This window comes from Haliotis rubra, unplaced genomic scaffold (genome assembly GCF_003918875.1).
Source record: "Haliotis rubra isolate DU_JTF1 unplaced genomic scaffold, ASM391887v1 Scf181, whole genome shotgun sequence".
Taxonomy (NCBI): Eukaryota; Metazoa; Mollusca; class Gastropoda; order Lepetellida; family Haliotidae; genus Haliotis; species Haliotis rubra.
The window spans coordinates 331,133-403,221 of record NW_025765792.1 but is presented as its reverse complement, the minus strand read 5'-3'; the positions used below and the strand labels follow the sequence as shown (position 1 = coordinate 403,221).

At 41.0% G+C, this 72,089-nt stretch overlaps 3 protein-coding genes across 3 annotated transcripts in view; 2 read left to right on the top strand and 1 right to left on the bottom strand.

The window, feature by feature from the left end:
* Nucleotides 1-6,828, top strand: part of LOC124273490 — a 9,586-nt gene extending 2,758 nt beyond the window's left edge. Inside the window, 5 exon segments of the mRNA XM_046708758.1 lie at nucleotides 242-569; nucleotides 2,501-2,788; nucleotides 4,009-4,146; nucleotides 5,201-5,299; nucleotides 6,722-6,828. Of these exon segments, the coding sequence (XP_046564714.1) occupies nucleotides 242-569; nucleotides 2,501-2,788; nucleotides 4,009-4,146; nucleotides 5,201-5,299; nucleotides 6,722-6,828 (960 nt within the window).
* A 17,493-nt stretch (nucleotides 6,829-24,321) lies between these two features.
* Nucleotides 24,322-31,755, bottom strand: LOC124273489. Its single transcript, XM_046708757.1, has 7 exons — nucleotides 31,677-31,755; nucleotides 30,488-30,642; nucleotides 28,897-30,091; nucleotides 28,518-28,655; nucleotides 27,593-27,691; nucleotides 26,957-27,048; nucleotides 24,322-24,654 (listed from the first exon to the last, which is right to left on the bottom strand). Exons 1-7 carry the CDS (start codon nucleotides 31,753-31,755, stop codon nucleotides 24,322-24,324), a joined length of 2,091 nt encoding a protein of 696 aa, XP_046564713.1.
* Nucleotides 31,756-43,651: 11,896 nt separating this feature from the next.
* LOC124273487 lies at nucleotides 43,652-56,800 on the top strand. The gene is made up of 10 exons (XM_046708756.1): nucleotides 43,652-43,820; nucleotides 46,408-46,604; nucleotides 47,447-47,634; nucleotides 48,550-48,886; nucleotides 50,897-51,219; nucleotides 52,089-52,381; nucleotides 53,113-53,250; nucleotides 54,627-54,725; nucleotides 55,449-55,540; nucleotides 56,624-56,800. The coding sequence occupies exons 1-10, from the start codon at nucleotides 43,652-43,654 to the stop codon at nucleotides 56,798-56,800; spliced, it is 2,013 nt and encodes a 670-aa protein (XP_046564712.1).
* The last annotated feature ends 15,289 nt before the right edge of the window (nucleotides 56,801-72,089 follow it).

Genomic DNA, 72,089 nt, shown 5'->3' with positions numbered 1-72,089 from the left:
GGAATCGAGCCCGGGTGTTCTGCGTGACGAGCGAACGCTTTAACCACTGGGCTACCCCACCGCCCCTTACTGCAGGAAGATTGATCACTTGCACAATTCGCTGTAAAGAACTTCCTGAGTTCATCCAGCATGTTCCAGTACATTTTGTGTCAGATCTGAGTACCTTTTAAAGGGAATCCCATCCTTCAACCAAATTTCAGCCCCTGGAGATTTTAACCTCCTGGGATATTCTGCTCCACAGGGTAATGAGATGCTCCTGGACGTCCTGGGCAGGATGAGGGCCGAGATTCGCCGGAACGACCTGATGGGCAAGGGGTCGGTGAAGATGGCACAGTGGTGGTTCAACAACATGACGATGTACATGGATCTCCTATTGACGACCCAGACGGACTTGTCAGAGGAGATCACGCAGATCATGGACGAAGGACAGATCTACACCTTCAACAGAGTCATGGGCATATCCTTCGTCCTGGCCTGTGTCTTCATCCTCTGCCCAGTCATCATATACACCATGTATTCCCTGACGAACGAGATACAGCAGTACTCAACCGCCCTTACTAAGAGGTAGGGTCGCGGGCATGCTCCACATATAGTATGACCAGAAATTATTTAGAATTTTAGGAATATGTTTAATTGGATTTCTAGTATAAACAACCTTGACCAGCTATCAAGTGCTTGGTTTCATTCAAGAGAGACAACTCCGTTAATCCTTTTTCATTAGTTTGTGAAGAGTTATCCCCCTTTGTTTACTTGCTAGCAGACGACATTTTCAGTGATCCTCAGTATGGATGATTTAGAGAAGAGGAAGTTGATTTTAGAGTATTATAACAAGGACATCAGATCAGCTAAAGTGATTTCAAGTAGAACAGGCATCCCTTTGTCCACTGTTTATCGTGTTTTGAAAAATATTGCAAATGGATATGGCATTGAGCACCAGGGAGGCGCAGGTAGGCCCAGAAAATTGACTGTCGGTGACAGGAGGCGGCTTGGTATTCTTGTTTCTAAAAACAAACGAAGGAGTTTAGAAAACTTAAGGCTGGATATTGATAGAGGAACTGTGGCTGTCTGTAAGGAGACAATTAGAACTGAGCTGCATGCAATGGGTTGGCAGAAAAGTCGAGCAATTCCATCACCGATCATGAAACCTGAACAAAAGGAGCGAAGGTTGAACTGGTGCTTACAGCATAGAAATTTTAACTGGGACAATGTGATTTTCTCAGATGAAAGTTCTGTGTGGCTGTTTCCTAATACACTGAAATTTTGGACCAAACAAACTGAAAAACCTTTGTATCAGCGCCCAAAGTACAGTCCGAAATTTAACGTGTGGGGTGGCATATCTGTGTTAGGGGCAACGCCCCTCTGTGTATTTGAAGGAAATATGAACAGTGAGCGGTACACAGATATTCTCGAGGGACATTTACTTCCATCTGCTCACGTGTTCTATGGAAATTTTTGGATTTTCCAGCAGGACAACGACCCAAAACATCGTTCAAAGCATTCACAGGCCTGGTTTCGGACCCAAAATATAACATTATTAGATTGGCCAAGCTATAGCCCTGACCTAAATCCAATAGAAAATGTTTGGGGACTTATGAAGGAAAGTGTCAATAAGAAAAATCTGACAAAATTATTGCTGAAATGAAAGAAGAGGTGGTCCGATATTGGGACAGCATGGACCGAGACTTTCTAACTTCTTTGATCAGTAGTATGCCCCGTCGCATTGACGCCTGCATTGCTGCCCATGGTGACATGACAAAATACCAACTGTTCACCTGTCTTTGAATCTGGAGTTATGTTCTGCTAATATTCACATTTGATACGTGAGTAATGAGTGAAAAAAGATAAAAAAATTACAATCTTAAATTCTCAATAATTTCTGGTTGTACTTAGCTGTTGTGCGTTGCGATAGTTTGGGAATCGCAGTTACCATAGCGCTTCTACTGCTTTGAGGGACGTGACCCAGTGTTGGAAGAATGATTTATATCAGATTCAATGAGATGAATGATTATTGAGATGATTATGATATAGTCCCGAACTCGTGGAATGGTTTCATATGATTTTTGTTGTTTGTATCTAAACATTTCGCAAATTACCAATGCACAAAAGAGTGAATGAGTGGCTTTTAATGCCACTTTTGGCAATATTCCAGCAATATCATGGCGGGGGACCACGAACTGGGTTTCACACATTTTGGGGATTTGAACTAGGGTTCAACGCTTTAACTACTGGGATACCCCAACACCCTATGTGCATAAACACCAAATGCAAAGAAGTAGATACAGAACTGGAAAGAAAGATATATCAAACATATCATATTGAATACATCTCCTATAGACAAGTATTAGTTGACAGAGATTAATTATGATCGAGGGTCTACCTGCACCAAACCCGTGCTTGTATATTCCACTAAATTGGCAATGTCTACGTCACGACCACAAAAAGTTCCTGCGTTGTAATACAACTGTTCAATTCATCTACCCACCCTTCTCTTCAGAGCAAGAGCCTTGGATAAAGGAACAGAAGCGAACTGAGATGCTCTTTTATCAAATGATCCCAAAATCAGTGGCGGAGAAAATGAAACAGAATGAAATCGTGGGAGCAGAACATTACAGCGAGGCCACCATCCTTTTCTCTGACATCCAGGGGTTCACGCTCATCACGGCCAGAAGTTCCCCACTGCAGGTCGTGAGCATGCTCAACAGCCTATATCTGTGTTTCAATGAACGTATTGCCGAGTACGATGTCTATACTGTGGAAACCATTGGCGATGCTTACATGATTGTCTCGGGTATGTTAATTTCCTGTTCTAAAAATATAAAATAAACAAGGGAGATAATTCTTTTGATATACGAGTGAGTTGAGTTTTACGCCGCATTCAGCAATATCAAAGCGGGGAACACCAGAAATTGGCTTCACATATTGTACCCATGTGGAGAATCGAACCCGTGTCTTCGGTGAACGAGCGAACGCTTTAGCCACTAGGCTACCCCACCTCCCATATTATTCAACTGTGTGTGCATGGGTGAGTGAGTGAGTTTAGTTACGCCTCACTCAGCAATATTCCAGCTATATGGCGGCGGTCTGTAAATAATCGAGTTTGGACCAGACAATCCAGTGATCAACAGCATAGGCATCGATCTGCGCAACTGGGAACCGATGACATGTGTCAACCAAGACCGCGAGCCTGACCACCCGATCCCGTCTGTTGCCTCATACGACAAGCATGGGTTTCTGAAGGTACATTCTAACCCGGACCTTCACGGGTCTTTGGATATACGACTTCTCTGTGTTTCTTGGTTTGCTTTTCAAGCCGCGCTCTGCAATATTCCAGATTTCATCCCGTAGGATATTCGTAAAGAGCGTTCCAATGGACATAACTCTTTGGGGTTCGCTTGAAATAATGTTTGGCCGGTAGAGGGTGCGAGAGTCGATTTAATGCAACGTTGCATTAATTCATTCGAACTTTTTAATTTAATATTCTAATCTAAATGCGTCATTTTCTTTGGAATAAATCATATGGTAGCTTCCCCGATGGTTAGTATTATTGAGAGAAATGCATTATTTATTTTAGAGAGGTGTGGTGTGATATAGTGCTTTAATGCCATTCAAAGATATCAAACAAAATGAACCTGCACACCCTTCTGGGTCCAATTATTTGTTGTTGAGCCTCAATGTTGTTTTAATAAATTCACCTTGAAACAATCTCATTTTTTAGGAATGACAAGTCTTTCTGGATGAATAACTTCTTTATTGTACAATAGCGACGTTTCGGTTTATGCTAACCCGTGACGGTCCGGGTTAGAATATTGATCTTCAGTAACCCATGCTTGTCGTTAGAGGCGACTAACGGGATCAGGTGGTCAGGCTCACTGACTTGGTTGACTCAAAAAGTTCAATGTCATTTGTGGGGTAGACAGAATGTGCTTTCATGGATTAAATTGCCAATTCTTATGAATTTTTCAAAACAATTTTGATGAATCATGACTGCATACCATTCTTGGTTGTCAGGGATACCGAACCGGAACGATCACAGTCATGCAGCTGAGATCGGCAAGATGGCGCTGGACATCATGAGAAATATTGGTCAACTCGAAATACCTCACTTGCCGGGCACAAAGTTTAAACTGAGGGTTGGATGTCATACTGGTAAGTTCACACTTCATTCAAATTTAATGAATCCTTCCAGAAGACAAAAATGACGAATGCGGCAATCAGATTGTTAACGCCAAACCAGTTTGAAATACATTTGAAAAGGCCGTTATATGAAGGCCTCGCTCAGCGCGAAACCATTTACATTCAAACATTAATGTATCGAAGTTGAAGGGACCTACGTAAATACTTCACGGAAGCGTGTTTAGTATTCTGTTTATTACTCTCCAACATAAATTGATAGAAACTGCCTACAGTGTGATGACTCTCATGTCAAATTCCACGAGTCAAGCAAGGTCTAATACCATTGCGACAGAGACATTTGCATTGTGACGTCATATGTCCAGCGGTATTACACTAGTGTAATATTGCCGTAAAAATATTACACTGCAGTATCTTCCACGGGCGAGTAATAATTCGAATTATCCGGTGTTCAACACAACCGCAAACTAATGACCAAATAAGGAAGCTTTTACTTCGAGACAGCTGTAACTTCGACATAACAAAGTTCGTCTGAAGATCATCCATGCATTACGTGTACGGGAGAAGAAATACTGGGGAAGGCGCTCAACTCGATTTTGTTTTTCTGTGCATACGTTTATGGGGTAAAAGCGAGTAAGTAAATTCTCGGTATCTTATATCTAGACCATATAAACTACACCATGGCATGTCAACTCAAAATGTGAAGATAATTTTGAATGGCTAACGTGGTGCTCATGCGTTTCGCGAAGCACCCACGGGAATAGTTCTTTGCGTATGGTCGGAATTGGGAATCGAACCCGTGATTAGCAGATCCTGTGGAGGATACGGAAGAGCTTTTGATCTTCTGTCTTTTCAGAAAACGTTACGATAACTGAGTTCAATTATCGATGGTTATTCACAAATAATTTCTACTTCTACTACTACTGATGGCTAATTCTGTGCCATTGTTGCCCATGGACACCGTTCGGTCTTCATGCTATCAACCACTGGAATGGCATTATAATTAACAGGCAGCCGTGGTGTAACTTCAATATTACTGGCTTATACAACACTCATTCATTCACTTCAGGTCCATGTCTAGCGGCAGTGGTGGGCCCGACCATGCCGAGGTACTGTCTCTTCGGCAAGACTATCAGCATAGGAGCCAAGATGGAGTCTCTCGGGAAACGTGAGTTGATCTGTATACGAGTATTTGATCTTGTCTGATACATAAAGTTATGTTTCTACATTTCTGTTATTAAAGAGAAGGAAGGAGATTAATCGGGATTGTGCTGCGCAAGCCATACGTGTTTATGAGCCGAAAGGATTCTGGGTAAGCAGCATGCATACGTCATCGATCGAGTGGTCAGGCTCACTGACTGGGCTGACAACATCAGCATATCATCGAATCCGACGGCGTCAACATAGCTTTCGGTTTAAATGTCGTGGCCACAATTTTGAAATTACCTTTGCAACAAAATGTAAAAGGCTTAAGATAATTCAGTGACAAAACCAGTACACTAGTCAATAACCCATATCCTTTGATATCAGTCGGTAGCGTACTTAAATATATCAGACCGCCTCGGTGGTGTAGTGGTTAGAGCGTCCGCCCGGAGAGCGGAAGGTCGCGGGTTCGATCCCCCGACAGCGTCGTACCAAAAGACGTTAAAATATGGTACTTGTTGGTCCCTGCCTGGCGCTCGGCATTAATGGGTACAACAAGGACTGGTCAGTATACTGTGTCTGAGTGGGGTATTCATGCTTCACTGCGGAATGGTATCTCAGTGAGCTAGCACTATAAAACCAGTCTGGGCTAGTACAAGCAGCCGCACATACACATACACACGCATGCACGTCGTCATATGAGCGAAATATTTTCAAGCACGACGTTAAACCCAATTTCACCTCACCTCACCTCACTTAAATATATCAGAACTCTGCAACTTACAGATAAATCTATGTTTTGTTTTCGACATTATACAACAATAGGTTTCCACAAAGTGCAAACTGGTTTGGAATCTGTTTGGGTTGTCAAGACTGGTGTATATTTTGTCAGGGACGTTCTATATTTACTTGAACTGGGCTCATGTTTCTGTTCGTCTTCTGAAGTCCACGAAATTCACCATTACCTCACAATGAAGATAAACATTATAAGATACGCTATTTCAGCGACATTAATACTGACCCCCACTGTAAATCCTTTTCCAAAACGTCGTAATTCAAAATGATCAAATTGAATTTTCCATCAGTCAATGGATTGTCTGATTTGTTTTACAGGACGCCGTTGCATGTAGGAGTACTGGTTCGTGGTGTCAGGCTATATGAATATATTGTTTGAATGGCGGGTGCTACCGGTACGACAGCTGTCCCCTCTTCGGGAACACCCGGTGTCAGCACTAATTTTCAGTAATCTACTAAAACTTCCGTAGCTAGTTTTCTCTTTATTCAGATTGGGGTCTGTTTCTAGGGATGTTATAGACTGGGTATTCTTTTGCCCTGATGTTTTATCTTTAAATGTATATGTTCATAAATATAAATATGTTCTTTGGTTTTGGGGGACAATGAACTTTTTAAGGACAATGAATTAAAACATTACTGACCTTTATTACAGGGTCAATGATTCACATCAGCCCAACCACGCACGATGCGCTGCACCTCACAGGGGGATTCGTGACTGTTGAAAGAGAGGACAGAGTGGCTAAGGTGGGTCCAGCTTGATGTGGCTTCTTCAAAATTAATTCATTGTTTCTCATATCCCTGACTTAATAATTTAATATTTAATATTGACCCACCAATGGCATTGAGCCCCAGGGAGTGTGCACATTTGTTTTGAAATGGAATCAGGTTTAGCTATAAGCATGAATACAGATAGTTATTAGAAGCGTGAACGAAAGGCAGCAACTGACAAAATGAGTTTAAGAGGCATAAGAAGTCATTATGCATACGTAATCTTATATTGTCTTAATCGCAATATCTATCTGTGTATTCATTGTTTGGTTATCGTTGCAACGTGTGACCAGTACTAGAAATCCCAAACACCGACCCAAAGCGATATAGCGTTGCACCGTTTCTGACCAGTACTAGGAATCCCAAACACCGACCTAAGGAGATATAGCGTTGCACCCTTTCAGACCAGTACTAGAAATCCCAAACACCGACCCAAAGCGATATAATGTTGCACCGTAACTGACCAGTACTAGGAATCCCAAACACCGACCCAAAGCGATATAATGTTGCACCGTTTCCGACCAGTACTAGAAATCCCAAACACCGACCCAAAGCGATATAGCGTTGCGCCGTTTCCGACCAGTACTAGGAATCCCAAACACCGACCCAAAGCGATATAGCGTTGCGCCGTTTCTGACCAGTACTAGGAATCCCAAACACCGACCCAAAGCGATATAATGTTGCACCGTTTCCGACCAGTACTAGAAATCCCAAACACCGACCCAAAGCGATATAGCGTTGCACCGTTTCTGACCAGTACTAGGAATCCCAACACCGACCTAAGACGATAAAACTTTGCACCGTTTCGGACCAGTACTAGAAATTCCACATACCGACCCAAAGCGATATAATGTTGCTACGTTTCTGACCAGTACTGGAAATCCCAAACACCGACCTAAAGAGATATAGCGTTGCACCGTTTCCGACCAGTACTAGAAATCCCAAACACCGACCCAAAGCGATATAGCGTTGCACCGTTTCTGACCAGTACTAGAAATCCAACATACCGACCCAAAGCGATATAATGTTGCACCGTTTCTGACCAGTACTAGGAATCTCAAACACCCACCCAAAGCGATATAATGTTGCACCGTTACTGACCCGTACTAGGAATCCCAAACGTGGACCCAAAGCGATATAGCGTTTGTCCGTTTCTGACCAGTACTAGGAACCCTGAACTTAGACCCAAAGCGACAGCGTTACACCGTTCTTGGCGAGTACTAGGAATCCCAAACGCCGACCTAAGGTGATAAAACTTTGCACCGTTCGTGGCCAGTACTAGGAATCCAAAATGTCGACCCAAGGCGATAAAACTTTGCACCGTTCCTGACCAAACATAGGAGTCCCAAACGTCGACCAAAAAGCGGTAAAATGTTGCACCTTTAATGACCAATGACAGGAAATGCGACACAACAACTGTTTAACCCTGGTAATCTGGTACAGGATGACTGGGAGCTGAAGACAGTGTTCGGCGGTCGTATCAAGACGTACTGGCTCACGGGCCATGAAGACATCAAGCCAATCAGCCGCAGATCAGACTCACTCAGTGACCTGTCGGATAAAGACTGCCACAATGATGATGGTAAGGTTGCACCAAATTGCTTAAGCAAATGGAAGTATGCGTTTAAACATACCAGTCTCTCTCTGCTCATTAGGGCAGCATATTTATTTTCTGTGTTTCTCATCTTCGACCCTTCTAATTTTATTTCCACCACCCCCTCACACACACACACACTAAAAAAACAAAGAAAAAAAACATATTTCTTCATTCCAACACCGCCGACACGAACCTAAAACATACCGCCTACTCATATATAATGTTTATCTTATAATCAGTCGCTACCACAAGTCCAAAGAACGCGAGAAAATGTAAAAAGAATTACAATAAAAGACAATCAAAAACATTAATCAGATAATTTTGTCGTCTTTATTAAGTTCTTTGAGTTTTTTGGGTTTTTTCTGACCGACCCATGTTCAGAATTTGGTGGCTACGTGAAACACATTAAAACAATGATGCCCTTACTGTGTTGTGTAAAACTGCGACACCAATGACCTTTGGTACGTCTCTGGCATATATCTGAACAAGCCCTCGCCTAGAATAGCTGGACAAGTGCTGATAAGCCGCAAAACAATACTCATTCATTCTGAACAAACCATTTTCATTTGATTAATCTCACCCGCCAATCCCAACCCTTGAAATTCAGTGTCACTGGATGCTTATACTCCATGATGTAACTCAAAGACAGTTAACCACTGTTAAGTTAAAGCGGCCATGTATACCCTTCGAGTTACCCAGGGTCCGACAGAACAGAAAAATGATATATTGAGATTATTACACGAGCATGTGTGTGATACGACTTACACGAAACGCGCTGTGAAATTGTGTACTACGTTGCGCATTATTTTGCACGAGTTTCGTACACGTCATATGACACACTTGCTCGAGTGTAATAATTTCTTTTTTATGCATTTTTTTGCATGTACATTTGTGCAGTAAGCAAGTGACGTCACAGACGACGAAATACAGAAACAAGGGTTGCTGGGCAGATGTGATATGTGCACATGTGCACATATGATATATTTGACACTGGTTATGTTTCACCATATGGATGATAATAAGGAAAGCGCAGGGACCTGGCTTATTGCAGCGTCAGACTTTGTATTCTCTTTGCACTGAAGTTCTATATATATATTTCAAGACCAGGGCCGTAGGTAGCCCGGGGGGTCAGGGTGGCAGCTGCCCCCCAAGAATATTTTTACAGATAATTGTTTTACATCAAAATATTAATATAACACTCTTTTGAGTGTCGTATATCCCCTCCGCAGCCCTGAAATTCACACGTCAATTAATGACGCAAAGATTACAGATGATCGGTACCAGAATGATACACCTAATTACATATGATTACAATAACCTTTAATAAATAAAATAAGGAATGATACCTAATGATAATTAACGAACAAAAGACTTAATTAGAAAAAGGATTACATTCAATCCACATGACTCCAAATATTGAACAAAGACATCATGTATATGAATTTGATAATACAGCTATTGTATATTGATACTTAAACTGATGACACATGTCATCGAATCCCAAATGCGCAGATCGATGCTCATGTTGTCTGGTCCAGATTCGATTATTTACAGATCGCCGCCATATAGCTGGAATAGTGCTGTGAGAGCGGCGTAAAACTAAACTCACTCACTCACTTAAACTGACCAAAACAGTTGTTTTGCATATATACAGATATGTCTAAACATCTTTATAAAATTAAAGTCAGAACATTATACACAGATGCTACAATGGTGAACAAAGAAACATTTTGGAAAAACATGAAATAAATTGATCAAACGTAGCAGGAAAAAATAATAATTTATATAACATTGGAAATTACATAAATCGAGTCATTTTACCTTCAGAACGCTGGAAATTGCATCTGAGAGCAACTAATTTTAAAATATCCACTAGATCCTAGAACGTGGACACTAGGCTACCCAACCGCCGTCTACGGTATGATACCGAGTTCATATTGTTTTGCAGGTGATGAAGTTGCAAGGGGAAAACTGCCGATATTCTGGGCGGAACTTCCATCAGCTCTGCCAATATGTTCTGGCTCAAACAAGAATATTGTGAGTCGTCAGCGAGTCAGGATTTATGACGTGCAGTTTCTTTATTCGTCGAAGGAGATGACGTATGATAGCACTGCACTGTATTTTGTTCCGTGTTGGTGCAACGTTTGTACTCAAGTTCCAAAGAAATTTTGGAATTTGCACACGATTTTTAACATTGCACAGCAGTTTATATTTGTTTGTTTTTCTCAAGCTGAAACATAGACCAAAGAGTATTACCTTGATCGATGATACTGTTTTAAAGTATGACATCATAGAACAGAAAATACGTTAAGGTTCTACGTGTCCTTGTGGAGTTGTATTGGGTACTAAGTGCACTTAAGGTGGTATTAAAGGTATTTGTGTAGGAATCAATGGTTGTTGCATCGTTGTATTAATGGCTTAGGAAATACATGCATCTGAGAAGTATTTGAAGTGGTATTGTCTTGTATGATGTCACATCTTGAATTGTTGTCCGTCCACGTGATGAGAACAAACATGTATGATGTGGGTGTATGATGTCACATTTATTGTATAGGGCGGGGGCTCGTATTCTTAACGAACTCGAAGTTTGAGAATCAGTTGTATTTCTAATTCTTGTGTTTTAAAAATAATGTAATATCTGTAATTCGTCTGTCACTTTCTGTTTTACACATGCCCGTCATTCAAGCTTGAATTCCAAAGAGATATGATTTGGAAAACGCAATACATAGATTTGTGGCCATCCTCAATATCAACAGATATGTCTATTTTCGATTTGTGGTTGCACCGTGTACTATTCACATATTCACAGTTTAAAGTGAGTGAGTGATTTTAGTTTTACGCCGCACTCAGCAATATTCCAGCTATATGCTTCTGTTCCTTCATTATACTGTTCATAATGAACACTAACAGAAGCCAAGTTGAGTTCTTTGAAGGACATTAAGGACTAACGAACATGAGTCAATGATTGTTTGGATATCAACTTCTTTATTTGCTAAACACGACGTTTAAAGTGCAGGAGTAAGAATCAACTCCTAAACGTCGTGTTTAACAAATTAAGAGTGACTTTTACGCCGCACTCAGCAATATTCCAGCTATATGGCGGCAGTCTGTAAATAATCGAGTCTGGACATGACAATCCAGTGATCAACAGCATGAGCATCGATCTGCGCAACTGGGAACTGATGACATGTGTCAACCAAGTCAGCGAGCCTGACCACCCGATCCAGTTAGTCGCCCCTTACAACAAGCATATTCTAGCCCGGACCTTCACGGGTCCACAGTTTATATATCAGATGAAGTTCATTATAGTAATAAAACAAAAAGAACTAACGGATGAAACGAACTGTATTTTGTCCTATCCACTGTATATTTTAGTCGAAATGCATGTACCGAACTACGGCTATAACGAACTTAAATTAGTGACCCCTTTTGAGGTCGTTATAACAGTACTTTACTGTGTAAGGAACGTGGGTTCGCTACAACCGAGCTTCACTGAATAAAGAACGTTGGTTCGTTACAACCGTACTTTACTGTGTAAGGAATGTCGGTTTATTACAACCGTACTTTAATGTATAAGGAACGTCAGTTCGTTACAACCGTACTTCACTGTGTAAGGAACGTCGGTTCGTTACAACCGTACTTCACTGAATAAAGAACGTCGATTCGTTACAACCGTACTTTACCAAGTAAGGAAACTCGGTTCGTTACAATCATACTTTACTGTGTAAGAAACGTTGGTTCGTTACAACTGTACTTTACTGTGTAAGGAATGTCGGTTCGTTACAACCGTACTTTACTGTATAAAGAACGTCGGTTCATTACAACCGTACTTTACTGTGTAAGGAACGTTGGTTCGTTTCAACCGTACTTTACTGTATAAGGAACGTCGGTTCGTTACAACCGTACTTTACTATGTAAGGAATGTCGGTTCGTTACAACCGTACTTTACTGTATAAGGAACGTCGGTTCATTACAACCGTACTTTACTGTGTAAGGAACGTTGGTTCGTTACAACCGTACTTTACTGTATAAGGAACGTTGGTTCGTTACAACCGTACTTTACTATGTAAGGAATGTCGGTTCGTTACAACCGTACTTTACTGTATAAAGAACGTCGGTTCATTACAACCGTACTTTACTGTGTAAGGAACGTTGGTTCGTTTCAACCGTTTTTTACTGTATAAGGAACGTCGGTTCGTTGCAACCGTACTTTACTGAATAAGGAACGTTGGTTCGTTACAACCGTACTTTACTGTGTAAGGAACGTCGGTTCGTTACAACCGTACTTTACTGTATAAGGAACGTCGGTTCGTTACAACCTTACTTTACTGTATAAGGAACGTCGGAGTTCGGAAACTTAATTCCTAAAAGTTCACATGGTGTTTTTTGTCTTGTAACACAGTGAAGCACATCGGGTCTCTCCTTGGGAAAGGACAGGATAATGAATTTGTTCTACCAGTTGCAAATATGGGTACCCGGTAGGATGAGATGAAATAATTTCCATTGATCCGAGAATGAAAATATTTGTTCCAGTCACTTTTCCAAATAACAAGAAGACGTCACTTGTTTTCTTATTGCATGTTGGTTGAGTAAAACTTCAGAAAAGAAAAAATTACAGAGCAAGTATCAAAGTATAGATATTAACTGTTTACATGTATTTTTTACCGTTTTTTTACATTCAGACACTTCATTGATCCGATCCTACATCCGTATCGTATCAAGATCAGCAAATTAGCATATCGGTGACGTCCTAAACTATTAGCAACAATCTGTATTTGATAAATTAGAATCTACATCACGAAGAGTAGCATGGTAGTCGAATTAGTACCAAATTATACAGATATGTTAAACACGACCGTCCAGTTTGAAATAGGTAGCTATGTGATGTGCCAATTATTGTACTATACACACCGCTTACCTTTCAAACCATGATCAAGATACCTTGGCGATCGATAATTAAAGGGGGAGGAGGGGGTTAAATGACACGCTGCGCTCATCAAGGGTATCGGCATTAATTTGGTTTCCACTGGTTCGAGCGGGTCGGTAAGAGGTTGGGGCGGCGCGCGGGGAGAGTGAGAAGTGAGACGTCTTAAACCGAATATATATTTTTGTTCAGTGAATACCCATGCATAAAAACTGGCGCTTTCTTGTGAAAATTGTTTGATGGTTGCGTCGATAGTGAAAATTGTTTGGTGGATGCGTATTGATAGTGAAAATTGTTTGATGGATGCGTTGATAGTGAAAATTGTTTAATGGTTGTCAGTTAATAAATATATTCTGCAAAAAAACAAACCCAAATGTGGTTTTCAGATGTATACTTTGCGTATTGTATAAATAATCAACAGATGAAAATAAATTGTTCAAATTCTGCACGCCATTGTCACTGACCGAGGTTTTTCATGGCACACACGAAACAATCATATATCAAGGTGAAGGTTGCGTGTTTCGCACGTTTTCGGCAGTACTTTATGAAATTCAGCAAAACGCCGTCAGATATTTCCAATTGTTCTCTGCTTTTGCGCTTGTTATTTCTTGTCTTTTTTATTGATACGGCCGTGGAATAAAGTCTAAACCTGTCCCTTATTATGTTTCTATGCTCGTCAGCATGGTGTGTTGCAGGTTCTCGAATCTCGCTCTGATTACTCGTCTTCAATGATCATGCATCCAATTTCTGGACTTGCCACCATGAAGAATTATAGATATGCGGATAAAAACATATAGGCCTGTAAGTCTCGCGAGGCGTTACTTCCGGTACTAGATACTTCCGGTACTAGGCTGGTTCCCGGCCCCCTTTGTGTGCGCGCCAACTTGCGATATGCGAGATTGGGCCCAGCGTACTTCCGGTACCAGATTTCCGGTGACAAGCGTATATTCAGGAAGCAGTTCTGGTTCCAAATTGCGCGATCACCAAATTTGACTTTACTAGACCGGACCAAGTGTACTACCATGCCTGGCTGTCACAGCTGTCGTAATACATGGCTACTTTAGGGATGATTACATCGGAAATTTGTTATTCCTGCAAGGATTATTGGTTCCCTATTGTCAACTGACAACCACGTGACCATTAGAAAAGGTATGAAACGTTGTTTGTCACCGGAAGTACTAAGGCCTCGCGAAGTGCCGTGACCTACCTACGGGGCCTATTCCGCGGGAAAACATTTTTTATTGACATTATCAACAACAAAAATAATTAATTTTATCCACATATCTACAATTCTTCATGGTGGCAAGTTTGGGAACTGGCTGCGTGATCAATTAGGGGTTTTCACCAAATTTCTGTAAAAGTGTATCAGTTACGATATTTTATTGTTTTGTGTGTTCCTGCTATTTGAAATTACTTCCTTTGAAACTTGTCGACAATTTTGTTATTATTTAACAAATGTGTACTGTGTGGATATTTAGTGTTACCATTTGTACTATGGAGCGGTATTAACATAAAGTATTATTTGTTCACCGATCTAGTTCACATTTTCTGTGATATAAATATGTTCCATTCGCTTATTATGGTGTGCCACGTAACAAACTGATGTTGTTTATGTATATAGTATTTGTCGGATCCGTTTGGCTCAAAAGCGGACCGAAACGAATTAATCAAATCTCAACTCGAAAAATTGTTGTCTAATAAACATAAACACCTGCACAGGTTAATGAATAAATAACTTTGTCTGTGAACGTGCTTCGAGAACACCTGGCTGTCCCTTTCTCTGCACTCCTCCCGACGTCGTAACAAACAGTGAACTGTGTCAATATTTTAATGATAACTTTATTATTTTTAGGACAAAAATTCTGCAAAAAACTCACAGAGCTGGTATTATGTTTTGATTATGATCAGCGTTTCATTGAGTATGTTATGTTTATTAGTTTTCGAGTTAGGTTGCAATTCATCGGTCCGCTTTTGAGCCAGACGGACTGTAGGTAACGATGAAGGTTTTGTTCTTTGGCAATGTAAACGAATGCGGCCTATTGCTGGTGTTTGTAACAGTGAAGTCATTTTCTTTGGAAATAAACACATATGTCATTTCTTTCTGAGGTACTATTTAGTTGTTCTTTTCTGTTGAATGACGTTTTATGGCGCTCTGAAACAGATGAAAGCCACGCTTTGCAAATTATTATTAACAGTGAGTGAGTGGGTTTAGTTTACGCCGCACTCAGCAATATTCCAGCTATATGGTGGCGGTCTGTAAATAATTTAGTCTGGACCAGACAATCCAGTGATCAACAGCATAAGCATAGATCTACGCAATTGGGAAACGATGACATGTGTCAACCAAGTCAGCGAGCCTGACCACCCGATCCCGTTAGTCGCCTCTTACGACAAGCAATGGGTTACTGAAGATAAATTCTAACCCGGATCTTCACGGGGGCTATTATTAACACAGTTGGAACCAAAATACTGTATCAAACTATATATTCCAATATTCTGTATTATTACAGCCGTACTCCCGCGATTCCATCCTTTAGCCTCCACCCTACGGTATGCAAGCCACATATTGCAACAAGACAAGAAGCAACAGCCACATGTTAGGCTGTGCTGTTCTATGAGATCACCCCTCTGCTCACCTTGCGCTTAGCTTTCGACCTTACAAAATCAATCCCTTGAAGCAAGTTTGCTCAGTAACTGCTTAAATTTATCAAAGCATACTATTCCCCTCTCAGCCCCCTGTTATTGCAGTTCAAAAAAAGCTGAGAGGGTCTAATTTGCAGAGGGAGTATCTCCATTGGACAGCACATCCCGACGGGAGGCTGTTCATTCGTTCGTTTGTTTGTTGCTTCACACCGCACTCAGATAATGTTAAAATGTAGGGGAAGAGATCGTTTCATTTACAAGTGGGCATGCTTTCAATACGGTGAACAGCGACCTTCTGGGTGGTATTTGATTGGATGTGTATCGGGATTGACTGAAGTATTTATACGTTTTAAATCCTGTTTCGTTTAACGATTCCTCTTTTAGACGTACCCTTGGTCAGCCACGTTCACAGACCGCTCGTCTTCCTGAGTTTTAAGCGATTTACTCGTAATCAAGTGATTGTGGCACGCGTTTGTGGCTTCTGGTTGATCATTAGTATCATGAGTGCATGTTGCATTAATTAATTGTAGGCATGGTTACGATAATGGATGTAGTAGCCACTGATATGGTTGGCTCGCTTTGGTCCGGCCCGGCCCGGCCCTGCCCGAGTTTTAGGCCATCCTCAATATTCCAGCTATATATGGCGCAGTCTGTAAATAATCGTGTCTCGACCAGACAATCTACTGATCAACATCATGGGCATCGATCTACACAATTGGGATACGATGACATCTGTCAACCGATCTTTTTAGTCGCCTTCTCATGGAGGCGACTTTTTGCGACAACGCCGTACACCGATGGCATGAACGAAGTTCAGTAATCAGTCAAAGTAAACAGGGTTCAGGTTTTAGTCACACAGATCACACCAGTGAGACGAGGTAAGTTTTTCAGACCACCCCTCAGGAACAGTTTCCCCAAAGAAGAAACTTCAAAGAGCACCGCGAGTCACAGCCTTCATGCAAGTACCTGCGAATAACAAAACGTCACCTTCATAGACAGACAGACAGACTGATTATTTATTAGAGTCTCACTTCATGGACATAAAATAATACAGCATAATATACAAAAAGAATACATGAGCCGCTCCATTTGGAGTTATGAGAGACCATGTACAATGATAAAATACACTATGATATGAGAAGCATAAATGTGATTATATATACATACATACATACATACATACATACATACATACATACATACATACATACATACATACATACATACATACATACATACATACACACATACACACACACATACACATACATACATACACACACACATACACACACACACACATACATACACACACATACATACATACATACACACACACACACATACACACACACACACACATACATACATACATACATACATACATACATGCACACACATACATACATACATACATACACACACACATATAATACATACATACATAGGGAACATATTAAAAACATAAAATTTATATATAAATAGGAATTGTACAATTTTTTACAAGGTTTTAGTCACACAGCTCAAACCAGTGAGACGAGGTAAGTTTTTCACACCACTCCTCAGGAACAGCTTCCCCAAAGAAGAAACTTCAAAGAGCACCGCGAGTCACAGCCTTCCTGCAAGTACCTGCGAATAACAAAACGTCACCTTCATAACTGTTAGTCACCTTGTAACGACAGGTGACTCATGGAACATGGGCGTCGGTGATGATATCTGTCATGAATGAGGATCATGAAAAAGCACGCGGGTATTGACAGAAATTCTTTCATTATTTTTAAGAAGTGTAATTATAACAAATTTCAGTTGGATATCAATTAGCTCTGCATGGCAATGTAGCATAGTTAGCAAATACAATGAAACTCGAGGTGTGCTTACTAACGAAATGCTGATCGGTTGTTTATCTGTCATACGTCTAAAGAGAGCGGAATGTGCTGATCCCCGGCGTCATACCAAAAGACGTTAGAATATGGTACTTGTTGGTCCCTGCCTGGCGCTCGGCATTAATGGTATTCATACGTCTAAAATAGATATTGTATTCTTCTTCTCTATCCCATTTTGGGTCCATTATACATATTGTAAATGCATAAAATGGGGATGATGTCAATCCACTGCTGTGTTTAAATGAAACAGGCATAAAGAATCACGATAATAATGTTGTTATCTCGCACAATGAATACAAACAAAGGGGCGGTGGTGTAGCCTAGTCTCGCCGAAGACCTGGGTTCGATTCCCCGCATGGAGCACAATGATTGAAGCCCATTTCTGGTGTCCCCCGCTGTGATATTGCTGGAGTATTGCTAAAAGCGGCGTAACACTAAACTCACTCACCCACTCACTATCAACAAAAAGCCAAGTAGAGACATTTTCGTGAGAGCGGTATCTTTAACAATGGCTATTGATGGTGTGTTAGTCACGCATGGCAGAGCAAACGCAGTTGGCCAAGCTGTCATATGTGGCCAGTTGTTGCCATGTTTTTAATTTATATGCTGATTAGCATCCTCCAAAGCAAGGCGTTACATGATCCCAGCCTGGTTCTCTGGGTATGCTGCGCGGGCGCTTTGCTGACCCAGACAATGACTGCACAATGGCGGCCTATGCTGAGCAGTACATGGGAACTTACATTACTTATGCTACCTGCGTGGACCCTAGCTGGATTTACATCATCTCTTCAGCTGTTGGCGAATTTTGAGCAATTTAGCCATAAATCAAGATTACAAACATTTTACTATTAAAACTCTGGCTATGATGAAATACATTGAATGAAGTAGTCTTATGTACCCTCTTCGGGGGACATTTATTTTGCGCTACTTCAACCTCCTCTGATGGTACAGCCGCTAACAATCATAGTTATGTATTCATTCGACCAACTTTTGACAAAAGAACTTATTAATGATAGTACATTCTCAAAATGTATGAATCAAATCAATTTCCTTTAAAAAAACAAGAATTAAATGAGCAGTGCTTATGATATTAATCACTGCTTTGTCGGCTTCAAATTCGACTGTTTTACAAACCTAAGTGATATACTAGTGTTTTTGTTGAATTTGATGTTTAAACAAACAAATTAAACCAAATAATTGAATCATCAAACCATAATTAATTGAAAGCTCACGTATTCTTGAGTTGAGGATGTTTGTTGCGTCCTTTAGGGTATTTGAGTAATGCTGACCATTGAAAGGGAAAGAGTCATATTCACATATATAATAGGCGAACATACAGAAAAACACATTACGAAGTGTAAAGGTTTCTAAAACAAATGCTGAGAGTAACATGACATCTGTCTCATTGAAGAAGAGGTGAACAGAGATATTTGGACGCTCGTGTAGTTGTGCTAGTGAGACTAACTTCAACAGTGATATCCTGCTGAGATACGATGCCGCTCTTGAACATGGATACAACAACGTATACTGACACCTAGACTAGTGCTTAGTCTCTGGATATATATAATTGTGATAATAACAAACAAGCCCATTTAAATTGAAAAGGAGCCCCAGGGCGACCAGAGATTCAGATCTAGACTTGCTTTATTTAGGGCCTTAGCACTGCAGATAGGGCTTGGCAGTAGGGAAAATAATGTGGTTCAGGGACTGTGAGACAGACTAACTGACACCTAGCCGGCCAGTCCTTGTTTTATCCCTTACCGCTTATCACCAGGCAGGGTAACAACAATTACCACATGTTAACGTGGTCCGGTGCATAGAGCTCAGGTCACAACTCAGGTGAAGTCAAGCAACGTCGGGCGTGGAGAGTCCTTGCATGGGTGACCGTGTTTCACAGCTTGACTTTTGAGAGTTTCTAGGACTTCAGACCTGTCCCACAACGGAGCACATGTGATACATGTAGTCTCACCTTAGGCAAGTGTGTTTGTTCAAAATTACCTCTGTTCGGCCAGCAGAAAATGGGTACCCGGTTGGATAAAGACATGCAAATGTAACCCTCTAGCGCCTAGCCATTCTCTTCCCACAGAGGTTACTCCTGTCATATCTTCCTACATAACCTCTGTTCTAATACGGCCATATTTCCCGGTCCTCGTAAAATCCCCCTAGCGGTAAAAGATCGCAACACGAATTATCTCCCTTCTTTCTATCCAATCAGAACACGTGTTACATCGACTTAGATTCAATTTGACTAACACAAGCAAATGCGGGGCCACAAATATCCCCCATCTGCCGGGGAATTGTGTTGATGTTACACACAAGACGTTTAATGGCTAGCTTGTCCGTTGTCAACGAGGGCGATGGAGACGCCATTGATACGCCATTACATGACTGAGTTCTGTCTAGAAGAAACGTTTGCGCATCGCGCTCGGGAAGAGGTTCTAGTTTTCCCGAAGCATACGGAAATTACCGAGGCCTTGCGAATGGTCACTTTTGAAACAACGTCGCTGATTGCACAACTAAATCGGCTTGTCTCCAATCACGAGCCTTGAACGCTGACACCAAGAAAGGGTCGTATTAGAACAGAGGTTATGTAGGAAGATATGACAGGAGTAACCTCTGTGGGAAGAGAATGGCGCCTAGCAGGCAGCGTGGGTTATAATCATCAGATTGTTTGGCCGCTTCGAGCATGCGTTCTGCATAGAGCAATGCGGATGATAAATGGGGCACCAGAAGTGGGCTTCACACGTTGTACCCATGTGGGGAATCGAACCAGATACCAGGTCTGGATGAACAAACGTGTTATCCACAGGGCTATCCCACCGCGTCCCCTTCCTGTCGGTCTATGTGTCTACTGAAAGAGTAAGGCTTTAAACCGTTTTAGAAATATTCCAGCAATGTACCAATATACAAATGTTGGGAATCAAACCCGGGTCATCGGCGTGGCGAGCGAACACTATAACCACTAGACCCTTTGCGTCTATGTTTGACTGAAGACAGCTCGGTGGTTGGTGCAGTTGGTCCTGTCACTCTGGATCTAGATTCCAGACCCAGCCGTGATTCTGTTTTATGATTATAAGCACATGAAAGGCCAATATTCCCAGTAATGAGTGAGTGAGTATGGGTTTACGCCGCTTTTAGCAATATTCCAGCGATATCGAGACGGGTGACACCAGAAATGGTCTTCACACATTGTACCCATGTGGGGAATCGAACCCGGATCTTCGGCGTGACGAGCGAACGCATTAACCACAAAGCTACCCCACCGCCCTCCCATTAATGTGACCTGTTGACAAGAATAATGTAACTCAGACATTATGTCAATAAATTTATTCTTTGTAAATGTACACACAAAAACATTAAGATAAATAGAAAGAAACCAAATAAAATATAATCTTATTACGACGTGACGTATTCTGGCAAGGGAGATAACAGTACGGCGAATCAAGGAGCCTCCGACCACGATCCACCCGTTCCACCCGAAACGAAAATATGGAAGAAATGGGTAGTAAGTTAGCGGCTGCTACAGGCGATTAAACCATTAATAGAATGCCATTATCTTACCACTGCCCCCCTCCCATAAAGCGATCTTATTTCACATGCCTTAACCAGTGTGCGAAATAGTGTCCACGGGCTAGCGGGCCAGTGGCTATTTCGCACACTGGCCTTAATATGAACGTCGGGGAGTCGCTGTGCTTTGCTTGCATTGTAAGAAGACACCGTGAAGGTGACACCCACAACGTATACCTTGCAGCATTGAGACCGGTTGATTGCTCGATAACATCTGACAACATTGTACATAACCATGAGGACAAGAATTCAATATTTATGAGGATTATTAAAAGCGTAATGAAAGATATGTATTACTACTCAAAATATCACCATAGTTGTTTAAAGAAGAAACATCAAGTGATAACCAAAGACTGGCAGATCTAATACAACACGTGACCTAGAACCATATGAATGGAATTCCCTGCACAGGACACTGGTGTTATAGCTACAAATTAGGTGTTAGGTGTTAAAAAATAGACAAATACATGAATGTCCAAAATAGGACGATATCTTGAGATAAAGCAGCGACTGTGATAAGCGTTCGATGACTACCTATGTGTTTTTAATTTTACCCTTATATAGTATGAGTGATAAATACGATTCGCGATAAATATATTAATAATTTGCCTGTATATATGTCACGCTTTTTCTCACATTAATATAATGCGTCTATCTGTCACGTTCTTTCTCATGTTATTTTAATGCGTCTATCTGACACGCTCTTTCTAATGTTAATTAAATGCGTCTGTCATGCTCTTTCTAATGTTAATTAAATGCGTCTGTCATGCTCTTTCTAATGTTAATTAATTGCGTCTATCTGACATGCTCTTTCTAATGTTAATTAAATGCGTCTGTCACGCTCTTTCTCGTGTTAATTAAATGCGTGCATAGTGCATTTGGCTCAAAAGCGGACCGATAAATTGCAATCTAACTCGAAAACTAATAACATATAATCCTCAATGAAAAGCTGACCATAATCAAAACATCAGACCAACTCTGTGAGTTTTTTGCAGAATTTATGCCTTAAAAATACAAAAGTTGTTTAACAAACTATCATTAAAATATTGACACAGTTCACTATTTGTTACGAGGGAGGAGTTCAAAGAGAGGAACAGTTGGTCTGATGTTTGGATTATTATCAGCGTTTCATTGAGTATTATATTCATTAGTTTTCTAGTTAGACTGCACTTCATCGGTCCGCTTTTGAGCCAAACGGACTATAGTAGCTAACCGGGACTAAAGTGGCTTTCCCGTTGTTTTAACCGTATTTCAGTCATGTCACAGTGTGTCGGCTTATCTTCAAGGAAAGCTTGAAGTGACGCAGGTCTCAGACTGACTGACTGACTGAGTTTGGTTTTACGCCGCTTTTAGCAATATTCCAGCAACATCACGGCGGGGGACACCGGAAATGGGCTTCACACATTGTGCCCATGTGGGGAATCGAACCCGGGTCTTCGGCGTGACGAGCGAACGCTTTAACCACTAGGCTACCCACCCCAAAGACTTACTATCAACGGATTATACAAAATACTATGCTAATCTACTCTTTTCTCAATACATTCATATCTTCAGGTTGGCGCGGTCTTTCCTGTATGGGCTGTACATTTTCAACAAGCATTCCACAAGGCCAGTTTTAGAATACGTTATTCAAATGTACATTCAGTTCACTACAACATATATATGTCTTTTTATACATGGACTACGACGGTGTTACGTTCTAAAAAACCACATAAAAGACACGTCGTGAACGGTCCCTTCAACCAAAATAATGAGTAATGACGCTTACATGATGTTGAGATACGACACAAAACGTTGACAGATTAATTAATCAGTATGTAACGCAAGTTGATGTATGTCCGTCTATTACGTTATGCTTTGCATCTTCAGTGGGTGAGTGAGTTGGGTTTTACGCCGCTTTTAGCAATATTCCATCAATATCACAGCGGGGGACACCAGAAAGGGGCTTCACGCATTGTACCAATGTGGGAAATCGAACCCGGGCCTTCGTTATGACGAGCCATTAGGCTTCCCCACCACCCCTCGCGTCCTCAGGCAGTAAAGGGTCAATTAACTCCTGGACCCAAAGACAGTCAACTGAACTTCATCATCAGTCAAAATAAGATGAATTTAAGTCAACTGAACTTCATCATCATCATCATCATCATCATCATCATCATCATCATCATCATCATCATCATTATTCCTTAATTAAACTTTTTCCAACAGTTTCAACTATGTGATAAATGTTTCTATCACAACAGTCAACATTTACTTTGGAATGTAATATTTGACTGATTTAAGTGATTTTCAACTATGCTTTCATTGGGTGTAACATACAATAAAAAATGAAGACATCCCCCAACGAATAGCCGCAAAACATTCTGATGCAGCGTTAAGAAATGTTCACTCACTCATTATGATCAAGATTATTGTTATTATCATTATTGTTGCTGTTATTATTTCATTATTGTAATTATTAGTTATGAATATTATTGTTCCCATCTTGCAATTAATGATTACCTGACTGCTTCGTGACGATGTCACACTTTGACATATATCCTTGCCTCCAGCTTCTGGACTATTTGTTACGGGCATGTCTCTGTACAGATATCCCATATGGCAAGCATAGCCTAGTCTTATATACTACTGCCTAGATATAATATTCCGTGCATGGCCATCCCAGCATCTGGGACATGACTGGCACAACACAGGTTCTCCTGTCTTTGCGAGGATTCTTCAAATTTATTGATTTACTGTACAGTGAACCATTTCGAGTCGGGTGTCTTCTAAAAATATAATTTTTTATCTTTAATCCTCGCAAAGACACGAATGTCTGTGGCGCAACATACACTCCAGATTTAAATCAAGGGTCATTACACATTTAGCCTCTACTGAGCAAGTGACTGGCACGGCGTTGTCTGATTCTGATTCTGATTCTGATTCTGATTCTGATTCTGACTCAGAATTTGACCCCCAGAGCATTCAGAATCATCCTTGAACCCCAGCTGGTCAGCCAGCTTCTCCTGCAGCTGGCCCATCGAGAACATCTCCAGCTTCCCAGCCGGGACCTGTGATGGATAATACTGCTGTATCTCGCCCGGAAGTTCCTCGTTCGCGTCTCGTGCGTACGTGTTCTCGTCGTTCGGCGGGAGTTCGTCCGAGATCTTGCTGCCTCCGTCACATGTGCCGACAAGCCAGAACGTCTTCATGGTTCCTTTACCCTGCAATAATACATGTAATGCAGTCGAGCACCGTTGTATTTCATTGTGTTGCCATCTAGGGAATTTGAGGGTGTAGTTAAACGTTCAATATCATTTCGGGCATATAACTATGTGCATGTGTATGCATGTGTGTGTCATGCGCGTGCATTACGTGTGTTGTGCGAGTGCTTGACTTGTGTGTATGCTTTGTGTGTTGTGTGTGTGTGTGTGTGAGAGAGTGTGTGTGTGCGTGCGCGCGCGCGGTATGTATGTTTTGTGTTTACTGCGAGTGTTGTGTATGCGTGTTGTTGTGCTTGATGTGTGTTGTTGTTTTTGGTGTGAACGGTGTGCTTGTTTATGAGTGCTTGTGACTTAGGTGTTTTGTGTTATGCATTAATGTGTGTGGTGTGTAGTGTGTGTGAGTGTTTGTGTGTGGTATATGTGCTTGTGTGTGGTATATGTGTCTGTGTATTCTGCATGTGTGTATTGAGTGCGTGTTTTGTGTGTTATATGTGTTGCGGTGATGTGCTTTGTGTGCATTCGTGTTGTGTGTAGTATATGTGTTTGTGTGTGGCATATGTGTTTGTGTGTGGTATATGTGCTTGTGTGTGGTATATGTGCTTGTGTGTGGTATATGTGCTTGTGTGTGGTATAAGTGTCTGTGTGTTGTATATGTGTCTGTGTGTATATGTGTCTGTGTGTTGTATATGTGTCTGTATGTGGTATATGTGTCTGTGTGTGGTATATGTGTCTGTGTGCGGTATATGTGTCTGTGTGTTGTATATGTGTCTGTGTGTGGTATATGTGCATGTGTGTGGTATATGTGTTTGTGTGTGGTATATGTGCTTGTGTGTTGTATATGTATTTGTGTGTGGTATATGTGTTTGTGTGTGGTATATGTGTTTGTGTGTGGTATATATGTGTGTATCATATGTGTTTCGTTGTGTATATATGTGTGTGGTGTGTATGAGTGTTTGTGTGTGGTATATGTGCTTGTCTGGGGTATATGTGTTTGTGTGGGGTATATGTGTTTGTGTGGGGTAAATGTGTCTGTGTGTGGTATATATGTGTGTGTTTCATATGTGTTTCGTTTGCATGTGTGCATTGAGTGCGTGTTTTGTATTTTGAGTGTGTTATATGTGTCTTGTGTGATGTGCTTTGTGTGCATTCGTGTGTTGGATATGTATGCGTGTGACGTACGTGTTTCGTTGTGTATTAATGTGTTTGTGTGTGGTATATGTGCTTGTGTGGGTATATGTGCTTGTGTGTGGTATATGTGCTTGTGTGTGGTATATGTGTTTGTGTGTGGTATATGTGTCTGTGTGTGGTATATATGTGTGTATCATATGTGTTTCGTTTGCATGTGTGCATTGAGTGCGTGTTTTGTATTTTGAGTATGTTATATGTGTTGTGTGTGATGTGCTTTGTGTGCATTCGTGTTGTGTGTTGGATATGTATGCGTGTGACGTACGTGTTTCGTTGTGTATTAATGTGTGTGGTGTGTATGAGTGTTTGTGTGTGGTATATGTGCTAGTGTGTGGTATATGCGTGTGTATCATATGTGTTTCGTTTGCATGTGTGTATTGAGTGCGTGTTTGGTGTTTTGTGTGTGTGTTATATGTGTTGTGTGTGATGTACTTTGCGTGCATTTGTGTTGTGTGTTTCCTGTTCGTTGTGTATTAATGTGTGCGTTGTGTGTATGTGTTTGTAATCACTTATAAAACCACTGTGATCTGTTTGCAACATTCAGGTGTATGTCTGGTGTCCCCCGCCGTGAAGTTGCTGGAATATTGCTGAAAGCGGCGTAAAACCAAACTCAGTCAGTCAGTCAGTTCAGGTGTAACTTTGAAACAGAACAGTGGCGCACAGCTGCCCTTTAATGAATGGCAAGGCTTCTGTAAAAAACACACGTCAGCCTATGTTACCTAATGGCAAGACATTTGAATGCCCAGCGTATCGATTTCAGTCGTTATTGATCATCCATACGATCTTGTATTTCATTACAAATCAAAAATCCCCGTGAGAGATCGGGTTCAAAATTGGTTTTCATCTACCCATGATTGTTCCCCAAGAATATCTCACAAGCGGTCTATATAAACCTATACTTGTCGTATGGGCAACTGACGGATCGTTTGTTGAAACTGTGATGTTTCACAACTGTTCAGAAGGATGCTCATGACGTCAATCACTAGCCTGTCTGGCCCAGACACGACCCCGACCCCCGATTTACCCCCACCCCACCATCTTATAGCAGGAACATTGCTGAGTGTAGAAATTTAACAAGCAGACAGAACTAATTCAACTCCAAACTTGAAGATCTTACCTTGACTTGTATGTTTCCGCGGTGTCGCATAACAAACGTTCCGTGTTTCTTCAAGGAACTGTGCGTGCTGGAGCTGATGTGAATCTTGTTGGCTGAAAAGTTACGTTTTCTATCATAAGTGAGTGGATGTGAGTTTAGTTTTACGCCGCTTTTAGCAATATTCCAGCAATATCAAAGCGGGGAACACCAGAAATTGGCTTCACATATTGTACCCATGTGGAGAATCGAACCCGTGTCTTCGGTGAACGAGCGAACGCTTTAGCCACACAGGCTACCCCACCTCCCATATTATTCAACTGTGTGTGCATGGGTGAGTGAGTGAGTGAGTTTAGTTTTACGCCTCACTCAGCAATATTCCAGCTATATGGCGGCGGTCTGTAAATAATCAAGTCTGGACCAGACAATCCAGTGATCATCAGCATGAGCATCGATCTGCGCAATGGGGAACCGATGACATGTGTCAACCAGTCAGAGCCTGACCACCCGATCCCGTTAGTCGCCTCTTACGACAAGCATGGGTTACTGAAGGCACATTCTAACACGGACCTTCACGGGTCGTGTGTGCATGGATTGGTCCTAGTGTTGTTTATGATGAACATTGACATTGGGGTCGTCGTAGAATGTACGCATACTTACGCAGTCCGTAACTTTTCATTCGCGAGGCCGTGTTAACCGTGTCCCCGAACAAGCAATAGCGGGGCATGATTGTTCCGACAATACCAGCCATACAAGGACCTGAAAAAGGCAAAATGGTGTGTGAGTGAGTGAACTGGTATTAATGCTGCTTTTGGTGAATATTTTATTGACAAGATGGTGCGTGAGCATCATTTGGAAGGAGGTGGTGGCCATTGTACGGACAGACGGCGACATTTACACTTTTTGGTTTCATCTTGAGAGCCGTCTTGCGTGAGTAAGTGAGTATATATTTACTCAGCGTTTAGCAATATTATTTCAATATCACCTGGAAACACATGAAATGGGTTTCACACATAGTAAAATGGAAATAGGTGAAATGTCTCAAATAAAAATACACTTTTCATCCCAAACTACCACCATCAGCCGCAACCCATCACCATTATCATCGCCCACGCCCTTGCCCACGCCAACGACCACGACCACGACCACGACCACGACCACGCTATCCTCAAGTCGTCGTTACTCCTCACCTGTGATGATGACCCCAGAAAGTCGTCCTTACCTCTTACCTGTGTAGCTGACCCAGAAAGTCATCCTTAATAGATACCAGTGTTGATGCCCCAGACACTCGTTCTTACCCCTCACATCTGTTGCTGCCCCATCAAATCGTCCTTAATCCTATACCTGCATTGCTGCCCAAGAAAGTCGTCCTTAATCCTCACCCATGTTGATTCCCCTAAAACTCCTTTTTACTCTTCACCTATCCTGATGCCCTACTCACTATTCACCTGTATTGATCTCCCAAGAAGTCGTCATAACTCTTCACAAGAAGTCGTCCTTATGCCTCACTTGCATTAAATCCCCTTAAAGTCCGTCTTACTCTTCACCTATTTTGATGACCTTAGAGGTCGTCCCTACTCCTCACCAGTGTTGATGCCAATACGCAGTTGAATGAGTCTTTCGCCTGGCGTGGAGAAGCGCCTCTGGGCCATCATGTGCAGCAAATCCAGGGCCAGTGCAGCGACTTCAGCAGAATGACGGTTACCGATACGGTTCGGGAGACCTGGAGATCATATCAGAGACATCATCATATTGACGATCATTGGGTCAGGGGAGCAAGGTCAATCAGCTTTTATACGATATTCCTCAGGACATCAATGATTTAATTCTTGAATTTTACCAGTGTGGACAATCTAACTAGGTTCTTCGACTCGACGAGACAACACCAGGCCCCTACAATCTATCTCTCAACCAGTACTAGTGTTGTATCTAATTACAACAAACCCAAAACGTTGTCCAGTTACCTGATGCGACCATGTAAGAATCGTTGATAGTTTCCACTTTGTACACCTCGTGGTTGTCGAGACGCTCATCAATGGCCGTGTAGAGATGATTCAAGAGGCTAACGATTTCAAGAGGGGAACACTCGGTTGATATTCGCGTGAAGCCGAAAATATCCGAGAACATTATAGTCACTGATTTATAGTACTCAGCATCAACATCCTCTGCCATTTTCAGCTTGTCAGCAACCGGCCTTGGAACCATCTGATATAGCAAGCTGTCCGTCTTTTTCTTCTCTCTGGACAACTCCTTTGTCTTGTGGACAAGAGTAATGGCGTACTTCTGGATGTCGCTAGTCAGTGCTTCAACTGAATAGATGACGAGTGGACACATCAAGATGACAACTACCAGGAAGGTTGCGCTGATGATCAAGTTCTTTTCTTCTCCTTTAATAATCTCTTCCAGCTGCCCGTTAATCAGCATGGCCAGATCCATCTGGATTACCAACAGCGTATCGAGGTACAGCGTCATGTTGTCAAACCACCACTGTCCCTTCGTAATGGAAGGTGCAATCTCCAGGGTGTGCTGGATCTCGAATCGGAAGCGTTCAATGACAGCAGTGAGATTGGTGCCGCTACTGGTGACTCCCTCCTGAAAGATAGGGTCGATGATCTTAGAGTAGAGGACAGCAGATCTGTAGTTGGCTTTGAATACGTGAACTTTATTATTGTAGTTTTCGTAGTCGCTCTTCGTGGGGAAACCTCCGCTGACGTAGTACACAGCGCCCAAAGCCCTCTCTATGCCAATCTGTTCCATTCCTGTGACTATCTTCTGATACGACACGAGGATCTTCCAAATGGACGCCATTTTGGATTCTCTAATGGCGTCGTACATCCATTCTACGAAACGTTCTATGAGGAAACTGTAGAACTCCATTTCGACGTATATGTCGAAGTTGCTTGGATCGAGACTCTTTCGGTGTTCTTTGAGAAAGTTGTGAAAGGCTTGCTTGGAGTGAAACATGGAATTGACATCGTTCCTGACAGGCCAGTCAGAGAGCTGGTCCAGAGCCTGGTCTGTTAACAGGTATTCGTTCATCAGAAAAGTCTTGGTTTCTGGTCCCAGGATGCTCAGATAGAGAACAGACATGTCTCGCTCTCTTTGGATCCTGTCTAAAAACTTCCCGATCTCCACACTGAACTTTACAGCATATTGAGTCTGAAACACAAAGAATGTTGTAGGTTTGTTGTTCAGAATGTTTTGGAAATTATTTTTTCATTTATGTAATTCCATTATGCAACAATTAGAAAAAATAACTCAGATTAACGTTTCACTTGAATAAATGGAAAATGTAATGATTTCGATATTGTCCCAAAACAAAGTAGAAAAATCAAAAGTTGATTTCTTGTAAACCAAGGTTACACACTGACAGTCGATTCCGTTTTCACAGTTCTTCTTCGCCCAAACACAACCAATAATAGGTATTCAGGTATGAATTAAAATTGATAAGAGAACCATCAACAGTTATTCAAATGAATCAACCAAAGTGACGTCACGGGTTAAAGTGTGACGTCATACTGGCGAGTTGGCGGGTATAACTACAATATCACCCACCTGTTCTATGTCGGCCTTTCCTTGGATGCTATCTGACAAGCTGTACACGGTGAATGCCCACAGTCCAAGGATTGGTAGGAGAGTCAGCGCTAGAATCTTCAACAGCTGAAGTCGTTTACCTGAATCTGTCAGGGGCTCACCTCGACATATCCCAACTATAAACCAGAACAATATGTTAATTTCACGTCTACAAGACTAGCAGGATAAGATCATTCCCGCGCCACTTCACATCTATATATATGATAAATTACTTCAACTCAAAATAATTCCCAGTCCTGAATATCATCAGACACAAATTCCGTTAGGTGTGAAGGGGAAAATGTGAAAATTATATGATTTATCTATATATATATATATGTATACATATACATATATATATTCATGAAACTATCATAAATATTTAAACATGAAGAGTAAACATGTCCTCCCTCTAACGGTAGCACTCGCCATTTCCAAAATTTGCCTAAAATTTAAATCATTTTTGTCTGACGCCGCACAATTCTTTAATGAATCTGCCCGCATTTGTATAATAGGAAACGGAGGAATTTGTATACCTCTAGTTCCTTTCATCCTTTCTGGAAAGGACATAATTGTATTTGTAAGTTTCTGATATGGGTTTAATGCAGCTTTGATCATTTTATTTAACAGCATGTCTGCTTGAATGGGAAGAAAAGACCAAAATGGCGCAGGTCGTATGCCACGTTGTGAAACCAAGAATAACGGTATGGTGCTCTTAGGCCCAGGAGCATTATCGAATCGGATTATTTTATTATTTTGCAGAGTCGGACATACAATGTAGAGTAGACTAATAGTACATTCTTTTAAGAGGCATTTGATAATGCCTGTACTTAATAATTCAAACATGATGTCCAAACATTTCTGCATAACAGGACAGTGCAGATTCTGAGAATGTACATTGATGTACACTAGTACTACGAAACCACAACGAGACGACAAAGCAATTCCGGAAACGTTCCGACATACAGAACAGTCCCGCAGTGATTACCCGGTAATTCTGCATCCGGAATGAGTTCATTTCGCAAATTTTCAGTGGTAATTCCGCAGTCATTTCCGGAATTATTCTGTTATGATGATATTTAAGAGATGTTTTTGTAGGCTATTTTTCCCTTTTATATTCATTTCTTGTTTTGTTTTGTTCTCTGTTTTTATGATATGATCTGGCACTCACGCAATATCTCAGTCTTCCCAGTCTGAGGGTGCATCACATCGATGATCTCCTGGCTGTTGAGACTCTCCGCCGTCGACATGGATCTGGGTGATGTTGTGCTCATCTTGTCATCAAGGAAAGTATTGTCTTGTAAAAAATCTGCAAATAAATATTGGCAAACTGTAAACGTATGGGAACATGACCGAGCTGTGGGGTGAGCAGGGACGGATACTGCCTTTTGAGAAAGATGTGTTCGTTTGTGTGCGTGTGCGTGCGTACGTACGCGAGAGTGCGTTTAACGCCATCATTCGTAATGAGGAAATGATGGGGAGCGCCCGAAATGATGTCTCACGTGTGTGTGAGGAAATGTGTTCAGGGTTATCATGATAATGTAAGGCCCACTGTCAGAACCATGAATTTGTAATACCATTACACGAAAATTAAACCAATCAAATTTATCATCACTAACAAACCTAAACATATTACTCAGGTTTCATTGTAATTCACGGATTGAGAAGTTCCTGAAATTACGCACATATTTCATTTTAAATCACGAGCTTTAATTGGTTTTGTTTCTGATTAAACATGAAACTGTATAATTTTAACATTTTCTTTTCACAACTTGAATTATTCGAAACATGTCACTATTCTCTATAACTAACTAATACAATTTGATTCATCCCAGTGAGTCGGTCGCTGTAGCAACAATAAACAAGTTTCAGTTTCCTGGTTCGTATGTTCAATATTCCAGCTACATGGCGGCGGTCTGTAAATAATCGAGTCGGAACCAGACAATCCAGTGATCAACACTTCATTAACATCGATCTTCGTTACTGATACGATGACGTGTGCCAACCACGTCAGCGAATCTGACCACCTGATCCCGTTAGTCGCGTCATACAACAAGCATGGATCGCTGAAGACAATTCTGCAATTGGGTCAATAACGGTTATTGTTTTAACAAACCGAAAACATACTTAGGGCGAATCTAAAACGATCATGGGGTTCTGGCAAGACTGATTGATGAAACTCTGCAAAACAAACTGCGACATTATAATTTTTAAAAATGGGTCACCCACGACTACGTACGGAAAACAACTGAAGAGAGCCATTATTCAGCTCCTACACGCCAGTCCACACCATAACGCTCCAAAGTGTAATGGCGGTGATGTAGCCTAGTTGTTAAAGCGTTAGCTCGTCACGCCGAAGACCCGGGTTCGATTCCCCACATGGATACAATGCGTGATGCCCATTTCTGATATTGCTGGGTTAATGCTGAAGGCGGCGTAAAACTAGACTCACTCACACACCAAATTATATATTCTTAAATATAAATTGCAAAATACACACCTCTCTACTTTGGACATATGAAGGGACCTCCGTGGTTTGTGGGATTAAAAGTTGGTATTTGTTTGCTTACCCTTTCGTTGAACACCCGGTGTCTTCAGTGATTTTTCAATTGTTCATTTATACATTTTTATATTGTTACCCGGCTCAACGCTCGGATTGCTAAGGGGGTAGCATCGTCACGGATTCAGATTGCTGAGGGACGATCACCGCCATTTTGTTTCAATCAACACCTTCTCGTTAAGACTAACAGTTACGTTGGTTTCCATAACAACAATATAAATAGCGACACGTGATGAAAACATTTACGTCTATCGAAACAGTTTACCTTTTTCTGGAATGAGAAAACAATATTGGAATTTGCTTGTTGCAGCCACGTATGTGCATGCGCTTCGCGTTTTACGTGCAATAATCGTGCATGTAACGTAAAACCTAATTTCGCCTCACCTTAGGTATAACTGTTTCTAAAGACAGCGTTCGGAAAGCAAACGTTCCGGTAGGAAACGACCCCGGATCAATGGCATTACACATTATGAGTTTTAACAAAATTACACATTAAATTAAATTGTACATAGCTTATATCTGCACATATCAAATTCATTTTTTGGAAGAAAACTTATTTGCGTCAGAAAAAGATTCCGTGGTACCTCCATATGTACTTGCAACCAGTAATTCAAGAAAAGGGAAAATGTCAAAAGATTTCCGTAAAGGTAATTCACAGGCAGTACGATACAAGAGAATCATCTGCGATATGAATAAGTTGTATTACCCAGAAAGCAAGTTATATGAAATGGGAAAACAAGGGTTTATAAAAGGCATTTATGTAAGAATTATTCAACTGGAATATGTTTAAAAAATACAAAATGGTAAACGATTATGTACTACCTTCTTGATACGAGTCGCTGGGTGTAGTCAAGTGTCTTCAGCATGTGTGCGCGCCATAAGGTGGCTGGCAAACTGGCGAAGAATTATTCGGCTGTCCAGAGCAACGCTGTTGTATTTGTGGCGGGTTGAGGTACATCTCTGTGAGACAGGCGTGTTTTTCACAACTTTATTATTGTTGCCAGGCAACACGATTTATGTGAAATCACAAGTTATATATATATTTACTTGCACATGTCACCGTGAAAAATACGTTTGAGTTTACAGGGATGGGGGTAGATTTTGCCTTGGTATCTGTCAATGAGTGAGTGAGTAATGGTTTCACGCCGCTTTTAGCAATATTCCAGTAAATTCACGACGGGGGACACCAGAAGTGGGCTTCACATATTGTACTCCATGTGAGGAATCGAACCCGGTTCTTTGGCGTGACAAGCGGACGCTTTAAGCATTAGGCATAGGTTAAGGGCATGCAGCGTTTGGGCGTTTGGGCATGCCGCAAACGTCGCTGAATCATTACTGTAACTTCCTTGGAGATGAAATATATAGTTTCTTTGAGCGTTTGGTTCCAAGAAACTATAAAGCACCAGCTCACAACCGAGCTGAGTGACAATGGTAATTCATACCCCAAAAAACACGTTTCATGAGTGTTGATTTCTTCGGAAATGCGGGACGGTGAGGTAGCCATGTGGTTAAAGCGTTCGCCCGTCAGGCCGAAGACTCAGGTTCGATTCCCCACATGGGTACAATGTGTGAAGCCCATTTCTGATTTTCCCAGCCGTGATATTGCTGGAATATTCCTAAAAGCGGCGTAAACCATACTCACTCACTAGACGCCGGTTTTACAGTTCCATCCCTATGGGAACCCATGACACAGCTTAACGGGCAATATACTGACTTTGAGGTGACAATCCCCTGTTTATACCATCTTTACCGAGGGCGAGGTAGAATAAGTCGGTTTTTAATAATCTTTTCGCTTAATCCGGTGAAACGTTCAAAATGTCATACCATTTTATTCTTGAACAAGAAACACGTTAACTACAGCATTATAACAGACGTCACTAACGACAAGTTTAAAATACCGTTGTTATGGAAACCAAAATAACAGTTTGTCTTATCCGAAAGGTGTCGATTCAAACAAAATGGCAACTGCTGACAAACGCATGGTGCGGGGACGCTGAAGAAAGTTTCAAAGAGAAGAAGAATATTGCAAGGTAAATGTAACCTTTACTCTTTTTGTTGATTACAGCAACATTTAAATCAAAGGTTGAGATTGAACGAGATACGCATTTTTCATTACACGCTGAAGTGTCAGTTTAAGGTGGGGTGAGGTGAAATTGGATTTTACGTCGTGCTTGAGAATATTTCGCTCATATGACGACGTGCATGCGTGTGTATGGGTATGTGCGGTTGCTTGTACAGCCCAGACTGAAGCTGGTTTTATAGTGCTAGTCCACTGAGATACCATGCCGCAGTGGAGCATGAATACCCCACTCAGACACATTATACTGACTCCGAGCCGACCAGTCCTTGTTGTACCCATGCCGAGCACCAGGCAGGGACCAACAAGTACCATATTTTAACGTCTTTTGGTATGACGCGGTCGGGGGTCGAACCCGCAACCTCCCGCTCTCTGGGCGGACGCTCTAACCACTACACCACGGAGGCGGTGTCAGTTTAACAAAAGGCGAAGATGATATTTGAAAGAAGCACACATGTTAAACTAACTATCCGTGGCGGTTGATGATTAAACGATGTGGTTAATTGTTTACCCGTCGTTATATTTTGCTTTGTGATGTGGTAGATGGTATAACTGATATGAACGTTGCTATGACGAGTCAATTTCATTAATTCTAATTGAGCATAACATTCATGTCGATCCAGGGTCCCGTTGTACAAAGTAATGTTAACGCTAAGGTGATCGTAACTCCCATTCCTTAACATGGATTTATGACAGGCTTAGCGCTAAGGCTGCTTTGTACAACGGCACCTTCACCATGCAGTTGTTTGATTCATCCGTGGCGATTATTGAATTGTAAAGAAAACTCTTTTAACATAGACTCTGCTTTCAAAGAGCCGCACGGTTGAACAAATAAGACTGAACGATAGTATTAGTAGTTGTAGTAGTGGTAGCATCAGCAGTAACCGTAGCAGTAGACGTAGTAGTAGGAATAAAAGTAGCACTAGCCGTAGAAGTAGTCGTGGTAGACGGACTAGAAGTTGATTGGTTGTTGTTGGTTTGTTGTTTTACGCCGCACTCAGCAATATTCCAGCTATATGGTGGCGGTCTGTAAATAATCGAGTCCAGACAATCCAGTGATCAACATCATGAGCATCGATCTACACAATTGGGATACGATGACGTGTGTCAACCAAGTCAGCGAGCCTGACCACCCGATCCCGTTAGTCGCCCCTTACGACAAGCATGGGTTACTGAAGATCAATTCTAACCCGGATCTTCACGGGTCGGGAATGAGCGTGTGAGTTAAAACTTTACGTCACAATAGCAGTATTTCATTAAAAACGTCACGGGAAATTTGATAGAAATGCTGGATATAATGACTGACTGACTGACTGAGTTGGTTTTTACGCCGCTTTTAGCAATATTCCAGCAATATCACTGCGGGGGACACCAGAAATGGGCTTCACTCATTGTACCCATGTGGGGATTCGAACCCGGGTCTTCGGCGTGACGAGCCAACGCTTTAACCACTAGACTACCCCACCGCCCCTGGATATAATGATGGACGATGAAGACGTCTGTCATTGATGGACAGTAAAATAACAAATCTATCCCAGATTAATTATACACGCAACAATAAAACATAAAAACGGGCTATAGATCGCCAGCAACTGAAGGTAGATCCCCATACTAGGGAACATGGTGACTTACAGTGCCTTTGTTACCTGCATGGACCCTAGCTGGATTTACATCATCGCTTTTCTCAGTGACGATTAAGACAAAAGTAGCCAAGCATTAAAGGAACATATATTCTACGAATAAAAACGTGGTAAGATTAAACATGCTTTGAATGTTTTGTGACTTACGTATACTCTCAGAAGGACAATGATTTTACAATACATTTAAGATACAGCCACTAACAATCTAAGTTACTAATTTAATCTATCAATTATAAAATTCCATTGATCTATGTACAAAACAGATTATTCACAATTTTTCTAACAAATCTAAACAATTATTAAACTGATTATTATTATAAAAAAAAATCCTTAATTGTTTAGACTCTGACATATTTGTCCCTTGTGATGGAAAAATAATACCGTCACGCAGGACATGCTTATATTATTTTATTGATACCTCCTTGGGTGTCCCACTTCTTCTGCATTAGATCTCGTATGTAAGATCTAATCACGCTTTTGTAAACGGAGCATGATATAAGAAGTGGTGTCACAGATCTGTTGAATGTTGCCTTAGCAGCAAGATGGTCCATTGTGTTACCAGAGATTCCAATATGGCTGGATAGCCAACAGAGGACGATGTCGTGTTGGTTAGTAGCAAGATCATTATATAAATCAATAATTTCAATTTAAAGTGGATGTTTACTGGATGAACTTGCAATAGCTTAACGGCACGCAAGAGAGTCCGAAAACATGATATATTTTCCCTATTTAGGGTGTTTATTGATAGATTTTGAGGTTTTGTCAGAGTGAGTTAGTTTAGTTTTACGCCGCACTCAGCAGTATTCCAGCCATATGGCGGCGGTCTGTAAATAATCGAGTCTGGACCAGACAAGCCGGTGATCAACAGCGATCTGCGCAATTGGGAACCGATGACGTGTGTCAACCCAGTCAGCGAGCCTGACCACCCGCTCCCGTTAGTTGCCTCTTACGACAAGCATTGGTTACTGAAGAACAATATTCTAAACCCGGATTTTCATGGGTCGGGGTCAGAGACTGGAATAGTTATACGTGTTCAAGAATCATTAATGATTTTTTAAAAATTGTTTAAATATTATCTCCGAGGACAAATTATTTTCACATATTTTCCCGAAACTAATTCTTATTACACAATTCCTAGTCCACCTTAGCTTAGATACGTGTAGAGAAAAGGTTGCGAATACCTTGCAAAAGAATCAGGTCAATTGCAATCTTTAAATAAGGGAAGCATGTACGAACGATACTTACTGTCTCAGACCATTTTGTTTGGCCGATGATGATGTCGTTTCGATGATGCTACCGATGCTTCACCCGCGTTCCGTCAGTTCAACGCATTGCGTCCGGGGCCCCCATGGTTCTGCACAGAATGGCAGAATACCGTCCACACAAATATGTTTTTATCTAACACAGACACGAACTCATCTCAGCGTCTGCATGAACGCATCTTTGGAACAGATTTGTATCTCCAACGCACGATTTGGCCGTTATCTTGATTAGGATGCCATGCACTTGTGTGTGTTTTAATTGCCGTGCTGCCGTCCTTATACAGTTGATATTAAGCAGTCATTCAGGTAGAATTCCCTTGTATGTTTGATGATGGCGATTCGATAAAATACATTAGGGGTCCTCGTTAGTAGCACAGATGACCGAGCCTTGTATTTAGTTATTTTATAGAGTGAATATATTCATAGTGCATATGCACTTACGCTGTGCAGAGTAAGTGAGTGAGTTTAGTTTTACGCCTCACTCAGCAATATTCCAGCTATATGGAGGCGGTCTGTAAATAATCGAGTCTGGACCAGACAATCCAGTGATCAACAGCATGAGCATCAATCTGCGCAATTGGGAACCGATGACATGTGTCAACCAAACCAGCGAGTCTGACCACCCGATCCCGTTAGTCGCCTCTTACGACAAGCATGGGTTACTGAAGATCAATTCTAGCCCGGGTCCACCCTGTGCAGAAGAAAGTTAACGAAAATGCATTGTGCAAACAAGCACACGAGGTTACCTATTCTGAATAACTCATGTAATCAAACGAAACATCAAAAGGATAGAGGGGGATAGACAATATTTGGGGGACAATGTTTGCGCCATTTTAAAAAAAAAAAATATTTAAGGACAAATCTCTACATATTTCAGTAGTTGTAGTGGTAAGCGATCTGTAAGCGTTGACAATCAGTCCATTATTTAATCAACAATAAAATAAAATAATTGCCAGATTCTTTTAAGCATTTATAATGCGTCCTTGAGCCGAGATTTACTCAAATATTCTTTCAGATATACATCTTTGATAATGATCGTTATAATTGTCATCTTATCATAACACAACAAACAAACACAAACAAGCAGATCCTCTATTGTCATAAACCTCTATCTATACTCATGCCAATAATGGTTGTCACACCCTCCCCACCCCAAACCCCCACACCCCTCTCCAATACAAAAAAATTGAAGGGGGTGACAACCATTATTGGCATGAGTATATTATTTAACATGCCTAGTTATGAGTTCTTGTCCACAAACAGTTTACATTAGTATCATACGACGATGACATGCGGTAACCTTTATTCTGTGTTTTAGTATATTTCCGCATTCAACAACTAGATACACTTTAAGGCCATTAATACTCCCTGTTGCGCTGAAGAAGATGTCAATCTACTCACTATGAATCTTTTACTGTGGTTGAGTAAATATTGTTAATCTCTAAATAAATTGATAAAGTAATTCAGATAATAAATATGGGAAACTAAAAGCGAATTTCTTTTTTAAAAATAATGTGATAAGAAACTAAACATGACTAAATAACTTAATAGCTAACAATAATTTGGCAGCACGTGCTGTATATGTGTACTCCGCGAAGCAAGTCGCATTCAAATAGTCTTTTTAGGTTATTCGTTCATGTTCAAAATGTCTTTCAGCTGGTGTATCAGATTTGATAGAAGGGCTTCACGATCTGGTTAAATCAATCAACCCATTGCTTATTAAGGAGATTTTTCGCTACGACATTATGTGTTTAATCCGATCGTGACAGCGGTACGTACATCTGATAAGTTGCTATTAGGCCACATGACAACGGATCATTTGCCTGTGAGACTTGCAGTGGGCTCTCCACGGATAACTTTCGCTGCACGGATAACTTTTGCTGAACGGATAACGGGTAAGTTATAACAGTGTCTTAATCATATTCTGTCTTTTGTTTCGCCGCGATTTTCATACACTTATGTAAACCTGTAAAGAAATATACGTTTCCAATGTAAGGTTGATATTTATTATTGAAAACAAAACTGCTATCCTTTTCTTTTAAATTAACAATGTCCTGTGTTTTATTGACCTGACGATAAGCATAACAGTTTGAACTGTTTTTGATCTCTACAAATCTAAACACATTTACAATTTCTATTTCAAACGTTAACGAACAAGCAATAGTCAAATAGTTTAAGACCCATTTGTGCCTGGACATCAGATTGAAATATACTAGAAACAAGAAATATCGGAACACCCTAAAATTTGACAGTCATATATAAACTGAAACGTGGTAAAGTCATTTACACTCTAAGGTAAATGCAACTTTGTGTGTGCTTAATGGGCACTTTAAACGACATGTTGGAACATGCAGTGAAGCAACTGATTGAATATTCGTTAAGTTTGAGTGAAATGAAACATTGTAAAAAAACAGCGAAAAACAAGGGTGCTGAAACACACCAGCTCCATGTTTGATTCAAACGCCCAAATACAACAGCCTAGTGCATGTGGAAGACAGACATCAGAGATCGCAGGATTTGGTTGTTATAGCGATTTGCTGTAAGACTGCCTTGAACCACCACTAGCTCTGATCTACCCATGTAGGACATGGCTCCCCACACCATGACGCTTACACCACCAAATCTGTCCACCTGTCGAACAGTTCGGCGCAAAACGTTCGTGTCGACGTCGATAGACACGTTGTCTTCAATCCCGTCGTTGCAGGAGGAAACCGTCGTCGCTGAACCAGACGCGTCGACAGTTCCCCAGGTTCTATTCCTGTACCCTGTTGAATCATTGGACACGTCGTTGTCGGTGTAGTCGTGTCGGGACAGGTCCAACTTTTGGTCGATATGCTCGAATTTCCAACTTCTCTCAGACGATTTCTGGTGGTTTGATCGGAAATTCCTCGAAGACTAGGGACCTGCCCTGCAGTGTCCGTTGCTGTAACAAATCGATGACGTTGGTGAAACACCCGGATGAATCCGTCCTGAGCAGGAGTGGTCACTCTTGGGACGATCTTGGGTTGACTTGAAGCGGGTATATCGATGCCATAATCGAGATATGGTGCTGTGGTGGACGCTGAAGTGTCTTGCAACGGCAGACTGGGACTCCCCTGCTTCCAAACGTCCAATGGCGCTATTTCGGTCAGTAGTAAATCTTGCCATTTTACGTTTGCGTCGTAAATTTGAACGACATGATTAACGGGATTCAAATATAGGAATTGTCTTTTTGACGATTGCTGTCAAAATATGTCGAAATGAACGCCTGAGCGTTTCTTTTTTTAAGAGTGTATATTTGATATACCTGAACGCATATCCTATTATTAATATCATCATATTGTTAAATATCATCATGTTTCTGCGATCCTTGCAAGTAGCAGTTACTTTTGACTTTGAGTGTATCAAATTTCACGAACTGCTTTTAAGACAAGACAATGGACTAGTAACGGTCTACATTAGAGTCGTTACATTCTACTACCTTAGAGTGTTACAATTATGATACTGATTCATAAAACATGCTGATATTGTCAAAATCGACTCTGTTTCCACAACAGATTTCTTAGGGATGTGGAGAGCGTTTTGTCGCTTTTATTTCCATGTTTGTTCAACAAATGTCAGCTTGGACGTTAAACATTTAACATATTTGACTGAGAGCAGATGCTCTGTTCTCTGTTTGCATTTCTAGAAGCGTTACCTCCAGAAGTCAGAACATCTCCCTTATGTCAGAACATCTCCATGATTCTGTATTCAAAAAGATTGCATAATGGTAGCCCAAAGTAAACCAAAATGAAAAAGAAACATTTTAAACACTTTCAAATCATGAATACACAATGGTCGAAAGTGGTCAAATGTATCATAAAGCGTAATCCTAAATAAAGCATCTGTTACCTCCAAATCATTACTCAATGTAATTCAAATTTATATGTCACATCTATAGGAAAGAAATTGCCTCATACTGACGTTATGTACATATGTGTGCGTTCGCGCGCGCGTGTGTGCGTGCGTGTGTGTGTGCGTGTGTAATGGATAGTGTGTACATTTGAAATAAACCAATCCAAAACACTTGATTTTGCGAACCGATACATATGCAAATTAGGTCACGTGGCAGGGAATAATATTAATACATTAATCCTATATCTAATCCATATCCTTACAGTTTATCGAACAGGAAACAGAAGCATTTCTATTTTCATATTTCCTCCGGAAAGAAGTATTGTCAACTGCTAGCATCACAATGCAAAATGCGCATGATGACTGCTTCATACTTAACATGAAATATGCCTGCATAAGAATTAATCTGAGAAGATCGGTTTAGAAATGTTCCTCAGCAACTCATGGAACGGGGTTGGGTGGTCAAGCTCACTTACATGATTAATTCATGTCAGCATATCCCAACAACGTATATTGATGTTCATGACATCAATCACATGATTGTCTTGTCCAGACTTGATTATTTACTTGCGTTATAAATTGCCAGGCAAAACAAAGCGCACGCTTGAAAATTTCATTGGACAGAAAAATTCAAAAGTTATTAAAATGCTATCAGGATGGAAACGCTCGCAATTGACTCCTCCTTTGCGGCCCCTCAACTTGTTGGCTAGGTACTGTAACTCTCCCATCCCCATCCATTATTAGGCTGTTCTATTCTTTATGGATAGCCCCTCTGCTCATTTGAGTTTTTTTAAGCATAAAAAAACAAAGTTAATTATCATAGGATATTTCAGGGTATTTTAACCTTGATCCCTCCATCTCTAATAGTTCATCGGTATATTCCGTCCATAATGTGTCTAGCTGCACCCAAGTGGGACACTTGATGATCACACCTCATACACCTCCCTCAATGTCACCTCTGTAAGTTCCTTTGTTCAGAGTTCAGTAGGAGCAGAAGCATTCGTAACTACTCGTGTCATTCTGGCAAGCCGGATGGCGACTCGTACCACTCTCATGGTCACGTTCACGACTCGTGGCCACGGAGATGAAATAGTCTGATAGTATTTCCAAGGAAAGAAAACTCTGAATTTCTAAACATGGCTACTTCTAGAATATCCCATATCTCGTGGACCTTCGTAGAGATGTTTCAGTGTTGAAAGTTGCTGATCCTTTAGCTCAAAGTTTATGTTTAAATTCTGCTTTGCATAGTTTAGCGAAGTTTTAAAGTTCGACGGTGCCGCAATTTTCATGCTTCGAAATGCGTTTTACTACGCGCGATTTGATTGGTTTGCCACGATTCTTGACAATAGTGGCTTACTATACAGATACGAGGTCACGGAAAGAGGCGAGTAGTTACGAATGGAGCAGAAGGGGTCTAGCGATCAGGGGGTGATTCCATGGAACAACACAGCTTGACAGGGGAGATACTGGTCTACTGTTATGTCTTCTAACACCAGATACCTAGGGGGCGGACGTGGGAAGGGAAGCTGTGGAGGGGCAGGCTATAGATGCACTAGAAACTCTACAAATCTAACGTCTAAAACAAAGCTCTGATAAATGTCGGGGTGGGATGGGGGTAGTAGTAACATTACTGAGTGTAAACAAAAAACATAACATTCAAATCAAACAAAACAGGACAAATAGGTTTATCTGTATATTAGAAGTCATTTTGCTGTGTGTTGCAGACTCTTGAAGATGTCGTGGCTGCTCAAAAAGAAGAAGGGCCAGATAGAGCCGATACGACGTAGTCAGACGTCCATGCAGTCGACAACGATGTCCATGACGCCGTCACAGCTGGATCTGGCCATCAGAGACATGTTGCAGACCAACCCGCCTCGTTACGCGTGGGAGAACTTCTGTCGAGGTATGACGCCAACAGCTGCTGACACCACGTCATTGTGCTCAGAAGAAGTTAAAACTGTTGTCTATGTTGAACAAGAAGGAGAGTTCTAGGGATATACAACTTCTTTAATATAATATGAGAGACGTTTCGGTGTAGCTTCTAACACAGTTATCAAGCAAGTGAAACAACGAAACGTCGCTCATGTTATATTAAAGAAGTTAAAGAACTCTCCTCTGAAAATACACAATGCCATTTTTTTTTTAAATTTAGAAAGTGGTCAAATGTAACATATGTTATACTTGGGATTACACTTTCTCAGTAAAGTACAGATTCTAATACTTTTGGGGTTACTTCTGATAAGCGTTAATTGGCACGGCTCCGACGACCGAAAGCCGGGTTCGAATCCCTTTAGGGACTCAACCCAAAAGGTACTAGAATCTGTACTTTTCTGAGAAAGTGTAATCCCAAATATTAAACATATGTTAGAACTCTCCTCGTTGTTCATCACACCAACCTCTAAATGCCGCTCAAAGAAGTCGTCTATGTTGTGCTTGTCTTGTCATTAAGCCCGTGAAGTGTGTTGTGCTTGTCATTAAGCCCGTGAAGTGTCTTGTGCTTGTCATTAAGCCCGTGAAGTGTGTTGTGCTTGTCATTAAGCCCGTGAAGTGTGTTGTGCTTGTCATTAAGCCCGTGAAGTGTGTTGTGCTTGTCATTAAGCCCGTGTGAAGTGTGTTGTGCTTGTCATTAAGCCCGTGAAGTGTGTTCTGCTTGTCATTAAAAGCCCGTGAAGTGTGTTGTGCTTGTCATTAAGCCCGTGAAGTGTGTTGTGCTTGTCATTAAGCCCGTGAAGTGTGTTTGTGGCTTGTCATTAAAGCCCGTGAAGTGTCTTGTGCTTGTCATTAAGTGTGTTGTGCCGTGAAGTGTCTTGTGCTTGTCATTAAGCCCGTTGTCATTATGCCCGTGAAGTGTGCTTGTCATTAAGCTTGTCATTAAGCCCGTGAAGTGTGTTGTGCTTGTCATTAAGCCTGTGTCTTGTGTGTGTGAAGTGTCTTGTGCTTGTCATTAAGCCCGTAAGCCCGTGAAGTGTCTTGTGCTTGTCATTAAGCCCGTGAAGTGTCTTGTGCTTGTCATTAAGCCCGTGAAGTGTCTTGTGCTTGTCATTAAGCCCGTGAAGTGTGTTGTGCTTGTCATTAAGCCCGTGAAGTGTCTTGTGCTTGTCATTAAGCCTGTGAAGTGTCTTGTGCTTGTCATTAAGCCCGTGAAGTGTCTTGTGCTTGTCATTAAGCCCGTGAAGTGTCTTGTGCTTGTCATTAAGCCCGTGAAGTGTGTTGTGCTTGTCATAAAGCCCGTGAAGTGTCTTGTGCTTGTCATTAAGCCCGTGAAGTGTCTTGTGCTTGTCATTAAGCCCGTGAAGTGTCTTGTGCTTGTCATTAAGCCCGTGAAGTGTGTGCTCTGCTTGTCATTCAAGCTTTGTGAAGGTGTGTTGTCTGCTTGTCATTAAGCCCGTGACGTGTGTGTGCTTGTCATTAAGACTTGTGCTGTCATTAAGCCTGTGAAATGAAAATCTACCTTTCGTTTTAAATAGTTGACTAAACTTGTTTGGATATGATTTCTTTTCAGATTTTTTTAGTTATTTTTTTTTGTCCCTTTCCACAAAGCATTCCTAACTAAACGACTATCTGTCCCACAGTCCCTGAACCACAGTATTTTCCTTTCCCTCCAACCCTTCTGCAGTGCTAAAGATCTAAATGAAGCAAGGCTAGATTCCATCAGGTTCTGAATCTTCCATTTAACTGGGGCTCCTTTTCACTATATGAAGCAAGTCTACATTTTCCTGAATCTCTCATTTGGGGATTTGGGTGAGGGATGGCAGTGGGGCGGTCCGCTGTGCAGAGAGTCATTACATAGAGTGTCAGATTGGAAAAATCAGAGATTCGCCATCTTTGTGATTCCAGGTTTGTCGGGGCGGTGGGGTAGCCTAGTGGTTAAAGCGTTCGCTCGTCACGCTGAAGACCCTGTTCGATTCCCTACATCGGCACAGTGTGTGAAGCTCATTTCTGGTATCCCCCGCCATCATATTGCTGGAATATTGCTAAAAGCGGTGTAAAACCATATTCACTCACTCACTCACTCACTCACCCACCCACTCACCCACTCACCCACTCCAGGTCTGTCAGCACCAGATCTGTGTTCGGGTGTTTACGTGGTGGCGTTGAACGTCTAAAAGCTCCATTCCTTCAGGCTTACCTCCAACATAAAGCTTAATCGACATGATTGCATTACATTATTTTTCAATGCGACTTCAAATCCAGCACACGCACTCACAGACTCACTCCTACGTGGCCATGGTTTCCGTCGAGCCAAAATTCTTTTCTGCCCATCCGACATTTCAAAAATCGACATTATTAAACAGATCCCCATTGCCCATGCTTCTTGCAAGAGCAGATGTATGAAAATCGACCGGAAATAATGACTGTCATTTCGAGCATCGTAATGAGGCCGTACCATACCTGACTTTCGCCCCAACGGTCATGTTCGCCCAAGGGAGGCTACTCTATATGGGTATATTAAGTATCGCTTTAATTACTCATAATCTCTCTTCTCCCAGGGAACCCCATCACTTCCTCTGGGAAGCGGAAGCAGCTGTTCAAGATGGTGTCCATTGTGATGATCCCGGTAGCGGTGTTGACAGGGCTGACTGGCAACACCTTCTTCGCCACCTTCACCAACTACGTCCAGTCGTCCAAGATCAGAGCAACTCTGCTGTACAGCGTGGAGTTAGGCGCTGTTATCCATTATCTTCAGGTTACTATGCTATCATACCTGAAGTATTGTCCGTCAGTAAAATGAAGTGAAACCCCATGTAACCTCAATAAACTTCATTAACTGAAATCCAGATAATGAAGACGGTGAAGTGTCTAGGGATTTCGTCTTTAAAAACAGATTCCGTGTTTGTGAAAAATTGGTTCTGAAATAATATGTTCGTTCTGAATAATTGTTTTTCTTTAAAAAATAGTTTTGTTCTTTGTGGGAAGGAATTATCAAGGTCCGCTAGCACAAGGTTTCACTTTATCGCTATTACAGCACGTGGCATACATGCATACCTTTATCACGCGTTACTCCAATTTGTGATATTATTTTGTTTCGTGTAACATGCCCCTGTGTGTGTTGACTTGAACATGAACCTTCTGACTAACATAGGAATCTTCATGGGGTTGGAGGCCATGCAGGGTGAGCAACATTGTTTAAACGAACGCACAATTGACTGGGCTATTTTAACAGCGACAATCTCTGATTTAAGTGACTGTAACGAGTACGTGGCGGAAGTTATATTCGTCAGGATCTACAGCATAGCTCATACAAATCAAGGACATATAAGTATCCTTCTAGCTGAGCTTATAGTCACCCTTCTACATTCATTAACTTAAGGGGGCGGAGGGTAGCCCAGTGGTTAAGCGTTCGCTCGTCACGCCGAAGCCCCGGGTTCGATTCCCTACATGGGTACAATGTGTGAAGCCTATTTCTGGTGTCCCCCGCCGTGATATTGCTGAAATGCTGCTAAACGCGGTGTGAAAATTAACTCACTCACTTTAACTTAAGATTTCTGAACATATGTCTAATGTTAATGTTCGATGGCCTGTGTGCAGGAGGAGCGCGACATGAGTGCTCTGTATCTGAGCTCCATAGAAGAGAAAACAAAGACACTTCTGTTACAACGGTATCCTGAGACGGACCGGTCCTTGGAGAAACTGACCTTCTGGACAACTGGGCCAACCCTCACAAGGACGGAGTTCCAGTCCAAGGACAAGTTTCTCTCCTACCTCAACAGGCACAGGTAGGGTCCTCTTTGGGCTTATTTCAGTATCGCACGGGTGCTGGTCGTATAAGGCGCCACAAAAGACACTGTCAGAGTTTCTTCCCTTTCTTGAGCCTGGAACCTATGTCCGTGGGTGGACCTCCTGTTCTTGCTGGTCATTGTTCAAGGTTTGTCGTACACAAACGTTTAATATAGAACGTCCGTGAAAAGGATTACGCAGTCTTGACTTGCCTTAGAACAAATTCTGTTTGGTGTTAAGGAACACAATTGTTGTATATGCCTCTCTTTGATCGGAAAGGGGCGTGGTCGAAGAGCGTCGTAGCGATTATCATCGGAAACCAATCGCTACGACGCTCTTCGGCCACGCCCCTTTCCGATCAAAGAGAGGTATATACAACAATTGTGTTCCTTTCCGATCTTTCCGATCAAAGAGAGGTATATACAATACACAATAGCTGTGAAAACTGTTTGAATGAGTCACTAAAAATCATTTATAACACCGGGTGTTCGCGAAAAGGGTAAGCATGTCCTGGCCTACCGGTAGCGCCAGCCATTCTGAAATGGAAGCTTTTTTGGCTGACGCTGCACAGCAATTCTCCTGTCATACAATAGTGGCCCGTAACACAAATCACTTGGCGCTTTTATGAAGCCGTCATATCTGGATTTGACTGTAATATCGTCCGCTGTTATAATATAGATCACTGTCAACCCAAACTCACTCACAAATGTGTTTAGACAATTGGCCTGTGTATAACTGAATAATTGTGTATATGAAAACCACTTAGGTCCGGACCCAGGTAATCTGAACACATCCTCCGAAAAAAGAATGTCTTGGAACATACTCACCCACATATCCATCCACTCACTCACTCACTCACTCACTCACTCGCCCATCTAACCTCTCACTCACTCATTCACACACACCTGTTGCAGATACGAGCTGGACACCTTGAATCAGACCGTCACAATGGAGCTGCAGATGTACACAACTCTGATCCGTGTCTTCATCACGTGGCTATACGACGCTGTGACAGAGGACCAGTCAGGCTCCATCTGGCGGAGCTTGGTAGCATACCAGGAAATCATCATCGCCAAAGAGTACATGGGTCTTGAGCGGGCTTTAGGAACCATCTTCTACGCCTCGGGCAAGTTCCCGTCACGTGACGTGTACTTGTGGTTTTCCGAGAGTCAAGACGTGACAAATGCTACTTTCCTATCTGCAAGGCGATATTCGGACCTGGTACATGCGTTGTATGAACGAAACATAAACGTAAGTATGCCTGAACGGCGTCCCCTGCCAAGCTTTAACTCCACTGCTAACTAACCTTAACTGGTTGCTAGGATGTTTGTCCATTGGGTGGAGTTTGAGAGGTTTGGTGTTAAGCCACCTTTTCCACAAGTCAACTAAGTCTGCTTAGTTGTTCTCATTTGTCTTGTGTGACACCCTGTTTGCAATATGTCCTCAACAAAGATTTCTGTAGTTACAAGCCACTATTTATTAGAAACCTCTAGGCATCATTCTCGCCTAGCCCCTGTTACTGTTAGCCTGGCTGTTCTGTTAGCTATACTCACTCCCCTGTAACTGGATTAAAGCGGAGGCCAGGAAAGCAAGACATTTGAGGTGTTCTCCTTATTTATCCACGAGGACAAAATGTATGTTGCGTAAAACCAACTGATCTGACAATGTGTCAAGATCTGAATTAATATATTTGTAAATGTAAATAAATATAGAATTTTCGAATTTGTTTTGTCAATTATTAGCAGCAGTGGTCATCTGGTTCACTCTCACTTAGCCAGAGTCTTCCCAGAAAGGTATTGTTAAGACAACATTGGACTATGGCTAGGTGAGAGATGCGAGCCAGGTAATTAGCATTAGCCACTGAAGCGTGAGCCTTCGTTCTAGGGCTATAGTCTATATCTACAATGTGACACGATTGAAGATGTATGCGTGTGTTTGTAATACTAAAGCAAAAGAAACAACATTTCAGATAAATTAATTTAACAACAAAAGAATGATACTGAGAAAGAATATTGAGAGAACATCATACATTATATCTGATATAAGATTGAACATGTTCGTAATGTGTTGTCTATGCCAAGCAACGAAATGAGCTGCAGCAGAAAATCCAATGATATTAACTTGAGGTACATTGAATATATATGTAGTGGTGATACTCACTGGAAGCAGTTACTTTTAGAAATAAACTGGTGTTATGAGTTGAGAATGTTACTATTAGTTGTGTAGTCAGATTCTGCTCTAACGAGCTAATTAATAGTAGCGTTAATTAAAAACAGCCAGGCGAGGGGCTAGAGGTACTAATTAGTAGCTTGTAACAACAGGGCGGGGTCTAGGGGGAGTCTATGAAACTCCTCCAGAGGGTGAAGTCTAAGTTTGTTTCACACTCCCTCCTTCGCCGAAGCCCTCATGTTCCAAGGTTCACCAATAAGTTTGTTTCTTTTATTCTATATATGTCAATTTTCTTTCTTTTCAAGGCACTTTCTGCTCATTTTTCTCATTTCTCTAGGAAGGCAACCAGTATGGGTTTTCTCTCATTTCTCTCTTTCAAAGGCAAAGGCAGCCATCATTTGCTTTCTCTCATTCTCTTTCAAAAGATCCAATACATTTTTTCTCTCATTTCTCTTTCAATGGCATCCAATGTGTTTTCTCATCATTTCTCTTTCAAGGGCATTCAATACGTTTTCTCATTTCATTTCTCTTTCAAAGGGCATCTCTTTCAATATGTTTCTCTCATTTCTCTTTCAAGGGCATCCAATATGTTTTCTCTCATTTCTCTTTCAATGGTTTTCTCTCATTTCATTTCAATGGCATATATGTTTCTGAAGCTCATTTCATTTCTCTTTTTCAATGGCAATCATCAATATGTTTTCTCTCATTTCTCGTCAATGGCATCCAATATGTTTTCTCATTTCTCTTCTTTCCAATATGATAATCTACGTCTTTTCTTCTCAAAGGCATCCAATATGTTTTCTCTCATTTCTCTTTCAGGGCATCATTCCAATATGTTTTCTCATTTCGCGTCAATGGCATCCAATATGTTTCTCATGGATAATCTGTCTTCTATTCTCCCTGGTTTTCTCTCATTTCTCTTTCAAGGGCATCCAATATGTTTTCTCTCATTTCTCTATCAATTGAAACCAATATGTTTTCTCTTATATCTGTTTCAAGACCAATCAATATGTTTTCTGTCTTTTCTTTCTCAAATTTAACTGACATGACTTTCAGGGGCTACCAATATGTTTTCTCGCGTTGTTTTTGAAGGGTAACCGAATGTTGCTGGGTGTTCTGGGCCGAATGAGAGCAGAGATCAGACGGAACGACCTGGCAGGGCGAGGATCAGTAAAGATGGCGCAGCTGTGGTTTGGCAACATGACCCGCTACATGGACCTGCTGCTGGAGACCCAGAAGGAGCTCGCTGATGAGATCACCCAGATGCTGGACGAGAGGCAGGCTACCAACCTTCAGAAGATGGTGGCCATCTCCATCGTGTTTGTCTGCGTCTTTATACTGTGTCCTGTTATTATATACGCCGTGTACTCTTTGACCAACGAGATTCAGAAGTATTCTATAACCCTGGCGGAGAGGTAAGTCACAACATGGCTACAGTCAACGAATTTTGGATATCAGCTTCTTAATTTGTTAACCCGTGAAGATCCGGGTTAGAATTGATCTTCAGTAACCCATGCTTGTCGTAAGAGGCGACTAACGGGATCGGGTGGTCAGGCTCACTGACTTGGTTGAAACATGTCATCGGTTCCCAATTGCGTAGATCGATGCTCATGCTGCTGATCAGTAGATTGTCTGGTCCAGACTCGATTATTTACAGACTGCCGCCATATAGCTGGAATATTGCTGAGTGCGGCGTAAAAGTCACTCTTAATTTGTTAAACACGACGTTTAGGAGTTGATTCTTACTCCTGCACTTTAAACGTCGTGTTTAGCAAATAAAGAAGTTGATATTCAAACAATCATTGACTCATGTTCGTTAGTCCTTAATGTCCTTCAAGAACTCAACTTGGCTTCTGTTTAGTGTTCATTATGAACAGTATAATGAAGGAACAGAAGCATGACAACTGCATTCTGGCTACAGACATTTTCGTTTCATTGTTATCTGTGAAACGTTTTAATGTGAAATAGGAGTGGTCAGGCCGTACAACGAATTATATCAGCTCAACCAGACAGTACAATCTTTCCCGTGCTTGCAAACTGCATTACTTCAAATACACAACCAAGCATCTCTTGTCTCTGTCTAGGCAACCACATTTTAATCAGATACGGCTTTACCGAAAGAAGAACCTGAACACAATCCATTACAAGTTACGTGTCCAACGACTTTTCATCGAATATCGGTTCTTACGGGATAGCGATGTTGAAAGTTGGTGCTGTTTTCTGTTCTGAAAGATTTAACACATGACTTCCACCGACAGAAACTCTTTCGTTCCTTTCGTTCCAGAACAAAAGCTCTAAATAAAGAGAAACGGCGGACGGACACGTTGCTGTATCAGATGTTGCCGAAGTCCGTGGCTGACATCCTCAAAAGTGACGAGGAATTCCATGCCGAAAACTACAGCGAAGCCACCATCTTCTTCTCCGACATCCAGGGCTTCACGCAGATCTCCGCCCGCAGCTCACCTGTACAGGTGGTGCAGATGCTCAACAGTCTCTACTCCTGCTTCGACGACAGGATTGCCCAGTACGACGTGTACAAGGTGGAGACCATCGGGGATGCCTACATGGTGGTGTCAGGTATGGCGATGGCAGGTTTATGGTAAACATGATTGTTCTAGACACACTGTTGTATATATGGTTTCAGGTATGCTGACGGTTTCATTAAGCACTTTTAGCTTCTGTTGTGTCAGTTAAGGCAAATCACACATATGCATCCGTTTACCCAGCAGTGAATGGGTACCCGATGGGATGGAATTGCAATGTGACTGTTAACCTTCCAGGTTTCAATGTCAGTTTCGGCTGTATACTGTAGGGAGCTCAGAATGAATATCAGAATGAGTATACACCGAACGGTTGGTAATAATGTTAGAGGATACGCCTTGTGTATAGAGTGAGTGAGTTTACATTTACCCCGCACTAGGCAATATTCCAGCTATATAGCGTCTGGACCAGACAATCCTGTGATCAACATCATGAGCATCGATCTACTCAATTGGGATACGATGGCATGTGTCAACCAAGTCAGCGAGCCTGACCAACCGATCCCGTTAGTCGCCTCTTCTAACCTGGATCTTCACGGGTCCCTTGTGTATTAAAGCTATGGCAATATAAGTACACACTTTAGATGACATGGTGGTATCAGATTTGTTATGCTTAAGTGAAGTGAGTGAGTGAGTGAGTTTGGTTTTACGCCGCTTTTAGCAATATTCCAGCAATACACGATGGGAGACACCAGAAACTTACGTGGAAGGTACATTAGGTACGTGTGCCTGGGGTGTTCAGGATAACAGATGAAGGCGTATTTCCAGGCATCCCTAGGAGGAACGGGCAGCGTCATGCAGCCGAGATCTGCACCATGGCCCTGGATCTCCTGCACCACATCAGTCGCCTGGAGATTCCTCATCTTCCTGGAACGAAATTTAAACTGAGGATTGGTTGCCATTCAGGTCGGTGTAAATGTCAACATGGTTATTTTGTCTTTTGTTATACTTCAACATACACAGCAACATACAGCATTCTGTTTTCGTATCGTAACTGACCTTGAATCTCTTTAGGAGAGGGTTTCACTAAGTTGGCATAACTTGTAACCAATCCACAGGGGTGGAAATAACCCATTGCCCGACGCCCGAGTCCAGTGTTTTTTTCTGTCGGGCAAGCAAATTTGTATATCCTACTTTACCGGTGTCAAGTTGACTTTCCAATATTAATTATTTTGTTTATTTAAAAAATCAACAAGAAAACAGCCGGTATAGTGGAAAAATTATCAGGGCAAGTGATTTTACATGTGCCACTGTACCGGAGCACACTAGCAATTTTAAAGTTATTTCCACCCCTGATCCATTCTCTTGAGTAAATATGTTTAAATAAAAAACCTTGTATCTTGACCTATATAAGATGTAGCCCCACCTTTTGATGCAAGTCCGCCCCGTTAACGTTTAGTCCCACCCACTTTTATAGTAGCCCCCGCCCTATAATAATAAACATCATGTTAACACTTAAAGCCATTAACCTGAAGCTCCGCTATGTACAATCATCCCATGAGCATGTAGCTCCATCCCGTTAAATGTAGCTCCACCTTGACACAGTAACATCATCCTGCCAACATGTGTCTTCACGCTCTTAACATGTAACCAAACTTGCACACGGGTACATTATAAGCTGTTCACTGGTCTCGAGGGGGGACATTGTCTGATGTAACATAAAGAAACATCGAGGGTACATCTACCCATCAACCCATGGACCCCCAGGGACCAGTGAACAACGTATTTATCTTACCGAACACCTTAATTGTAATTTTGAACTGTTTGAAGCACGTGTATCGGATCATAGTATTGAGTACCAGACGACAAGACATAAAAACAAATTTAGAGTTATCTCCCTTCCATCGAATTTGCTTTCGCAAAACATCGGTCATTTCCGTACATCATACGTGATTCAATGTTATTCGAGATAAAGAATTACTACTACGAAGTACTAAATGAGTTCGGCATTCCCAGCGGGGTACATAGAAAATGTTACTGACTTGTTAGCGGCGTACATTGAAAATAATAGAAGAGCGCTCAGCCAATCAGAAAACGACATTTATGTGTGAGGCAAGATAAATTCATTTATATAACGCAATACTTTCAGTGCGACTGGTAAAATACTTACGATATTGCATCGCCTGTCCTATTTCACAAAACTCTCAACTGCGACATATATTGCAAAGCTCTGAGTCCATTTGACTGTCAAATCAACAGATACACATAGACAAGTTGACAGCAATGCAGATGGTACGGGGACATTGTGAACGGAATAAAGTTGACCTGTGTGTATTCCACAGGTTCTGTGGTGGCTGGAGTTGTGGGCACCAAGATGCCGAGGTACTGTCTGTTTGGCGAAACCGTCAGCGTCGCCGCCAAAATGGAAGCTCTGGGGAAGCGTAAGTTCAACATTATGTCGTCATCAGTGTCTAATTTATTGAGCGAGTCAGACTTTATGTTAGGTTCCGTCAGTGTGTTTGGGGTTAATTATAGATGTATAAATATCGCTGCGCTGGCAGAATGTGGTGGAAGCTATACCCATTTTAATTCTTTGTCACCGATTGATAGTCTGACAATGTCAGGGGTTGCTGAAAACCATGCTGGACAAACACACCTGATTTCGCTATGTTAAGATGCTTTATCAAAGGAGCAAAGGAGTCAGTAACAAAGAAATGTTAAAGTCTGCGGTAAGTACTCAATCAACGGTGGTGCACACGGGTCTGACGACTACAACCCAGGGTGCCGTTGTACAAAGCGATCTTAGCGCTAAGGTGACCGTAACTCCCATACCTTAACATAAACGTAAGGTAGTCATAGCGCTAAGGTTGTTTTGTACAATGGCACCCAGGGCTTGTGCAACTGCACCAACGGATTGGGCACCATTAAGCCTACCCATGGCACGTTGCTTATTTGTGAGTAGCGGCATATTTTATTAAACTTGTAATTTTAATGTCTTACTGTTTAGCAATGTCAATATTGATGGATCGCTACGGTGATCACATGATTCGTTTCACGTGATTGGTGTGATTCTCGCTTTTTTCACGCTTTTTATCAAATAATTCACAATGGTCGCAAGACCGTGATCAAACAGAATGTCATTAAAGGTGTATTCATTATTCCAGCTGGCCGGATCCACCTGAGTCAAACATCTCAAGATGCTCTGATGGCCTTTGGCGACTTCTATGTTGAGGAGCGAGAAGACCTGCTAGCTAGGGTCTGTATACTACAAAAACTTCTTAAGTGGCATTTTAGAAGTTGAGAAGCACAATATGGACAACAATTTCTTCGATGTCCTGCTTGACAACGGAACAAGAATCTGTATCGAAACGTCGCACTCGCGAAATGAAGAATATCGCCTTAAACAAAATATAATTATTTGTAATCTGAACGTGCCCTTTACTATGTGGTAGCCACGTGTCAACCCCTCATTCACCCATCCACCCCTCAATCACTCCGTTATTCACCCCCACCCTCATTCACTCCCCACCCCATTCCCTCCCTCATTCATCCATTCACCCCTCATTCACTCCCTCATTCACTCCACCCACCCCTCATTTCACTCCCTCATTCATCCATTCACCCCTCATTCACTCCCTCATTCACCCATTCCACCCCTCATTCACTCCCACCTCATTCACCCACCCTTCACTCATTCACCCCTCATTCACTCATTCACCCACCATTCACCCCATTCTCATTCACCCTTCATTCACCCACCCACCATCCCTCATTCATTTCCTCCCTCACCCACCCACCACCCCTCATTCACTTACCCTCATTATCCCTCATTCATCCATTCACCCCTCATTCACTCCCCATTCACCCCTCATTCACCCTCCCTCATTCATCATTCTCCCCTCATTCACCCACCCACCTCATTCACCCCATTCATTCACTTACCCACCCCTCATTCACCCACCCCCCCTCATTCACTTCTTTCATCCGACCCCACCCACTCAGGTTCACTGACCACCATCCTCCCCTCATCACCCCCCATTCACTCCCTCATTCATCCATCTTCATCACTCACTCAGATCCAGGTTAGATCTGACTTCCCATGCTTATCACAGAAGGTTACTAACGGGTAGTCAGGCTCTCTGACTTGGTTGACGCATGCCGTCGTATCCCGATTGCTTTGATTGATGTTCATGATGTCAATCACTAGATAATCTGGCCCAGACTCGATAATTTACAGACAGGATTCATATTGCTGAGTGAAACAACAAACCAACAGACAACACTCACGCTAACACCCATCCAACCACACTCGCGCACTCACTCACTCTGATGTTTCCAGGAGGACCGGGAACTCCAGATGTTCCTCAAGGGAGACGTTCACACCTACTGGCTAATCGGAAAGGCTGGGATGACTCCAGCCAGTCCCAATTCCAGATCCGGACAAAAATACTCCTCGGCTGAATCCACGGACAGTGAGGAAAAATTGCACCAGGATGGTCAGTACAGACTGCACTAATTTATATGTCATGCGTCATATGTTTTCTATTGTTAATTGAGTTTTAAAAGATCATATAAACTTACCTTAAGAGACGAACCTTTTTAACTACAATTTTCAAGTGTTTCCAAATATGTTGCAAGCGTGCAAAGTATTCATGGCCAGCCATTAGAGTTATACAAATAGCCTTAATTCTGCACTCACCTATTAAAGGAAGATGACGTTGGAATACAGTGTACTCGATCCTTCAAACTAATGGTTCAAGCTGTCATAGGTATTGTGCTCAGTATTGTCACTGTCCGCGTTTGTTTTCAGTGAATTATGGATTTCGCTGATAGGTGGTAAGGTATACGTTTTATTTTTTATTGGTTCCCAGGATTACAATGTCATATGTAGAACAGTGATGTACAGACAGATGGATGATGTACAGGTACTATGTCAATATCATGTTAATACACATATATAAGTCAATAAAAGAGAAATATGACCTCAGGTAAATTGGATACATTTTAAATTCATCAAAGTACTGGGAAGAGAAGACCCCATTTATGATTGAAATGTTCTATTTTATTATTTCTTTTGCATATATGGTTTTCCACAAAGAATATTTCTTTCAAAGTTTTTATAAATAGAGTTATGTTTGGATGCGTATTTTTAATACTGCATACGTAAATGTGTCTTTTTGCTGCAATGATGATGTGATTTAGTAATATATTATGATGTAGAGTACCAAACCAAACCATATGTTTTGATAATAGCAATGGATGAGGGTATAAATTGTTAAGCCAAATTTGTAGGTTTTTCCAAAAGTTTGTGTCTCCTGACATTCCCAGTACACATGACAAACACTCTCATTTAGATCATTGCAGAAACAACATAGACTGCTATCAACCTTTTTCATTTTAAGCAATTCTCTTTTTGTATAAATAACACCTTGTAGAAATCTATATTGAAAATCTAAAAGTTTTGTGTCTTGCAATCCTTTTCTGTATGCTGTAAATATATTTTTCCAATCAAAGTCTATTTCAGGAAATAGCAGCTGCCATTTATTACACATATTTGGGTGTATATCATTGGAAATAAGTTTATCATAAAAAGTCCTGCAGCCTTTAGATGTTTTTACTAGATATATCTGGCATTGGTTAATATTTAAATCCCTGACTGGTATTAAATGACAGTGGTTAAGAGTATTTTTCCAAGAGTCAGGTAATACATGTAGTAAATATTTATAATCTAAAAAAGTGCCTTTGATACCATATATTTCTTTTAAAGATTCTATTGACAATAATCCAGTTTCATCACAAATATCCCTAATATTTATAATCCCTTTATCTGCCCAGTTCTTTATGAAGTTTAATGAATTTTTAAAATTATGATTAAACCATAATGGTTGGGATAGAATTTCATTAATGTTATTTGGGTCAATATAATGTTTTTTGTGGAATAGTTGCCATGCTTTTAGCACATCACGCCAAAAAGGATTTTCAATCTTAAAGTAAGTTTCAGAATTTGCTCCAAAATTAAATATGTCTTTAAAAGGTATATTGCATGGATTATCCTTATCACCTCTTTTGAAATACTGTCTTAAAGTAGATAATTTCAAAGCGTCTATAAATGTTTTTGCATCAATCATTCTCAAACCTCCTTCTTCATAGTTGTTTTTAATTACATTCCTTTTTATTTTATCATTCTTGTCATTCCAAATAAATTTAAAACATTTTGTCAAGGGACGTGATAAATTCTGCTGGTGGGTTGGGCAAGGAATTGAAAATATGGACCAATTTGGAGATTGCTAGAGTTTTTATTACTGTTATTTTACCAATAAGTGTTAAATTTCTTTTTCTCCAAGATGCTAAGAGTCTATTAATTCCCTCCAGTCTCTTTCTTGTGTTGATTACCCATAAGTCTTTAAGATCTGGTGTAAATTTAATACCTAGTACATCAAATTCACCAATTACCCATTCAATTTTCAGATCATTACATATTTTATCCATAGATTTAGCTTTGGATCCAATCCAGATTGCTTTTGATTTGTCTAAATTAATTTTCAAGCCTGACATTTTGTAAAACTTATTAATTGTGTCAATAGCAGAGTACAAACTCTCTTCAGTTCCATCAAGAAATAGTTCAGTATCATCGGCATATTGATCCAGTTTATATTCATTATCATTGATGACAATACCTTTGATGTTTTCATTATTTCTTATCATGCAACCAAGAATCTCAGCCACAAAAAGGAAAGATATGGGGATAGTGGGTCTCCCTGTCTACATCCCCTTTCATTTGCAAAGATCAGAATCAGCAAACCAGGAATGTTTTGTTTCTTTGTTTCAAACATTATATCATATAACAATCTTGTATTTTCACTAATAGTCCTACCCGGTATGACACCAGTTTGGTTAGAGTGAATACGTTCATCTAAAGTAGTTATTAATCTATGTGCAATGCAGGAGCTGATAATTTTATAAATAGCATTAAGTAAAGTGATTGGCCTCCAATTTTTAAGTAATGTTCTATCTTTTTGGGTTTTTGGAATACAGGTGATAACGACCCTTTTCATATTCAAAGACATTTTGTATATATGGAATATGTTAACATAACCCTAAAACCTGCTTGTTACCATTCGTTACTTCCAAAACCTGAAATGCATTTTCACACACAACCTTACAAAGGAAAACATTGATCTATCGAAAGACTATGCATCAATACACAGGAATGGTTACAGGTAACGCGTTTCCAGACACAAAAACAGGTATCTAATCTAATGTTAAACAGCCTCAAATTCAAAACACAAAAGGTTTATGTGTCGGGTGAACAGTGAAATTATTAAACTGAGGACAAACGTAATTCACGAAAATGCAAAAAATTCCAGCAAATAAAATACTTCGAGGTTAACGAGTTATATTCGATGTTGACTCAGTCTGTGTTTTCATTGCTTAATTTTTCAATTTACGCTCTTCAGTTTGCATGTTGCATATATTTCTTTATCCCATAGTTATGCAATATACACTTAGCTCAAAGCTCTTGTGAAAATTATCACATATTCATCAGTATGGGTATTTCTACACCAGTTAAATTGACCTAAAAATACGGAACTTCCTTTCAAAATAAATTTCCTGAAACATTTCACCGTTATAAAAGCAACTTAACGCCCAATAATGATAATACTGATAATATATTCTATTACGTGAGTAAAATCAACATGAATTAGTGTACAATTACTCATTGTTTTCATTGTGTTTGTTTCAGGTAAAGAACACGTGTGGGGACATCATTAGGAAGATGTGGCTTTTCCTTCAGATATGACCACAGCCGATAACGAACTCTTGCATATCTTGTATTAACTTTACGCACTGGGTGACATAGTATTTAGTAATATTTATGTCGTTTTACAAAATAACATGGACAGATGGGGGTTACTTTTGGTTCACGGAATCTGCCAAACATAAATTTTGAACGTCAACAGCTGAGAACACTCAGGCTTGATTATCCAAGGAAACAGATTCGCTGGCGTAAAAAATAGAACAGAGGTGAAACTTATAATTATTGACTTATCACTAAATTTCAGTGTGAGTATTGAGCTAAATAATAGAAATTGTTACGAACTTCAACGGTGGTAAATAGTCAGTGATGAACGATCGTGATGAATGGACAGTGTAAAGGAATGAGCAAAGAAAATTAGAAATTGTTACGACGTTTGCAGTGGTTAATGGTCAGCGATGAATGGATCATTAAATGCTAGAGTGGAGGAATTAGCAAACAACAGAACTTGTTACATACTTTTTTAGTGGTTAATAGTCAGTGATGAATGATCATTGATGAATGGATCACTAAGTGTCAGAGTGGAGGAATGAGCTAAACAATAGAAATTGTTACGGACTTTATCATTGGTGAATAGTCAGTGATGAACGATCAGTGATGAATGGATCACTCAATATCAGAGAGAAGAATCGAGCTAAACAATAGAAATTGTTACGAATGTTTGCAGTGGTTTATTGTCAGTGATGAACGATCGGTGATGGATGGATCACTGAGTGTCAGTGTAAAGGAATGAGCGAAAAATAGAAATTGTTACAAATGTTTGCAGTTGTTAATAGTCAGTGATGAACGATCGGTGATGGAAGGATCACTGAGTGTCAGTGTAAAGGAATGAGCGAAAAATAGAAATTGTTACAAATGTTTGCAGTTGTTAATAGTCAGTGATGAACTATCAGTAATGAATGGATCACTCTATATCAGAGTGAAGGATCGAGCTAAACAATAGAAATTGTTACAAATGTTTGCAGTTGTTAATCGTCAGTGATGAATGGAACACTGAACAATATTGTGATGGAATGGAGAAAAACTATAACGAATGTAATGTTTGGTTACAATGAACTATCAGTGATGAATGTGGTGAATGAATCACTGAAATCAGTGTGAAGAAGTGAGCAAAACAAACAATTGTAATAAATGTTATTGCGTACGTTCGTATAAACGAGAACTGAGTTTTATTTCAACAACGGCATGTTTGTGATTGCCGAGGACACTGAATAAGAAAGGTAAAAAATAAAGTCTGTCAAAAAACTGATTTCTCTAATATTTCAACTTGCTGATTTTCGTTGAAATGAAAGAACATTACGATATATGGTAAAAAGTCCATGTTGATCAAATATTTGCTAACACCTAAAACTTAATTTGAAGTTTAAAAATCTTCCTTCTCTTCTCATGAGTATTGTTGCATTTGACAAGAAATCCAAAACTTGCATATGTAACAACGTTTTCTGAAATTGAATGATTTGCCATTTCCATGGAACCAAAACGAACCCTTATACCACCTCGTCCATTATCGTACCTGTGAAGTGTACCTTAAAGTTGCAATAAATATTTAATTATGGAGTCCCACATAGTCACAACACATGTGTGCACACGTGAACATATATAGCAGATATGTAGCAAGTGTCGCTGGCTCGGCTGAAGTGTCGATCGACGGTCATGTGGGCGGGTCTGTTTGTTGGCAAGTGCCCATGCTACAGTTTTTGGTTCAATGTCTCACATCCTGTTAAGTTATTGGTATAAGGTTGGTCACAAATCATTCACTCGCTAAATTACACACAGTAGAACCCCAATGTCTCGAACTCGATTGAGACGAATTCTCGGTTGTGTCGAACTCATCTCTAGGTCGTAGAAAACGATGTGATAAGCACTTTGGTCGTGATGGTACTTGGTCATTTTATGCTGACGGATGTGTCGAACATCCGGATAAGTCGAACTTTCCCCGTGGTCCCGAAGAGTTCGACACAGCGGGGTTTGACTGTATCGTGAATTTTGTGGGGGTTGTGTGACTAAACAGCTCATCGAAGCCACCTGTGATTATACGTCCTCGCAAAGTTAGCATTAGTTTTAGTGTAATCGTTTCGTCCCACACATTCTTTGAAGCACAATAAAATACGTTTAGAGCAAACACGTTTATAACGCACAGCCGTATGTAACGAATGGGTCTTTTCCGTCGCACCTATGTATATTTTAGTCGTAATGTGTATAACGACCTACGGTTATAACGAATTAAACTTTGTGGTCCCTGTGAGCTCGCTATAACCTGTCGCACCCGTGTATAGTTTAGTTGTAAAGTGTATAACGACCTATTGTTATCACGAACTACAATTGGTGGTCCCTGCGAGTTCGATATAACCGTAGTGTACAAATACGTTGTCATATTTTTGTACACTAGTTACGAAGTTATTATTCCAGTTAAATTTGTTCTAGTATTCCAGTATACTTGGTAGTCACATTTTCCATTTCTCACACGAGTCTTGATTTTGTAATTTTTTGTAATTGAAACAAAACGTGTTTCTTGTGTGAAAGAAATTCAACTTCAGAGCAAGACGAGGCGAGAGTCGGTTGTATCGAATTGTTGTTGAGCGGTAGCTCGAGTGGTTGTTTGAATGGTAGCTTGTCGAGAGAACCTAAGGGTAGTGGAAGGTGGGGTGCATACCATCGAGGATTTAATGGCTTGGGTCGTTGTTCATGACTTCAATCACTAGTTTGCTTGAACCAGGAACCACTTTCATAAAGCAGTCTTACGATGATCGTAAGTCAATGTTAAAGTAAGGGAGTTACGATCGCTTAGCGCTAAGATAGTTTTGTGCAAGAGGACCCAGACTTGACTATTTACAGCCGTTGTGATATAGCGTAAATATTCCAGTCATAGATATTAAGGAACATTCAGTCACTCCATCACTCATTTACTTATATTTACAGAATAAACAGTGAGCTAAATCCGAATCTAGTTAGAGATAATTCGAAATTATAAGTTTTGAGTAACACGAACCTTCTTTTGACAGGGCGGTGGGGTAGCCAAGTGTTTAAAGCGTTTGCTCGTCACGCCGAAGACCAGGGTTCGAATCCCCACATGGGTACAATGTGTGAAGCCCATTTCTGGTGTTCCCCGCCGTGATGTTGCTGGAATATTGCTAAAAGCGGCGTAAAACCAAACTCAGTCAGTCAGTCTTTGGACATCTTTTCCTAATGAAAAGAGAAATCTAAATTTGTATGCCAAGGTATCTGGTCTCAACATCCCACAGAGATAGTCAGAAGTGTGACTCGTCTCGATAACAAGGTTCTAGGTTTCAATGAAGTTGTAACTCCGTCGTGGGTACTGTTGTATTTTGGTGATGTACGTTTATCAGTGTCTGTCACTGTACCATAATCACTCGAGTAAACATGTGTGTGGATTTGTTTTGTTTGATATTAAATGTTAAATATTACGTGTATGAATAAACCCTGTTAGTATATTTTGTGTTTTGTTTTCGTTTAACAAACGTTCCTTATGATCTTATCTCTGTCTTTTATATTTGTGGCCGACATGTTGTAATTCGATAATTATTTTTAAACAATACTTCAGTAAATACAATAGGAGTGACGATATACAGCATAATTTCCAAGAAAAATAAAGCAGCATCCTTCAACTGACTGACTGACTGAGTTTGGTTTTACGCCGCTTTTAGCAATATTCCAGCAACATCACGGCGGGGGACACCAGAAATGGGCTTCACACATTGTACCCATGTGGGGATTCGAACCCGGATCTTCGGCGTGACGAGCGGACGCTTTAACCATTAGGCTACCCCTTCAACCAAATCCTATCACTATGTGGTATTCTGGTCAAACATGTATCCACAAACATCAACAATAAGTCTAAATTGAGACGAAAGTCTCGCTGAAAACAGACTTACACAATGACCTTCTACATACATGGTCAATTATATTCCAAACATTGCACACGAAATACATATATAATACCAGAAAGTATTCAGCCCCGGTTATCTGAAGTAAATAGAAGCGACAGAACCCTTTCCACATCCATTAGAAATCTCTGCTAAAAGCAGAGTCGATTGTACAGTTGTGACTACATCATGAGCAGATATTGGTTTCAGCAGCATTACAGCTGTACGATGTTGTTTGTAGACAAATCGAGGCTGGACCAGACAATCCAGTGATTGTCACCATGCGATACGATGACAGAGCATGTGTTTATGAATCACTGTGAAGACGTGATGATACCAGGTGTTCGTGGGTGCAAAAGGCAAAATAGTAGTGAAACATATATTATTATATTGTAACGGTCGACGGGGTGGCTGGAGAGGTATGTACTACGACATTGTGGGTATGTGGATCTCTCTCTTCCAGCCACAGCAACACACAGTTTTAACTAGTAAATAATTTCATAAAAGTTACCAACGATAAAATTTATTATATGCAATAGCCAACTTCTAACAGTAAAGACAATATGCAATCACGCCGCCCAAAGCGTTACTCTACAAGTAATAAAGTAACAGTACAATTATATATATTTACAACAGTGGAAAGATTTTACATGCACTTCATTGAGTAGAGTGCCTCCGGCAAGCCGGGTGTAAACTTACAGGTTATTCTTTGTTTTCTTCCGATCGAGATGCCACCATCCAACTCTCAATGATTCGTCTGTCTCCTTCAACCGTTAATCGAAGAATCTCTGATCTCCGATATTTCTATTGTGACGTAAATCCTAGATACGAAACCTTCTAAACACCTCGTTATGACGTCACAACATGGCGGCGCCCATGTCGAGACGTAGCCTACCTGAGGCAGCACAAATCAACACCAAAGTGGCTAATAAATTACGCCACATCAGGTAGACCAATGGGACGAGAGAAGAGAAGGCTTTGATCTGTTTTACATACTAATTCCAACGGTATGAGCTCTCGTAATCCTAAGATCACGGTAAACTATATGTTGCAGTGCACTGGCACGGAATAACACTGCATGGACAGTGTAACTGATACCGCGGGAATTAGTATACCCAAAATACGTCGTAAATAGTAAACATATTTATATAGGGTAATTATTATCGATTACCCTGTACATTACAATATTTTAGTAATGAAAAACAGTGATGACACCAGGTGTTCGCGAAAAGGGCATGCGTGGCCTGAACTACCGGTAGCATCCACCACCCGACAATTTGTTTTACAGGATGAGTATGGCACCAAGTGTGATGTGTGGTCCTGTGCGTAGAGCTCAGGTCACGAATCAGTCTATGTTAAGCAACGTTGGAAACGGAGAGTCCTTGGATGGGTGACCGTGTTTGGCAGCTTGACTCCTGAGAGTTTCTAGGACCTCAGTCCTGCCACACAACGAAGCACATGCGATACATGTGGTCGCACCTTAGGCAAGTGAGTTCAAAGTTGCCTCTGTTCAACCAGCAGAAAATGAGTACCAGATTGAGATAAGTCATGTGACTATTAACCTAGTCATGTGACTAGCACCTCACGGGCAGTTCGGGTTATCCGGGGTAATACTAATCAGGTTCTGATTACAGCTTCCAGTGAGATGGATACTAGGTGCTATATATAAATAAATTATTATTGTTATTATTATATGTGTAATAGCACTACTATAGGGTCCTTATCCACACTGCGTTCGCAAAGTTACGATCTGTCGTAACTCTATCCTTTATGATAGGCTTACGAAAGACATAGTGCTACGAACGTTTTGTGGATAGGGTCACAACCACACAACGATGACCTGTAAAACTGAATTCTGGCCAAACAAAGCAGTGAAGGTCATCGAGAATTTTACAAGTCATCTGCATATTCGGATTACGGTTCTGCCTTCTTGACATGCTTAGCTGTAAATATGTTGACTGTACCAATATCCAGTAGTCTAACAGTCTATTTCTTCCATTTAACCCTTTTTGCAGTGCCAAATCAATAAATGAAGAAGGTCTTTAAGAAGGAGTTTCTATCAAAATTATATATTTTATACGAGGGTCGGTCAAAAAGTAGTCGGTCTAACTATATTCTCGATGTCCAATGTTTGATAAGTTTCCATTTTATTTTGAAGGAATCCTTAGCAAAGCAATATGCAAAATTTCACATATGGGGGTGATGTGGTTAACGAGATATTAGTCAACAAAACACATTAGGGTGAAATATTTCTAAACCAATTGCAGAAAATGAAAAATGATCTGCCATTTGGTACCTCTTGGATAATGGTTTGCCCTCAGATAATAATCAACATTCAAAGATTTGGCTTGCTTGATTTATATTTAAATATGACAACCCCATTTTAGTCTGTCAAAAACATTGTGTCCAGATATTCAAGCTGGTACTGTTTACAATATATTTAGTGCTGACACTTGTGTGATCATTCAATGTTTAGTTTGAACCCTTGGCATCATGTGTGAAAAGTGAAAATATTAGAATAAATTATGTCCGTACGATTACGTCATCTGAAAGGGGATAGGTGTCTCCAAAACAAGCTCTTTCAGTAAACATACTTTAACTTGGGATTGTTGTTTAGAATTGCTTTCTTATGGACTAATATCTTAGCTTGACCGTCCCTCGTTTTCTGCAAAGAAAGAAACGCAAAAGCGGTTTTCATGCGTATGCTTTATGCATTATGTATATTATAATTGAAAATGATATATTTTTCAAATCTAGTACAAGTCATTGTCACTGACCAAGGTTCATCATGACACACACGAAACAATCAAAAGCCAAGGTGAAGGTCATCTGTTTTCAATATCTTGTATGGAGTTCACAATAAACAAGAAGTTGTCATCCATAAAGTTGTATGCTTCATTTTGTATTCATTCAAAGATAAACGCATCATGTGTCCATCTCTCTTACTACAACTTCAACACAAGACAGGATAGGCTTGTACCACAGTGAAAAACGGTGATTGGCTTCCGTCAACTGTTAAGCCCGCACCACTCTACTCGTGTTAAAGGTATTTTTTAAATGGTTCGAGTCACATGTTCTAATACCTTGTTTTGATTCGTTAACTGTATCCGACCTTGACCTTGGACATCAACATGCTTAAATATTCATACTATTTAGGCAAATGTGTAGTAGTTTCATTACCATATTTTCCTTAAACTTCGTCTGCTTAATTCAGATTCAAACACGTTGCCTTAAGTCCCCAATTCCCATTATTGCAGTGGGGTAGCCTAGTGGTTGAAGCGTTTGGTCGTCACACTGACTGCCCAAGTTCTATTCCCCACGTGACTACAATTTCGTGAATTTTGAATGCAGTTTTCATATTTCTAACGCTCCCTTCATGATCATATTACTGGAATATTACCAACATCGGCAGAAAAAACTCAACATATCTCTGACACAGTCCTATTTATAAGGGGCCGTGGGGTAGCCTTGTGGTTAAAGCGTTCGCTCGTCGCGCCGAAGACCTGGGTTCGATTCCCATTTCTGGTGTCCCCCGCCGTGATATACCTGGAATATTCTTCAACAGCGGCGTAAAACCCAACTCACTCACTCACTTACACTGACATGTTATCCAACACTTTCTTTGCGACCCGTTTTCATAAAAAAGAAGACATACACTTAATTTTTTTTAATTTTTTATTTATTTATTTATTTCAACAGTGATCGCCTACCCCAAACAACATCACATCGGTGATATGTCAATATTTAATTTAATAAAAGTATTATTATCAAAAACCTGGAGCACTTGAGTGTTTGAGAAAACATTTTGATTACAGCAACAATCTACATGCATGTATTATCCAGTGACAATCAGTACAAAAATACAATGATCCATTTGTACCAAGAGAAATATGTGAGGAACGGAATTATAGTGAGTGAGTGAGTGAGCCCCGAATCCCACTCGAGTGACTTTAGTTTTACGCCGCTTTCAGCAATATTCCAGCAATATCACGGCGGGGAACACCAGAATGGGAATCGAACCCGGATCTTCGGAGTGACGAGCGAACGCTTTAACCACCCCACCGCCCCAAGAAATTACAGGGATAATGACATGTGTAACATGTATTACTCGAATACTAGAACTGACAGTGGATCATTTCAGTTTCAGTGAGATCGGTTTGAGAACTATTTCAGTCATATGCCTGTAGATGTTAACTTCATCGGCCATCACATGGTATTTAAAGTATCAATCAGTGAAAAGCTAAATCATAGGAGACAATCAATAATATGACAGTGATTGAAAGGATCCGTGCTTTCGGGTACAATGACACATAATTAGTCGAAGAAAGATATTTTCGACAAACACAATATATCCTGGAGACATATTAATGGAACCCTCATGAAAATTAAAAAAACCAACACTCTTTTACTTAAATCAACAGAAATCTCGAACTCGAACCACGATCGTCGGTTCCTGATATGACAAAGGGAGGGAACTCGAACCACGATCGTCGGTTCCTGATATGACAAAGGGAGGGAACTCGAACCACGATCGTCGGTTCCTGATATGACAAAGGGAGGGAACTCGAACTGCGATCGTCGGCTCCTGATGACAAAGAGAGGGAACACGAACCACGATCGTCGGTTCCTGATAGGACAAAGGGAGGGAACTCGAACCACGATCGTCGGTTCCTGATAGGACAAAGGGTGGGAAGTGAACTCAGAAATAATGTTCAAGCTTGAGAGTTCCTGTCGCTGTTATCGGAAGATCTGGACGTGGACGGGACGACTTCATGATGAGACTGATTCAGATCACCTGCAGCAGCACCAACTGCAGCTGCAGCACCCGCAGCTGTCAGACGTCCTCTGTAGCCAGCAGGGTGCGAGATGTTTACGTCAGGCATGCTTGTCCTCTTCCGGTGATTTATGCGTCTCTGTGGAACTGCCAGGGGGCCATTAGCTCTTGCTGTGAGACCGCTGCTGCCCTGATCGACGTAACAGGTGATTTGGGATGATCTGGGGACGTACATGTTTTCCTCGGAATCATATCGATACATGGGATTGATCACCATTTGTATGTGATCATTAACGGACTGGGTGCTGAATGTGCTTCCTCGCTTGTCTGACTGTTCTAAGGGTTGACACGAAACGCGTCTACCAAGCAACCAGTAACTTTCACACGTGTAGCCATTCTGGAAATAAAAGATCATATGCGAATTAAAGCTTATCTTGTGAACTTTTCCCAATAAGAATAGACTATAGTGAAATCAGTCAGCAGTGGCCATGTATTCCCAGCTCGGGATGTTGATAATCGAGTATTGGGGGACAAACCAGAGGTCAATGTAATGAGCATCAATGAAAACCACAACGCCCGCTCAACAGAAGTCGCCTTTAACGACAAGCACCCGACAAGCATACCGGGCTTGAGGGGATGAATCATACTTTGGGAGACTTAGAGGGCGAAATTAGGATGTACAGTACTTTTTGTAAGTATGAACCTTAATACACTTGACAAAAGGGGATCTCTATGTGAGAATCTGCTAATATGCGCTATAGTAGTGGGTGTGTTTTGTTTTACGCCGCACTCAGCAATGCCCCAGCTATATGGCGGCGGTCTGTAAATAATCGAGTCAAGAACATCGATCTACACAATTGGGATACGATGACATGTGTCAACCGAGTCACCGAGTCTGAGCACCCGATCCCGTTAGTCGCCTTTCACGACAAGCATGGATTACTGAAGATCAATTCTAACCTGGATATTCACGGGTATGCGAAATAGTAAGTAAATGAGTTACAATTTTACATCGCATCGGCATTATTGCAGCCATATCGCCATGAGATATTTAAAGGTCTGTTGACAAAGGACAGTGATATTGCACTATCGGTTTTGAGGGGTATAATTATAGAATATTAATGAATAAAGTGACAAAACTATTTCCCTAATTACAAGCAATCCTGTACAGTTCCGACCATATTAAACCAGGGGTTGCAAAGAGGTGAGCATGTCCTGACCCCTTCTTTGAGTGGCATTTAGAAGTTGAACAACAAGTGATGCTTGCTTGATAACGGTGTTAGAAGCTACACCGCAACGTGCCTCATAACGGTGTTAGAAGCTACACAGAAACGTCGCTCATAGTATATTAAAGAAGTTGTATATCCATAGAACTTGTTCTCTCCTTGTTCTTCATGTTCTGACTCATCTGTAGCAAACACAACAAGCACGTGAAAAGGCAAGTCAACGGTCAAAATAAGGAACTGCATCATACCACGTTTGATCGCGGGTGTGACTCATTTGGAAATGTTCTCTACATGTCGGCGGCATTACTGTTTGAAGCCTTAATAAGGTTTTTGAAAGTAGAAAACCAATCGAATAACAGAAACTTAAAACAATGATTTAAATCACTGACATTGTGCTTACAAACCCAGAAACATCACATTATCACGAACATGCACGCCACCGTGGGGTTCAACTTAGACGCCTGGGCACCTTTGTACCTGTTTGTAGCTAAAGTGTCCTAATGTTGAAATGAGGTTGACCGCTGAATTGACCAATAACCTTCAATTGTTACTACCTGGGTTATAACGTGACCTGTTTTGGTCAGTCTGTAGAAGCCTTGTGGTTCCAGTAGCTCCGCCGTCGACTCACTGAGATGGATGGCATTCACTGAAACATAAAATGTTAGATAAACATGAAACAAATTCACATTTACAATCACCGCATTTGCTCATTATACCATGACACTGAGAACACATGCCCTCGTGTCTTTGCGAAGATTAAAGATTAAAGAAAAAACAATTTTTGAGATGACCCCCGACTCGAAATGCAAAACAGTACAATACATTATGATATTGTACTGTGAAGCATTTCGAGTCGGGGATCATCCCTAATATTTTATATTTGTCTTGACATCTTTAATCCTCGCAAAGACACTTCTTTGTCTGGGTTTGGTAATAACTTGATTATACCTGGAATATCTCTTGTATTAAAGAACACATACGCACGCACACACACACACACACACACACATATACCCATAGGCATAAGTACATAGGCTATATCATGGTCAGCCAACAAATTGTCACAGAAAAACCGGAGACTAACAAAAATGGTCAAACCGATTAACGGTTTAGGTGGTGGTGGTGGAATTGGGTTTAACGCCGTGCTTGAGAATATTTCGCTCATATGACGACGTGCATGCATGTGTATGTGTATGTGCGGCTGCTTGTACTAACCCAGACTGAAGCTGGTTTTATAGTGTTAGCTCACTTAGATACCATGCCACAGTGAAGCATGAATACCCCACTCAGACACATCATACTGACTCCGAACCGACCAGTCCTTGTTGTATCCATCAATGCCGAGCGCCAGGCAGGGACCAACAAGTACCATATTTTAACGTCTTTTGGTATGACGCGGTCGGGGATCGAACCCGCGACCTTCCGCACTCCGGGCGGACGCTCTAACCACTACACCACGGAGGCGGTCTAACGGTTTAGGGGTTAAATAGATGGTAAATACTGAAGCCAACCAAAGAGTAACAGAAGCTGGAACGCCTTGAGGACGAATCACATATACTTACACTGAGAAGTTTTCTCTAATTTCGCCGCCATCTGTACAGTTCTTCCAACCAGGCAATACCGTACCGGTCGTTGGTCAGGTATTGTTCCTATACACGGCCCTGAAATATTAGGAACCATCTCAGTTGTAATGTTAAACATTTGCACACATATTTTAGACACAATTATTTATATTTTTATTCGTGAATACCCCTAAATTAATTAGAATTGGTTTTCAGCAAACCATGATTAACGTAAGAGGCGACTAACGGGATCGGGTGGTCAGGCTCGCTGACTTGGTTGACACATGTCATCGTATCCAATGACGTGGATAGATGCTCATGATGTTGATCACTGGATTGTCTAGACTAGTCTAGTCCGCTGTAATGTAGCTGGAATATTGCGGCATTACACAACAAACAAATAAATAATTATATTTTTAGGGAGGGGCAACTGAATATCCTCTTCATATACTAATTGCGGGCGCATCGAGCACTCTTTGGTCTCCCATGGTTACCTACTGACTTCACAGTTTAGCTATTTAAGTGCCGATGTCTGGGGTAACA

Excerpts from the sequence above, each read along its gene's own strand:
- LOC124273489 (XM_046708757.1), bottom strand. The coding sequence starts at position 31,755 with ATGTCGACGGCGGAGAGTCTCAACAGCCAGGAGATCATCGATGTGATG. Across the intron at positions 30,643-31,676 it reads TGGGAAGACTGAGATATTGC|TTGGGATATGTCGAGGTGAG; the intron begins GTGAGTGCCAGA and ends TCTGGTTTATAG. Across the intron at positions 30,092-30,487 it reads GAAAGGCCGACATAGAACAG|ACTCAATATGCTGTAAAGTT; the intron begins GTGGGTGATATT and ends TTTGTGTTTCAG.
- LOC124273487 (XM_046708756.1), top strand. The coding sequence starts at position 43,652 with ATGTCGTGGCTGCTCAAAAAGAAGAAGGGCCAGATAGAGCCGATACGA. Across the intron at positions 52,382-53,112 it reads TGCCTACATGGTGGTGTCAG|GCATCCCTAGGAGGAACGGG; the intron begins GTATGGCGATGG and ends GCGTATTTCCAG. Across the intron at positions 55,541-56,623 it reads GAGAAGACCTGCTAGCTAGG|GAGGACCGGGAACTCCAGAT; the intron begins GTCTGTATACTA and ends TGATGTTTCCAG.